At 32.4% G+C, this 72089-nt stretch overlaps 2 protein-coding genes and 2 long non-coding RNA genes across 28 annotated transcripts; 3 read left to right on the top strand and 1 right to left on the bottom strand.

Moving 5' to 3' along the window:
• The first annotated feature begins 22638 nt into the window (after positions 1–22638).
• On the top strand, positions 22639–23047 carry LOC112491244 (uncharacterized). Its single transcript, XM_060816792.1, has 2 exons — positions 22639–22791; positions 22877–23047. The coding sequence occupies exons 1-2, from the start codon at positions 22639–22641 to the stop codon at positions 23045–23047; spliced, it is 324 nt and encodes a 107-aa protein (XP_060672775.1).
• A 7578-nt stretch (positions 23048–30625) lies between these two features.
• LOC107417175 (triacylglycerol lipase 2) lies at positions 30626–32981 on the top strand. The gene is made up of 9 exons (XM_048472457.2): positions 30626–30787; positions 30911–31015; positions 31144–31284; positions 31402–31512; positions 31669–31812; positions 31911–31951; positions 32229–32308; positions 32429–32524; positions 32662–32981. The coding sequence occupies exons 1-9, from the start codon at positions 30626–30628 to the stop codon at positions 32979–32981; spliced, it is 1200 nt and encodes a 399-aa protein (XP_048328414.2).
• Positions 32982–41486: 8505 nt separating this feature from the next.
• On the top strand, positions 41487–44168 carry LOC112491447 (uncharacterized). Of its 4 annotated transcripts, none has more exons than XR_009638594.1 (6): positions 41487–41650; positions 41754–41903; positions 41989–42029; positions 42352–42454; positions 42629–42844; positions 43716–44168. It is a non-coding gene; the product is annotated as an uncharacterized LOC112491447 (long non-coding RNA). The 4 variants fall into 4 exon arrangements; XR_009638591.1 differs by having other exon boundaries at positions 42629–42904; positions 43716–44165; XR_009638593.1 differs by having other exon boundaries at positions 41795–41903; positions 42629–42904; positions 43716–44164.
• A 4202-nt stretch (positions 44169–48370) lies between these two features.
• On the bottom strand, positions 48371–54510 carry LOC107409564 (uncharacterized). 22 transcript variants are annotated; one of them, XR_009638675.1, is made up of 4 exons: positions 53347–53729; positions 50110–53148; positions 49854–49949; positions 48371–49169 (listed from the first exon to the last, which is right to left on the bottom strand). It is a non-coding gene; the product is annotated as an uncharacterized LOC107409564 (long non-coding RNA). The 22 variants fall into 22 exon arrangements; XR_007240237.2 differs by lacking the exon at positions 48371–49169 and adding exons at positions 53753–53813; positions 53936–54510 and having other exon boundaries at positions 49494–53148; positions 53347–53544; XR_007240238.2 differs by lacking the exon at positions 48371–49169 and adding exons at positions 53753–53813; positions 53936–54510 and having other exon boundaries at positions 49494–53148; positions 53347–53534.
• Between the last annotated feature and the right edge of the window lie 17579 nt (positions 54511–72089).

The following is a 72089-nucleotide window of genomic DNA, read 5'->3' as shown; positions in this document are numbered from 1 at the left end:
TTCACTTGTAGCTCTATATATGATTAAAATAATGACAGCTTCTCAAAATTTAGGATATAACTAGAATGACCTTGAATTAATTGGTAGAGAAATTAATCTTGAAATGTTCAAAGTGCATCTTCAAGCTTTTAGAAAATCTTGTCTAGGATTGATCTCCATAAACTTGAATCAATAAGCTTCATGAAATGCATCGTTCCTTAAATTTGCTTAAAAAATCCAATTTTTATGGAAAATCTCCACCTTTTAGTCTCTTTCACCTAAAAATAAGAAAAATACTAAATCATTAGCTTTTCTTATCAATAATAACACTATACTAAAAAAATAGCAAATAATAAGTACATAAATAAGCTATATAATAGATATATTTTATGCTACACACTCCTAAAACAACCAAGTGTCTTTCCAAGGTCCTACCACAATATTGTTAGCCACCTAAAGTGTTCCACCATAACTAGATACCTTTGCTTTTGAAGCACTAGACATCCAATCATGCATTTATCTCTATATTTGGAAATTTAGTTACAACACCAACAGCAATAATACCTTAACAACTTCAAAGACCATGCAATTCTAAACATGAAAATCTTAGCCTCTACATATCAAGATATTAATCCATCATGTTGAGAATTACAAACTACTAGTCCAATATCTTCATAACCACTTAACTTCAAAATAAACATAAATATATATGGTTAAATTTCCGGTACAAATCATGCTCAACCTTAATACAATTCTAAGTCAATATCCAAATATAAATACGCATAGAAAAATTCCTCCATGTACAACATTAGTACAAGAATAACTTCTATCATACTAGGATCCAGACAGGTCACTTCACTCCCAAAATCAATACCACCCTTCTACATGCAAGTTTGAAATTTGGGAGGTGAGTATAAGTGCTAAGTAAGTGGCTTTTATCACTCATATCGAAATACATAATCTTGGAATATCAGAATAATATATAAGTATAAATATATATAATCATGATATGGTATGCAATGCACACACACTACAGGGTACAAGGTTGGATAAAATAGAAAATCCTAACTACTTGGGCACAACACATACAAAGAGCAGATTAATGTATAATTAGCACATCGGTGAATCATTTATCTAATGCATGTATTAAAAACAAATTAGGATATGATAGGGAAAAACTTCCACTACATACAGAGAACAAATCAAAATATGTAGAGTATGTAAGTAACCAAATCTCATCTCAGCCAATTGGTGGAAATACATGACACCAAGTAGGAGGAAAATACCAATATCATAAACAACATTATCAAAAATTATCAACATAATCATCATACCATAATCCCCGACTCCAGCATATATTCATATCCACAAGTCATCAATCCTATTCTATGGTTCAAGGTCTTCTTTAAAAATCACTGTTCAAATATAAAGCCATGCACTTTGCAAATTCATTTAGAAATCTCTTTGATAGAAAGAGGCTCATGTATTATGCTCAATGCATGCTATGCATGATATTGTACGTGTAACCCCAATTTAAATTAATTTAAAACCCAATATATCCAAAGTGACCTTAATTGAATAAATAAATAGTAATAGTTATTCACAAATTGCAAATCAAAAAGTGTCTATCAAAAGTAGAATTAAATAGATTTACGCATAATTCAGATGTCATGGTCATCAATGCATGAATGTAATGCACACCACCACATACATATATTCTAGAAAATAATAGGGTTTAAAAAAGTCTCACTCATAGCACAATCTGGATCTCCAATCGAAATTACCATTTGTTTAGTCACGAGGTAGTGCCTTTTCATCTATACAATACCAAATGTTCTAATTAGGACTCAGTCACTATTCTTAGTCAAACATATTTCACAAAATGAACCATACCAAAATATTCTTTCTTTCTTTACAGGTTATTAAATGCAAAATTCCGTTTAAATCTACAGTTTATCGTCCTATCAAATTTCAAAAATTGGAAAGTTAGTACTTATAAATTCATCCTTACATCCGCCACCAACAATAATAAATACCAATCATATGATTAATTCCATGGTTTAACACTTCTATCTAATTCTTCATATCGACAAAAATAGATAACTTGCAGTTTAAGAAATGTAATTTAACTTCCACGAAATGAAATTAAAGATTCCAAATAGCTTACAAACAAACACCATTAAGATTTAATTCCACAATCAATCAATTAGATCCAAAATACATTATAAATCCCATATTAAAGTAAGTTTAAAAGTCTCCAACAAAAGAAAAACAATTTCTCGATCTTATAAAAATAAATGATTCCCATTGTCTTTCAAATTAAGAAAATCAAAGCTTAACCTTAAAATAATTTTAACTGCCCTAAAGTGTTTCAATACTTTAGTAAAAAATATATATAAATCTTAATGTTTTGAAAATAAAGTCCAATAACTCTCCAAGTTATTTTAAAAGAATTCATTTGACCTCAATAAATAAAATATCGCTTAAAAGTTCTTTTTTATCCTAATGGGTCAAAATCAATTCAAACAATTTATTTTCAACTTCCATTTGGCCAACTTAAAATCAAATCCCTTTATTAACCATCAATCATATTATTTCTTATTCCAAAATTTAAAACATCAATAGACGAGTCTTTGATTTCAATTACCTGGTTAAAAAAAACGAAATCAATATGCGAGCTACTCATGAACTTAATTTATTACTCAAGATCGGCTTACAAGCTTCGTTTTTTGTTCAAATTCAGCTTGTTTTTTTTACACACTACTAGAATCGTATTGATAAATAACGCAATAAATGCGTCGAACAAAATAAATAATGGCGTATCGGACAGAGTCGCCTAACATCATATCGCTAAAGCCATAAAACAATAAAGTCGCCTATCTTTGAGTTTTTAGCGGTTTCAATTGATTTTTAGCAATACATCATAAGAGTCACCTAACTTTGAGTTTTTAGTGACTCATATAGATTTTTAGTGACACACCATAAAAGTTGCCTATCTTTGTGTTTTTAGCGACACATGATAAGAGTCACCTATCTTTGAGTTTTTAGTGACTCAGATAGATTTTTAGCGATGCACCAGGAGAGTCGCTTATCATTGAGTTTTTAGCGACGCATTCTAACAATCCAGTTATAGCGACAATTCACCACACTATCGCTAAAAATGTATTAGCAACTTTTTTTAAAGCATCGTTAAATATATGAGTCATTAAAAACAGCAAATTAAAGGTCGCCAAATATGTTAGGCGACTTTGTTATGTATTAATGCGTCGCCCCTTCTTCTTCTTTTTTTAATTCTACATTTTTTTTAATTTTGTGAAAAGTGATTAAAATAGTAAAAATATAAAAGTAATTAAAATACAAAAAAACTAAAACTAGCTCCATCCAAAATAATTAGAATACAAAAATTTAAAATAAATATTTTTTCATAACAAATTAATTATCAAATAAATTAAATATTATCTCATTGACATATTTTTACATAATTTGTAAACTATTGTATTTTTTCATAAGAAATTTAATATTAATTAAACTTCCATGAATGCATACTCATTGAGATGGAAGTTAACATCCTCTTGTTGATGATATTACACCCTCATACTTCATATGGAAAAATTAAAAAAGTTATTAACACTTATGCAAAATAAATAAAATATTAATCATTATTAATTTTGTAATTTAGTAGAATATTACCTTCTTAAGATTTGGCAAGGCATATTTCTCCTAGTTAATAGTAGAAAACACATAATGAAGCGGATCAAAAAAATAATTTAATGAATAATAATAAATATCATAAATATTACTTAAACATAAGTTAATAAATATACGTACCAATTTATTTAGAAGATATTGTTTATCCATATCCCCTCACAGTTATTACGACATAGTCACTCTCACATTCATCCTCATTATCATTTTTATCAACACTTGGCAATTGTATGGCAAATGGATTGTGAGCCATCGTAGTATCGCCAAGAACATCTTCTTCAACAAAAGTATAATGTCGTGGTGGAGTTCAAACAATAGACCATCTCGAATCAAGTTAATCTTCAACATAAAATATTTGTTGAACCATAATGAATGGGTTAGATTTATACCCAATTTTATTAAAGTTAATACATGTAAACCCCATCTCATCAACATACTGTCAGCACATGACTCACCATGTCAAATCCATCGCCGATAGTTGACATCAAACCCATTCCAATATATATGGCCTTTAATATCCCTAATAGTATGGATTTTCATATTCCCACATTGCATGTAAGGACACCGCATTACAATCATTGGCATTTTCCATGCTAAATTTCAAAAATTCATTCACCCCCTTAGCAAAATCGCTTTAGGTTCTATCTTTTGTTATCCACGATTTATCCATTTTCCTACCAATCTAAGCAGAACAATGTCAAACAATATCACAAACAAATTATCGACAAAAGCAAGATTAGCAAACCTAACCTCAGGTTATAATGAAAAAATAAATAAATAAGAAATAACCTAACCCACCACATGTCACCACCAATCATAAAGAAAAAAGAAACTCACCGAAACCATGGAGATGAAAAAAGAAGAAGCCAAGGTAACCATGAGGGCAACACAGAGAAATCCAGCTTCCAGACAGCAACGCAGGCAAATGGAAACTTAAACCCGAAATATCCCATCTTCAAGTCTCTCTGAGATCGCTTCCAATTCTAACATCTATTAGGTAGTGTACTAACATCTATTTTGTGAAAAGAAATGGTATTCAAAAGCCAGTGTAAAATTTAAATATGCGCCAAAAATTTTCAGAAAATGGCAGAACAGGAGACCCATTTAAATAAGCTTTGTCGCTAAAGGTTAGAAATGACAACGGATCAGGTGACGCAAACATTTGTAGAGTTGCCTTTTTTTTTTTAATTCTTTAAAAAAAAATTTTTTTAAGTACGGTTTATTTTCGACTTAAACTTGCAAGTCTCTTAAATTATTTTCTTTTTCTTTTATAAACTAGAGGAAAAGCCGATGCATTGTCTTCAGATAGCATCACTTGTTCTTTTATTTATGTTTTTTAACCATTTAAATAGGATTTTGTACTTTATTTGAGTTTAAAATTTGCATTTGCTTTTAAAATATGCAACTCTCATAAATGTTTCTATTATGTCTCTAAATTTTAAGGACAGGCGACGCAGTTGCATTTTAAAGAGTTGCCTAATACCCTAGTATTTAAACTTTATTTTTAAGATTTAATTAGTTTTTTGAAATTTCATCTACAAATATTTTCACATAGCATTCCAATGAACATCAATTTCATTGATCTAAAAATAGAAAACAATTTTATCAATGCTCTTTTCAATTATTCACATATATGTGTATACACGAAACACAAAAACACACCTCTCACGACCTAATTTGAGATATCAATTGTAAATTGATCTAATGCAACAAGGACTTATAGTCCAATTGCTTGACATAAGTATGTTCAACGAGATGAACTTTTAGGTTTTTGGGTATCAATGATAGTTTATTTGAATTAAAAATTTATCATAGATTAAATTTTTTTGTTTTATTTTGAAATAACAAGTGACGCATTAAATGATACATGGGTCGCTAGATATTTAAGGTGACCCATTCTAAAGGGAACAGGCGATGCATCAGTTTCATTCCGAGTCACCTGTACCTTATATTATTTTTTTTTAATCAATCTGATTTTTTTACAACTTCAAATAACCAGTGAAAATATTTAAGCAACATAACTAAGCTAGTATTTTTTCTTTTATTTTTTTTAATCATATGAACGGGTGATGCAAAAGCTTCGTTACACGTCACCTGTTGCCTTTTGTTTTTTATTTTTAAAATCAATATGATTTCTTTAAACTTCAAATAATTAGTGAACATATGTAAGCAATATACCTAAGCTGATTTGTTTTTTTTTTTTTTTTTTAGATAAAATGAACGAGCGACGCAGACCTTTCATTACATGTCGCCTTTTCTCATATATATATATATATATATATATATTGTGTTAATCAATCTGATTTTCTTTCAACTTCAAATAAACAGTGAAAATATTTAAGCAACACAATAGAGTTGGTTTTTTTTTTTTTTTATAAAAAATATTGGTAACAAGTGATGCACAGATACCACTACGTGTCACCTGTTACCAATATCTTATATATAAAAAAAAGAAATAGCTTTGTTGTGTTGCTTAAATATTACTTTTTTTTTTAATCAATCTAACTTTATTTCAACTTCAAATAACCAATGAAAATATTTAAGTAACATAACTAAGCTAGTTTTTTTTTTTTTTTTTTGGTTACAAATATTTAGGATATTGGTAACACGTGATGCACAGGCTTCATTATATATCGCTTGTTTTATTTTTTTTAATTTTTTTAATTAATCTAATTTTATGTCAACTACAAATAACCAGTGAAAATATTAGAGCAACATAACTGAGTTGGTTTTTTTTTTTTTTTTTAAAGATATTGGTAACAGGCGACGCATAATGAAAATATTACTTTTTTTTTAATCAATTTAATTTTATTTAAACTTCAAATAACTAGTGAAAATATTTAAGCAACATAACTGAGCTATTTTTCATTTTTTTTTAAATATAGGTAACAGGCGATGCATAGACTTCTTTATGCGTCCCCCTTTTCTCTTTTTTTTTTTATATTTTTTTTGTTCTTTTTATCAATCTAATTTTATTTTAACTACAAATAATAAGTAAAAATATTAGAGCAACATATCTGAGTTGGTGTTTTTTTTTTTTTTTTTTTAAATATAGGTAACAGGCGACGCATAGACTTCTTTATGAGTCGCCTGTTCACTTTTTTTTTTTTAGTTCTTTTTATCAATCTAATTTTATTTCAACTACAAATATCCAGTAAAGATATTAGAGCAACATAACTGAGCTGGTTCTTTTTTCTTTTTTTTTTTGGGTAATTGGCGACGCACATTACTAACTAGAGACGCACAATGTGTGTCGCCTATTACTTATGGAGACGCACAATGTGCATCGCCTAATGTGAGTCACCTATTACTTATGGAGATGTACAATTTGTGTCGACTATTACTTATTACCTCATCTTACCAAAATCTTAAAAAAAAAAAAAAAACAACAACTCAGTTATGTTGCTCTAATATTTTCACTGGTTATTTGTAGTTGAAATAAAATTAGATTGACTAAAAGAACCAAAAAAATAAAAAATAAAAAAGAGAATAGGTGGCGCAAAATCTTCATTGTGTATCGCCTATTACCAAAATCTAAAAAAAAAAAAAAAAAAAAAAAAAAAAAAAAGAACTCAATTATGTTGCTATAATATTTTCACGTATTATTTGTAGTTGAAATAAAATTAGATTGACTAGAAGAACAAAAAAAAAAAAAAAAAAAAGAGAATAGGCGATGCACAATCTTCATTGTGTGTAACCTATTACCAAAATCTAAAAACATAAAAACCAGCTATGTTGCTCTAATATTTTTACTAGTTATTTGTAATTGAAATAAAATTAGATTGATTAAAAAAATTAAAAAAAAAAAAAAGAGAACAGGCGATGCATAATGAAGACTGTGCATCGCCTGTTACCTATATTTAAAAAAAAAAAAAAATCAGCTCAGTTATGTTGCTTAAATATTTTCACTGGTTATTTGAAGTTTTAAAGAAAATCAGGTTGATTTAAAAAAAAAAAATCAATAAAAGGGGAACAGGTGACTTGTAATGATTTTTGTGCGTCGCCTGTTACCAATATCTTAAAAAAAAAAAAGAGAGAATATTATTTAAGAGATTTGTAAGAGTAAACTCTACATGAAAAATTATATAATTGAACAATAACCTTGTATAATTAAATTTTGTTATTATGTAAACATAGATAAGTAAATGGTTAATCATTGTTCATAATCTAGCATTTAAACAATACAATTCAGATAAAATGTACGCACAATATTAAATGCGACTCTGTTCAGCCGCATATTCAGCGACTCTTAACGGATGTGTCGCATGTTGTTGTTTTTAGCGACCATTTGATATTGATAGTTTTGGAATGCGTTGTATATTTATTGAATTTTTACTGACACGTTAACCTTAGAGTTGGGTTTTGTTTTTTCAGACTTGTTTATTTCGTAGCGTCACTAAGTTAGTGTCGCTAGATATCAATTTTCACATAGTAACAAGTCGAATTCAATGAGCTGAGGTCGAGTGAGCTAAAATGAGCCATGCAAGGCTATTTTCAACCATAGAAATGAAGACGATCTTTATCCAAATAATTATATGCCCTTTTCTTCAAAAGTAAATGAAATGTTATTCCATCAATGTAGGAGTTTACAAAAATGTTCTATACATTTTCTTATATACATGCAATGAAGCAAATGTCGTCGACATCGGCGAAAAGTCACCGATAATGTCGGTTGTCGGCCACCTCTGACACAGAAAGAGGGGGGGGGGGGGGGGGAAGAGTTTCCATCATGGGTGCTAGCGGAATGTCGTCGGAATCGACGGATTTCGACTGGAAATGCAAAAGTCAGTCGGGATTTCATTTTTTGGGTGGATATGGTGGAAAATCGGTGGAGAAATCAATGGGAAGTCATCGGGTGTCAGTGGAATTTTCGGGGAGATGTCGGCCGGCGTGTGTGTGTGGTTGTGATTTGAGATCTGATCTAGTTTTTGTATGTTTGTATGTTGTGATTTGTGAATTTTTTTCCCTGTGCAAGACCCACCATGACCAAGAAGTTGAGAAACTTGTGCGAGGACCGGATCAATAGCTATGAGCTATAGCCACGTGTCATTCTTTGTTGTAGATTTTTATTTATTAATTTATTTTTTTTGGCTGCATATTTATCTTTATGGTAAACTTAAATTTTAATTTCTGAAAAGTTTGGACTTTTTGAATAAATAAATAGGCATTGCATTCTATTTAAAAATAAATAAATTTTAATTGTTCATAAGGTTTGGAAAAATTGCAGTGACAACTTGTCAAAAAAAAAAAAAAACACTTTTGAGACATGATTTTTAATTGCATGTTTTTGCAAATACAATAGTTTTCTATCGTTGGTACCACGTCAGATGGTACCATTCCAATTAGGTTATTATCATCTATTGAAATATTTGTTATATCTTTTTATTATATTAAATTATCCAACTCACTATTTTTTTTTTTTTAATTTTGAGAAATAAAAATGAAAAACTTTACTTCCAAATCCTCCTCCTCTGTGTTTTCCTTTTGGTATTGATAATGTATTATAAATTATGTTTGATAATTTCATATATCTTAACATTATTTGTTAAATTTTCTATATTTTGGTGATAACAAATATTGTAATTTCTTTAGTTACAATAATTTTTAATATTTATAGACTATGTTACTATTTTTGTATTTTAATATTATATTTTTTATATTGTTTTACTGTATTAATTATCTTATATGTAAAAATTTATATTCTAAATTAAATATTAATAGTTTCCATAATTTTGTCAACATTTCCATCGATATCGATATTTCCATAAAATCTTACCTTCGATAGTTCCGTCAATATCGATATTTTCATCATTGTATACATGAAAGCAGAATTAATTTGGGGCAAGAGATAAATGAGATATACAATATAACATATAATTGATGCTTGTAGTAATAAATGATAAAAAAAAAACATTTCTTTTTAACAGCTAAACACAAATGCTCTTATTCATCTGCTAGAAGGATCTTATCCATATTTACTTTCATTTAAAATTCAAAGAAATTCCCGATGTGAACAGTGTAATGGCAAATCCAATACAAATTCGAAGATAACTTTGGATATGTAATTTCAAAATGGCACTGGACGTTACCGTAGATGATAATTAACATTCCATTAAAACGGAAGGCTAGCTAGCGAAGATACGTGTTTCCAAAAATCAACAAAAATTACTTTATATTTTGCTTATGTAATAAAAATTTCATCCGAACCTCCGATTAGTTTGAAGGAAAGATGACGTGGTGCATACGTGTTTCGATGATACATATAGAAACACCGAATAAATTAAGATACTTTAAATAACGTTACCAAATTTAAAAACCAATCAAAAAAGCTCTTTTATTTTTTATTATTTATTTATTTATTTATTTATTTGTGGATGTGTTCTCATTCTGTTGTAGCAGCAGTAGTGCAGTATAAAAAGCAATGCAGTAGCCATGATAAGTTGTTGTTGAGGGATTGAAACAGAGCAATTAAAAATGGCTAACACTTTACCTATAATTCTATATCCAATGGCTTTTGTGCTATGTATTTCAGCAGCTATGGCAGCAAGAACTAAGATTTCTACTGTACCATCAATATCAGGAGATGGAAACTTTAGTATCTGAAAATCATTGGTGGAGACCCAAAGCTCTACTTGCCAAGAACATAAAGTAAGCCTTAACGTCCCATATCAAAATCAAATACCACAATCTGCAACTGTTTTTTTGTTTTTGGTGGAGACCCAAAGTTATAATTGCCCCTCATGATTTTGCACTTCTTCACTCTTGATCATCTTGCAAATTTTGAATTAGTATTAATTAGTTTTATGAACTTATTTTGCCAGTTGTTCAATGTTGTCTTTTTATATTTATACGCTTACGGGGAATGGTCATGGGATGAACTGGCTGCCTATGATCTTCCAACTTTCCTCCAGTATGTACATGATCAGACAGGGCAGAAACTGCATTACATAGGGCATTCATTGGTGTGTATCTAAACTTTGTTAATGAGGCACATCACCTTTTCAATATATCCTATAGTTGGACGATTCTAATTTAACAAGTACCTATCAGATAAATATAGGGATAAATCGATATGCTTGTAAAGTTTTAGGGATTATATAACTCTTTTTTTTATCTTTAAAAGTTTGGATTTTAGTGGAACTTTGGCTCCTTGAATTATAGGGATCTTTGACTGCTTTAGCTGCTTTCTCTGAAGGCAAGTTGTTAAATATGCTAAGATCAACTGTTTTGCTAAGCCCAATCGCTTATCTGGGTCAGATGCCTTCACCGGTTCCAAGAACTATTTCTGATCTATATTTATCTGAGGTGACTACCTTTCTGCTAACTTCTCTGTTCAAGCATGGAAAAAACTTCCATTGACAAAATACATATTTATGCAGAAACGATACAGGTTAGGTGTCCACCAATTCATTCCTGGAGGGTAAGAGAGCATATATCTTATTAATTTAGTTATTTTTAAAGATTAATTTTGTATTATGATTTTGTCCATGGTTTACTAGAAATCTAGGATAGAGTTCTTCGTCCATATCTCTGTCCGAACTGAGATTGTAAAGAATTATAGCCATAGCAATTATTTTCCCTTGATATCTACAGGCAGGATGTTGCCAAACTTGTGACGTTTGCACGCAACAGATTGGGAATTAGCTGCACCAACTTATTGACCATTTCAACGTGTAAAAGTTTTACATTCTTCCATGCTTCTATAATAAACTCAGGTTTACCTTTCTCTATACAGAAGATTTACCTTTTCTATAATTTATTTATGTTGTATCTGCAGTTTATAGGCCCAAATTGCTGCGTCAAAAAATCTGTATTAAATGCTTTTCTAGAGCATGGACCTCATCCAACGGCAATTAAGAACATAATGCACCTGGCTCAGAGTGAGTCATTTCAGTTTCATGTTTGTTAATAGTGATCCTTCTAAACGTGCTATTGGAAACCTATTTAGTGTTCTTCTATGTCTTTCTAAAAGTTTTTAATTTTCTCTTGGGGTCTGTGGAATTTTTTGGAGTGGTCAGAACTAAAACAATTGCCAAATAAGGTAATGGCAATGAAGATGAAAACCTGAAGCACTATGGGCTGGCTACTCCTTCTATTTACAAAATGACAAACATCCCAAAAAACTTACCTCTCTTTCTCAGCTATGGGGAAAAAGATACACTTTCTGATGTCAATAATATGCCGGTTTTGCAAGACAACCTTAGAATTCATGATCGAGACAAGATGGTCGTTCTGTACATGGCAAACTATGCTCATGTGGATTTTGTATAGGGAACCAATGCTAATCAAGATGTGTTCGAACATCTAATAGCCTCCTTGAGGCTCCATTGAGTTTCTCCATCAAGTCCTTTTGTTATTTTGCTACAGAAAATTGCAGAAAATTGCGTTTTTTACTTTTTATTTTTTATTTTGTATTATTTATTTATTTATTTTGTCGGGCTCTTTTGGCATAAAAGTTATGTTCCAAATGTTAATTTACTGGCCTCGCTTTGAACAGTATGCCTTTGTACGTACGCTTCCAAAATTTGATTTTGTTGAACTATGGGGAGATTAAATTTACTGGTTTTTACTTAAAACTGTTAAATTAAAAAATATGTATAAATACAATGATAATCTACCTTTTAATGGCTTAAGTTTTTGAGAAATGGTATTAGAGCAAAAGATCCATTGAGGATCTAAGTTTGAAACTCACCAACTTCACCTAAAAGTAAAAAATACATGTAAAAACAAAAATTGATGAAGGTACGTATAAGGGAGAGTGTTAGAGAAAAAATATAAATACAATAATGACATACATTTTAATGACTTAAACTTTTAGAAGTGTTGATTTCACTAGCAAACAATGAAAAGTTATGGTAATTCTCCCAAAATATTTTAAGTTTAAAATCCATTTGCCCAACCCTAACATATTTCTTCCGTTTCTCTTTCCCAAGATCTTACCTCCTTACCTCCTCCATCTTCTTCCCTCCAATTGACCTCTCATTCCCAAACCACAAACTCTAATGATGAACAGCCCTGATTTCGAATTTTGATTTCAATCCTTGTTATGATCTTATTGTCATTTATACTACTCCCAAGCATTTTGTTTTTAAAATTCAGATTGTCACTTGTGATTCTCCATCCAAATTTGTTGAATAGTGGGTGCAAAAGAGTGCAACAAGAGAAGAGAGAAATGTGTAACACCCCGACTCGAGAAAATGTCTCAACTTTGAAGTTTTGATCAAGTTGACCAAAGGTTTATCGGGATTGACCAAGTGAGTCCCACGGTTGACTTTTTTACTACGATGGAATTTTGTGTTCACTAAGGTACCATGATAAAGTACTCATCGACATGAGTTTGTAGACTAGTAGCATGCCAAAATTGGAGCCAATAATAGAAAGTTATGGTCAAAACAAGATGCAATCCAGACTGATCAAGTAGTCCGGAGTTGACTTTTTATTTACATAGATTTTGGCACCCATATGTTATATGAAAGAGCTCATCAATACAAGTCTGTAGAATGGGGCATGGGTAATTTGGACCTACAGTTTAAAATTACGGGTCTGTAAAGTGGTATCTATATTTTCCAAAACTTACTTTTACTGGGTAATAGAATAATTGAGGGAGTCTTTAATTTATGCCACATGTCACTACTTTAAAGGTGCCATGTGTCACCATAAATTAATCATAAAAAATATATATATTTTTTTTAATTTTATTTTCTTTCTCTCTCTTTCTCTTTTTCTTTTGAGCAATATTAAATGTATCAAATTTTTTTACCGAAATTTTGATAATCAATTATGTGGTAGTTTCTTAGTGGTGTTAAATTTATATGGTCCTATATTCATGGGAAGGTAAACTATTTAAAATATATCAAATCATAGATACCAAAATTTTGGTAAAACAATTTAGTCACTCTAGATTTATCCTTTTCTTTTTCCCTCTACCCCTCTCCCCTCACATGCGACTCTCTTCCTCTCTCTCCTAAAAATAATTTCTCTCTCTTCTCCTTTCACTCTCCCTCTCTCTCTCTTCGATGGCATCCCTTTCTCTCTCCTTCTCACTATGTCACTCTCGAGTTGGCTGGAAATTCAACAATTTCAGCCACCCATTGCTCACATGCACGGGCCATTGGCGAAGCCTAGTCAATCGGCAATGAACCTAGATCGGGCTGGTGAAGTCAACAGTGGCAAAATTAAGTTTTCCTGCAATTTTGCCATTTTCCGACCAAACCAGTCCAATTTCATACCCTATCCCCACTATATGGGTTCTATGTGGGTCTATGATCTCAAAAATGGCCTCCATTCATCCAAATTCTAAACAGGTTGTGAGATACATGGAGGAAAAGTTAGGCCAAAACTTTTCGTACATTTTCCGGCCACCATCGATGAAGTTGAGGCCAATGGAGGTTAGTAACATGTTCCTTGTCCTTTTAGCTATCCATTGGTACCTTGTTTGTAAATATTTTAATATATTAATTGTGAAAATTTGAAAAATATACATTTTAATGGTTAAATAAATTTTTATTTAAATTTGTGATGTCAAATTTATATTGACTTAAATATGTATGATACTGAATTTATATTTTTGTAATTTAGAAAATTGTAGTTTTAAATTCCTGTTAATTATTGTTAATTTTACTATTGAGGTTATGATGCATAATAAAATGCATTCTTATGCATTTAATTATATGTGAAATTTTATATGGTCTTAATGACATTTTTGGTATAAATTGATTTGAAGGTTTGAGAAAATAATTATATTAAATTACAGTGATCAAAAATAAATTTACGCATTTAATTATTTATTTATTCAAGGATTTAGTTTATGGTGGTAGAAACTAAAATATTTAAATTGATGGTTTAGAGAGAATATGAAATTTTATGGTTTAGTAAAAGTGTACAAATTCGATTATATTTTATCAAAACTCGATATTTTATAATATTATAAAATTTTATAGTTTTTAGATGTAACATACAGTACTGGTGTTCTATACTGTATAACAGCACAAGTTTGTATGACCATCCTGTAGATGGTTGTTTATTAGGGCTATCATGTGGATGCCTTGGACCCGAGGGCTGGCAAGTACATTTGCACCGTAAGCAATAGCCGCCCTTCTCCTTGGTCTCAAGTGACTGTTATGGATTAGCACACAGGTTATATTCAGGGTCATTCCTATGAGGGTAGGCAAGTATAATACAGAGTGAGCACCAGCTGTCTCCTCCTTGGCCGTAGGATGGCTATCATTACGAATTAGTGTGCACCTATCTATGGCCATGCTACGGGAGCTATCGGTTCAAGATATGACAAGTATAGTTCATAATGAGCATCAGCCACCCTCACGGTCAATTGTTTACCATGGAAAATTGTAAACAATCGGTGCTGCTAGGGTGTCAAGGTGACCAATTGTAGGTTTCTCTCTTTAACCTCCCTGTCAGGTAATACTTCGAACGCCAGGTATTGTCTGACACCACTGGTATATAGTATGGTGCATCAAGTATCCTTTTATGTACATATATATATATATATATATATATATATATGCATGTTATACTATATTTGTATGTATCACACCAGACAGGGCCAATGATTCGACATGGTCCATGAATAGTTAGCCTTGTAACTATGTTGCTTATGAGTCTAGGGGATCAGACGACCAATATGGGCAACCATTCCGAGGCTGTATTGGTAGCAGAGTGTCGGCGATAACTGATATCCTGGATCGCGTAGCATATTAGAGGGTACGTATGTCCTTCCGTTATGAGTGTGCATATTTCGTAATATGTATGAATTATAAATTATTATTTTAACGTATGTTACCTTATCTGTTCACGATTGATTTCTCGATATTATCCTTATTTGCCTGTATTGTTATTACTATTATTAATATTATTGTTGCTGTTAATATTGTTATTATTATTGTTATTGTTGCTATTAATATTGTTATTATTATTGTTATTATCATGGTTGATATTATTATTATTATCATTATCATCATCATCATCATTTATTATTTTTTGTTTCTTTTTTTTTCTTTTTTTTTTTACGATCGCCTTCGGACAAGTGTGGAAGTCTTCGAACAAGTATGGTAGCCTTCGAGCAAGTTGTTCTATTATTGTTATTGCTATTACTATTATTATTATTGTTGATTTATTTCCCTTCTATCAACACTATGCATTGGTACGCGATAAAACGATGTTGAAATATACGGTACTAAGTGGGTGGTGTGTGTATACACAAAATAAAACAGTATTTATATTTTATTAAGTTATTCCTTCCATCAATATATATCTATGTTTTTTTGTTTGGAAATCCTAAAAATTTATGGAATTATTTGTAGTAATGTGGGAAGAATAAGGTGGTACAATATAGGAGTACGTTTTTGTACAGGTAATTTTTTAGTCATACCCAACCCTTAAAGGAGATGCAGCCGAATTTTTCATAGAATAGTCAGGTAGGGTTTCCCCTAAGATCATGGCTTATCTAGGATTTTGGTAGGGAATCCTGGATGGGTTCTAACAAATATCTAGGAAAAGCATGAACAAAAAACTTTGTTTGATAGCAAAGAATAGATTGATATGTGTCGAATATGTTTTTATATTTTATATTTTAGATTGAAGAAGATGGACAATTAGTTGTAAATTATTCAAATATAATAGATATTTTTGGGAAAAAAATTATGTATTGTATATATATATATATAGTTAACATACATTTAGTGTAACAACCATTAGTAAAATACCCCTGTTGAACAAGTCTGACCAGGTTTGACCAAGTGGACTATATGTGGGTTCCAGGTTAACTTTTTCTAGGGTTAAGATTTTGGTTCGACTGATATGTCATTGTGTAGAGCTAGTCGATACGAGTTCATAAATTGACAGCATGACAAATTTCGAGTTACAGATACAAAGTTATGGTTCTGATAAGTTTTAAACATCAGTTTTATATCAATGTCCAAACTAGTCCCAACTTTTTGTCTGTTAGTGACGCAAGACTCTACATGAGCTTTGAGAAGCATGCCCAATAGGAATAAATATCAAACTCTCCAGAACCACAGATCTGAATCGGATCGTTTCGAACCCATTTAACGCCCAATCGGGTTACCACTGTTTTCTGAAATTCTGGCCACCATCTACCTGCACATGCCAGCCACCCACATTACCCACCTCTGGATGACCTTGTCAACCAAATTTCCGACCAAACCGTAAGCCGATGCACCGAGATTAGCTGGTTGAGAGATATGTCAATGGGGAGTTTGATTGAGATTTCCATTAAGTTTTCTAGTCACCAAAGACATCGTTGAACCAAGGTGAGCACACCATTGTGTTTCTTATCTCTTAGGCTTTCCGTAGATATAAAGTTTGTGAATTTTGGACACCATTTGATAATTTTTTTCATTTTTGGGTCAATTAATTAAATAATTGATAAATTGGGATTGTGTTTCGATAAAATTGGCCAAATTGTTTAAAATTAAGATTAGATTTGTGTAATTGAATATTAATAGGACCCATGGAAAGATTCAATTTCAAAATATTGGCCTTCGAGTGAAAAACCTCAATTTTGGGTACCGGATCCTAATGGTACGCAGTATAATTAGACCGTTTAGTATCAAATTTATGTAATCTTATAGTGGTATAAATCATTTTTTAAAACATTTGATGTAGGAATATCTTTGGTTTAGTTGTTGGAGCCTGAGAAATATTTTTATTATATTACAGACGCTCATGTTGAGTTTGGAGGTGATCCTGCAAGGTAGCAGGAGTTTGCATCTACAGTACTGTGAGTGCTTATATCATTTTGAAATGTTTTAGGTATATAGTATAATATATAAGTGGTTAAAATATTTTACGTATATACCATTTAATTGAAATATTTATTTTATGCATATATAAATATCTGCTTTTACATATATATGTTATCATTTTATGTTATTTTTGATAATATTTTAACTGGTTTCCAATTCTAATAAGTTCATAAATGGACTTTTGGTATTTGAATTGATCTTTTAAATCATTCTGGAAAATAATTGATTTGAGAAAACAAATTGAAAATTATAAGATTTTAAACATGTTAAAGTATTTTACAATTTTATATACTTAAAATTGGTTTATGGTGATATATATTTCACTGTGTTATTTCTGGTTTTAACATGAAATGATGACTTAAGATTTTCAAAATATTTACATAAGCGGTTGAGTTTGAATATTAAATTATGATTTATGATACAGTATTGTTTGGAAAAATATGATATCATAAGATTATTTTACGAATACTGTATTGCTTACTTTTAATTGATGTACCATATTGTATCAATATTATATTATAGTGCGTGGGTTTTCCACGGTACCGTGAGGTTGGGTTCATTCCAACAATTTATTATAGCCACAAGCCATGAGGTTGGGTTCATCCCAGCAGTTTAGCATTGCCATGGGCCATGAGATTGGGTACATCCCAACGGTTTGATATTTCCACCCTTTCGAACATTAAAGGTTATGAGGTCAGTGTATCCCACAATTTACAGTTTAGTATATCGTATGGTACATTGTATATGTTCTGAGTATACTGTTGGTTTTCCAATATTGTGGTTATTACAGCACTTTCATAATTATTTTGTGAAATTGTGTTTATAATATTTTATCCTCAAAATTTGCATCTTGATTAAGACATTTTATAATATTATAATGATCGTTCACTTTATATATTTTTGAGCATCGATTTTATGATATTGTATTGGGATATAAGTTTGGGTTTTATGAAATGATTTTAAAAAGGGGAACCTTTCAAAAGAGTGGAACGAGAGGGCTTGAGAGAAAGTTTTACATATATAAGTTTTTACTTTCCTATTATACTATGCCACTTACTAATATTTATTTATCTGAAGTTTTATTTGTTTTAAATTCGTTCCCCTAGGTCTAAACCATTAGTGGCAGTCTACCTCGTGCACCATTTATCACTTCGTTCTTTCCACAGCAGCAGCAATATCTATCTTTCTTTATTTATCCTTATCTTTTTGGACTTATTTATTATTTATTTGTGCTTCTAAACCTTGCAAGTGCTCTTAGAATGCTCTGATCTAAATATTAGACGCAGTAGACACTATATTATATATATGTGTAGTTATGGCCTATAGTACGATAGGTTGGTTGTGGACCATACTTGTAGACTTTTATGCTGTTGTGGTTTTATAGATATATATATATATATATATTGAGGTATTATTGATAATATATGTGTTCGATTATCCACGTTTTAAGTGATGCTCTATTGGATATCCTCTAGGGATTGTCCAGTGGGACTTTACTAGGCGGGACCCCGAGAGATCCTGGAAGGGTTCCTAGGGCAAGTTTTATAAGCCTAGTATCAGAGCTGTAGGTTCTAAATTCCTCGAGGTTGTGCATTACTGTACGACTCATCCTGTGTTTCACCTTCAATACCTAACTTTTGTTGGTGTTAATTATATTTTGACTGATTCTATCATATAGAACTTTTTCCAAATGTTGCGAGGAGGTAGATGTAGTTTCCAGTAAGCTTACCTAAAAGTGTAGATGTTTCTACTTATTTGGAGCATCTTGTCAAGCGCTTTGCTCAATCATTCAAGAGGAACGTATTATGTTAATTAGGCTTGAAAACTTGGAGTAATGGGTTTTGATGGCTCCATGGACCCTAGTGCAGCTTTATCTTAACAAGCTCACATGGAATATATATATATATATATATATTGGATGAGAGTATGCAATGTCTGGATGAGAATAGAGTCAGGATTGCAAGCTTTATACTGGAAGGTAATGTAAGGAAGTAGTGGACATATGACAGGATCAAGAGACATCACACTTGGGCACAGTTCAAAACTGCTTTTCATATTGAGTTATACCCTCCAACTTTTGTTAAAACTAATAGACTAGAGTTTGAGACGTTCGCTCAGGGTAGCATGACAGTTTCCAAATATGAGCGAAGATTCAGGGAGCTAGCAGAGTTCTGCCTCAATTTGGTTATCGACAATGTTAATAAGAAAAGGAAGATTCTTGATGAATTGAGCAAGCCTATAATGTTGAATGTCTCAGGTGCTGTTCACCCCAAGTATCAATCTATGAGAGATGTTGTCTTAGAGGTCGACAGGTAGACCACGATGCATAGGTCTAAGCACCGATCATATAATTGCATGTCTTTGGAAACCCATAGCTAGCGATCGTCTAAAAGGAACAACTTTAGTTCAAGATCATTGGATGGTGGAGGTTTTAGAGGAGGCAGACATGGCCTCGAGGATAATAGATTCCAGAGAAATGACACACCAAAGGTTAGGACTTTGGACAATGAGCAATGGTAGTGGTCATTTGTAGAGATTCACAAGCTGAGGTAGTTTCCCCTCTGCATGTGGCTTATATGGCAAGTTTCATAATGGACCATGCCAGCATAATGGATCATGCTTTCATTATAAGTGGCTGGAACACTTTAAAAAGGATTGCCCCTATCAAGGACATAACTAGGCCTTAAAATTGGGTGCATAATTTCAACAGACTGGTGGGTATAAGGTACTGGATACATACATAGACCACATTTCAAGAGGTTCTACCAATACTGAACAGCGATTTATGTTCATAGTAAGAGGAGACAACCACTTATCATAGGCAAGGTATATGCTATGATCAGTTAGGAGGCACAAGCTACCTTAAAGTTATGACATATACATTATCTATGTTTCGTAGTGATGGACATATTTTATTAGCTCAAAGACCACACACTCTTTTATTTTATGTGTATATGTTGCATAAGTTAGGATGACTCCGATTCCTTTAGGATATCATTTGGAAATTTTCACATCCACAAGAGGGTTCATTTGACCTAGTCAGATGTTGGAGAATAGTTATTTTCATTTCATGGAAATTAAGATCTTAATATTAGAATATGGTACAGACCAAGTTTGGTTGATGCATGTTGATGAACTTGTGTGGGACAACTTGTTGAGAACTAAGCTGTAAATTTCATAAGTTGGTTTTGTGGCATCTGCTTTTGGGTGATGATTTTAAATCTTGGTTTTGTTATTTTATTTTCTTGGAGATTGAGGGTTTTATGTCGACAATGTTTTATGGATCTAAGTGGTTGATATTCTTGATGATAACTTGACCTTCTAAGGAATATAATTTTTGTGGGCGTAACTAGAACATAAGAAAATGATGATTGTTTTCCTATGGTTTGAGGATCTAGTAAATAATTCTTAGTATTTAACTTTTTTTATTACTTGAGGTATGAATTCCTAGAGTCTATTTGAAATTGGAAGAATTTGGAGTTTTTCAAGAATGATATTTAGGACGTTGAGAGGATTCGGGCATGATCTTTTGGATTCTTACTTTTTGGTGCCAACAATCTCGAGGATTATGTTAGGCTCTATGAGCAATCTAAAGCCCTCCATTAGAATAAATATGAGAATTTTTGTTTCATGACTTTGATGAATTTGGTGAAAAGAAAGATGTTTGTCGAGGTTAAGAAAATTAAATAATCAATTAGCATCATGGATCTTATAATTACAAGTAATAGGAGTGTAATGTGAGGCAAAAAGAACAATCTCAGTTTTAAATTTATGAGACTAGTATTGGTTTGAGGAAATTAGATTTAAGTTCTAAATTGGTTTGAAGAAATCAGATTTAAGTTCTAAACTTTCTTTTTAAATTGATGGATGGATTTTTTTAAGAAAATTATGAGTTATTACTTATGCTTCTAGGTAGTTGAAGAAGCATAAGCTGAATTATCTGACTCATGATTTAGGGCTTACTGTAATGATCTTTATATTGAAAGGCTGGAAGCACCACTTGTACGGAGCTGTTTACCGGATCTTTACTGATCATAAGAGGTTTAAGTATTTATTTACTCAAAAGGAGTTGAATTTAAGGCAAAGGAGATGGATGAAGTTACTTAAGGATTACAATTACACTACTGACTACCATCCGGCCAAGGCAAATGTGGTGGCTGATGCATTAAATAGGAAGTCTACAGGCTCATTAGCTTATATGCAGACAATACAGCTTCCTTTGATGGCTAAGTTGAGAAAGTTGGGTGTTAATTTGTGGATACATAATTTAGGAGCACTTTTTGCTAGCTTCTAACTACAACCAACATTTGTGAATCATGTTCTTGAGGCCTAGCTCAAAGGCCCTTACCTGTTAAGCGTGAGATGGAAAGCTGAAGAAGGGGGACAGTTAGACTTCGCGATTTAAAGGTGATGGAGCCTTAGTGATTGGTTCTAGGCTCTGTGTTCAAGCCAATGAAGAGCTAAAAAGGAAAATACTGGAAGAAGCCCATAGTTCTATCTATACTATGCACCCTGGTAGTACCAAGATGTACTGCATCCTGAAAGAGTATTATTGATGGGCAAGGATGAAAAGAGAAGTTGTTGAATATGTATCTAAGTGTTTCATTTGCTAACAAGTGAAGGCAGAGACAAAAGACTTCTGGACTTCTACAGCCTTTACCCATCCCAGAATGGAAATAAAAGTGCATTACAATGGATTTTATATTCAAACTTCCTCCCACAATTCAGAGACATGATGGTATTTGGGTGATAGTAGATCAAGTCACCAAGTCTGTATATTTCTTATCCATTCGTGAGAGGTTTTATCCTCAAAAGTTAGCAGGACTCTTTATGACTCATATAGTGAGTTTGCACGGGATGCCAGTATCTATTGTATCTGATAGAGATCCACAGTTTACTTCGAGGTTTTGGCAAAGATAATGAAGGAACTAGGTGTCGAGTTCAATTTGAGTACCATTTTTCACCCTCAAATCGATGGACAATCTGAGAAGACTATTCAGACTTTAGGGGACATGTTAAGGTCATGTGTATTACATTTTAAAGGAAATTGGAATGAGTATCAACTTTGGTACAGTTCACCCACAACAACAGTTGTCACTCGAGCATTCAGACATCACCTTATAAGGCATCGTATAGGAAACAATATCGGACATCATTATGTTGGAATGAAATGGGTGAAAGGAAACTTCTGGGTCCTGAGATTGTACAAGCGACAGTGGACAAGGTCAATATTATATGGGCCAAGGTGAAAGCAGCACAAGATAAGCAAAAGAGCTACGTGAATGTGCATAGGAAGGATCTAGAGTTTGAGGTTGGTGATCAGGTATTCCTGAAACTCTCTTTGGAAGGGCGTAGTACACTTTACAAAATAAGGGAAGCTAAGTCCTTGCTACATTGGACAATATTAGATAGTTGAAATGATAGGTTCAGTGGCTTACATGTTGAACTTGCCAAAGGAGCTTTCTCGAGTCCATGATGTGTTCCACATCTCCATGCTCCACAAGTATATCTTAGATTCATCACATGTGTTGGAGACACCACATATTAAGTTGAAGGATGACTTATCTTGTGAAGAGTAACTAGTATAGATTTTGAATAGGGAAGAGAAAAAGCTTTTCAACAAGACCATACCCTTAATGAAGGTTCTTTCGAGAAATCACCTAGTTGAGGAAATGGTTTAGGAGCCGAAAGGATTAAATACAGAGTCAGTATCCTCACCTCTTCCAAAACTAAGGTATGAATTTCATGGACGAAATTTCTTTATGGAAGGTAGGTTGTAACAACCTATACTAAAATACCCCTATTGAACATGTTTGACCAGCTGGACTGTATGTGGGCCCCAGGTTGACATTTTCTATGGTTAAGATTTTGGTTCGACTAATATGCTATTATGTAAAGCTTATCGATACGAGTTCATAGACTAACGGCATGCCAAATTCTGAGTTATGGATACAAAGTTATGGTTCTGAGAAGTTTAAGCATCAGTTTTATATCAGTGCCCAAACTAGTCCCAAATTTTTGTCTGTTAGTGATCCAAAACTCTATATAAGCTTTGAGAACCATGCCCAACAGGGAATAAATCTTAAACTCTCCACACCCACGAATCTGAATCGTGTTCTTTCAAACTGGTTTAATGCCCAACCGGGTCACCATCGTTTTCTCAAATTCTAGCCATCCTCTTCCTACACATGCCAACCACCCACATTACCCACCTCTAGATGACCTTGCTAGTCAAATTTCTTGCCAAACCACCTGCCAACACCCTGGGATCGGCTGTTTGGCATTTTCTGACTGTTTAGCTATTTTTCAGCTATTTCAGGCCAACCCACACACCCTTCTCACCATTTTTGACCATTTGAACTCATTTCCATGCCCCTTTTACCCGAATGCTTCACCGTTTTAGAGATAGGTCAACAAGGAGTTTGACCACAATTTCCATCAAGTTTTCCAGCCACCGGAGACATCGTTGAACCAAGGTGAGCACACCATTGTGTTTCTTATCGTCTGAGCTTTCCATAGATATAAAGTTTGTGAATTTTGGATGTCGTTTAATAATTTTTCCATTTTTAGATCAGTTAGTTAAATACCGGATAAATTAAGATTGTGTTTGAACAAAATTGGTCAAATTAGGTAAAATTGAGATTAGATTAGTGTAATTGGATATTAATAGGACCCATTGGAAGGTTCAATTTTGAAAGATTAGCCTTGGGATGAAAAGTCCCAATTTTGGATACGGGGTCCTAAAGGTACACGATATAGTTGGTAAGTCGGGTACGAGGTCCAATTTATGTAATTTTATAGTGGTATAAATCATTTTTTTAAAACATTTAGTATACAGGAATATCTTTGGTTTAGTTGTTGGAATCTAAGAAATATTTTTATTATATTACGAATACTCGTGTTGAGTATGGAGGCGATCCTGCAAGATAGTAGGAGTTAACATCTATAGTACTATGAATGTTTATATCATTTTAAAATATTTTGGGTATATAGTATAATATATATGTAGTTCGAATATTTCACGTATATACCATTTGATTGAAATGTTTGTTTTATGCATATATAAATATCTGTATTTACATATATGTGTTATCATTTTATGTGACTTTTGACAATATTTTAAATGGTTTCCAATTCTAATGAGTTCATAAATCGACTTGTGGTATTTAAATATCTTGGTGTTTGAATTGAGCTTTTAAATCATTTTGGAAAATAATTTATTTGAGAAAACAGATTGAAAATTATATGATTTTAAGCATGTTCAAGTATTTTACAATTTTATGTGCCTAAAATTGGTTGCTGGTGATATATATTTCATTGTGGTATTTCTGATTTTAGCATGAAATGATGATTTGAGATTTTTAAAATATTTAAATAAGCGGTTGAGTTTGAATATTAAATTATGATTTATGATACAATAATGTTTAGAAAAGTATGATCTCATAAGATTGTTTACGGATATTATGTTGTTTATTTTTTAATTGATGTACCATATAGTACCGGTGTTTCAGATCAGTATTATATTATAGTGCGTGGGTTTGCCATGGTGCCGTAAGGTTGGGTTCATCACAACAGTTTATTATTGCCACAGGTCGTGAGGTTGGGTTCATCTCAATGGTTTATTTCTGCCACGGGGCCTAAAAGTTTACTATTTCCACGATACTTTTCATATATTAAGGGTCATGAGGTGGCTGTATCCACAATTTACAGTTTTATATATCGTATGGTACATTGTATATGTTTTGAGTATATTGTTGGATTTTCAATATTGTGGTTATTATTGCACTTTCATAATTATTTTGTGAAATTATGTTTATAATATTTTATGCTCAATATTAATATCTTGACTAAGACATTTTATTATATTATAATGATCATTCACTTTATACTTTTTGAAGCATCGGTTTTATGATATTGAATTGACATATAAGTTTAGGTTTTGTGAAATTATTTTAAAAAGGGGAACTTTTCAAAAAAGTGAAACGAGAAGTTTTAAGAGAAATTTTTGCGAAAATAAATTTTTACTTTCCTATTATACTATGCCACTCACTGAGTTTTTTTATATCATGTTTTATTTGTTTTAAATTTATTCTCCTAGGTCCAGGCAGTTAGTGGCAGTCTATGTCGCTCACCGTTTGTCACTCTGTTCTTTCTACAGCAGCAGCAGTATCTATCTTTCTTTATTTATCTTTATCTTCCTGGACTTATTTATTATTTATTTATACTTCTAAACCTTGCAATTGTTCTTAAAATGCTCTGATCTAAATATTAGACACAGTATAGACTATATTATATATATGTGTAATTATGGCCTGTAGTACGATAGGCTGGTTGTGGACCATAGTTGTGAACTTTTATACTGTTGTGGTTATATATATATATATATATATATTGAGGTATTATTAATAATGCATGTATTCGTTTGTCCATGTTTGATGTGTGGTTCCATTGGATATCCTCTAGAGATTATCCAATGGGACTTCACTAAACGGGACCATCCAGAAGATCCTGGGAGTGTTACCAGGACAAGTCTTATCATTTTGTTTATCCACTTATTTTATTAAGCTAAAGTCCATCCTTGATAATAATTTGAATTTTTTCAATGGGATGGGCCAGAATCCAATGGATTGGGATTTATTTTTTAAATGATAATCTAATGGTTATTAAGGATAGATTTTATTTAATAAAATAAAGTGGACCGTAATTGAGTTTGAAAAGACAGCTGAAAGATAAGTTAAAAGCTATAAATTTTTGCTTTTTCTATTAAGATAAAACTACTTTAAATAAGTGATAAGTTTGTAAGAACAAACACAATAAATTATCTTAATTACTCATATTCAAACATAAGTTAAAAAAACAAGTAGTATGTGTTTGAAAGTGCTCTTTTAATAGCATCTATGTTCAATCTTGTTAAAAATGTGCTTCATAAAAGAAGCGGTGAATGTTTGGACATACATAATAAAACAAAAGGCTTTAAAAATTATTTATTGTATTTAGATATTTTCATCCTGGTATATTGCAACACTTATTTATGAAAGCACCAATTAGAAGCAAATGGAGTATTTACTTTGCACTTACTATCTTGCCTAACATGTAGCCACTTTTTTTATTTTTTTTATTTAGTTATTTCATTTATTTATGTATTTTTTTTTTTATTTTGTTTTTTGGTCTGGACCTTTTGGCATAAAAGTTATGTTCCAAATGCTAATTTACTGGCCTCAAGTTGTAAACAGTATGCCTTTGTACGTACAGTTTAATAAATTTAATTTGGTTCCAAAATTTACTGTTTTCACTCAATTCAAAACTTTCAAGTGCTATTACAAAAAAATATAAATGTAATAATAATCCATTTTTTTGCTTACGCTATTGGGAAAGAAAATAATTAAATTTAGTATTAGAGCTAAAGATCGTTTGAGGGTTCTAAATTTAAAACTCAATAACTTTAATTAAAAGTAAAAAATACATGGTAAGAATTCAAAAATACCGAACCTATACATGAACGAGATTGTTAGAGAAAAATACAAATACAAATACAAATACAATGACTGCCCACTACTTAAACTTTGTGGAGAAATGTTAATTTAACTATCGAACAATGAAAAATCATGCTTCTCTCTCAGGATATTTGTAAGTTTAAAATTCGTTTGCCCAACCCTTATTTTTCTTCGATCTCTCTTTCGCAAGATCTTACCTCCTCCTTACCTCCTCCATCTTCTTCCCTATGATCAATCTCTCATTCCCTAACCACAAACTCTGATGATGAACAGCCCTGATTTCCAATTTTAATTTCGATTCTTGTTATGAGAGTTTATTGTCTTCTAAACCTGTTTCTAGCATTTTGTTTCTAAAATTCAGATTGTCATTTGTGATCCACCAAATCTATTGAATAGTTGGTGGAAAAGAGTGCAACGAGAGGAGAGAAATATTTGGGAAAAGCTTGATCAAAAAACTTTCTGAGAGATTGAGCTGTGTAGATTATCTTTTTAAATTTTATATTTCAGATGAAGAAGATGGACAATTAGTTGTAAATTATTCAAATATGAAAGGTATTTTTGAGGAATATATATATATATATATCTAAAAGTCAAAACCTATAAATTTTTACTTTTTATATTAATACAAAAACTACATAAAATAAGTGATAAGTTGTAAAAACAAACACAACAAAGTATCTTAATGACTTATATTAAGTCAAACATAAGTTTAAAAAACAAGTAGATATTGCATGTTTTGAAGTGCTTTTTTAATAGCATTTATACTTTGTAGCATATGTTTTTCATAGTACTTTCGTCAAAATGTACTTTGTAAAAGAAAATGCTTGGATTAAAAAAAAAAAAAAACTCTTTTAAAATTATTTATGGTATTTAGATATTTTAGTTAATTCATTATATATATATTTATATATATATTCATCCTAGCATAAGGCAACACTTACTTGTCAAAGAATCAACTTTGGTGCTTTTCTTATAAGCAGAAGGAGTATTTGTTTTGCACTTACTACTTTTTTGCCAAACATGTTGCCTTTTCCCACTTTCTTTCCTTTTATTTTTATTATTTTTTTTTTTTTTTGGGTGCATAGTAGTTATTTGGAACTCCAAAAGCACTGTCAAACGTACTTTAAAGTCTCTAAAGTTATTTACTAAAGTCTCAAGTAATTAGGAAATGTAAAGTCAATAATCATGGAAAATAAAGAACCCATTACACTTCCTAGCAATCTATAAACATTTTTACTCATAATAATTCTTCTAATCTTCTCCTACTTCCAGAGATAATTATAAAGAGCAATGCCAGTTGAACTAAAGTCTCTTTTTTCTATTTGACGGAATCTATACTGGTTCGGTCTAAATGAATTTGTTCCAAAAGGGTGAGACTTGAAAGAAATTTAAACCAAGTTTTGCTTCAAATTTTTTTTTTTTTTTTTTTGGGGGACAAGAAAGAGAGAGGGCAAATGAAGGAACAGATGGAAAATATTTACTGCACCAGGGGCATGAATATTTGTTAACATAAAAATAGGAAATATAAAATATTAACAAAAAATAAATAATTAATTAAATAAATACAACAAAATAAAGCATTGGAAAAGTAGATCAAGCAGACAAGATGCACATTTTTTTAGAGAAGATTCACTCCCTTCTCCATTGAAAATTTTGATGCATTATTTTCTAGAAATATACAACCATCGTCCAAGAGTTTTAAGGTGTAGCAAGTAACTTCCCAAAGCACTTTAACAATCCATAATACTTGAGAATATTTTAAAACATAAAATAAAATATTGAAGAAACAACAACAACTCAAATCATATTTTCCAAAACGAATTTCAAACCATGTCTACATTCCTCTCATCAAAATAGGCTATTTATAGTTGTAGACAGTTACAGAAATAAAGTAATTAGGAGTTTAGGACCTTAAACCCAACTTAATACTAATAAAATAGATTTAATGATAAATAAACAATTATTATAACTTATTAAATAAATAACTGAACAATAAATATAAAACCAAAATAACCTCCTAAAAATCAATATAGTCTTGAATAAATTTCTAATAGGCACAACATAACGTACATCCTGTGTTTCTTGATTACCCAAACTTTGAAAAAGTTGCGAGGTATGCAAAACTTGCATGAGAAAGCCTTTGTCCAACAAATCAAATTTGGCAAAAAAAATTCTATAGTGTCTTTTAACTCAAATTAATACTAAGTTCGGCCCTAATTAAAGTGCTATACATTTTTTTTCAAATTTTTGTATCGGGGTTAGTGGAGGATTTGAACTCAATGTTATTACTAGTGAACTTCTTCTTTCTTTTTTGTTTTTCGTTCCTTTCTTCTTTCCTTTAGGAAAAAATGGAGTCAATCAAAAATCCAAAGGAGGTTCATGGTCAAATGTAAAGATGTTCGAGTAACAGTTATTTTGGAATGTACCATTTATGTTCGAAACCATGTTAATAAAAAATCAATGGGCATTTCAGTTATATTACTCAAAAGAATCAACATAGTACTCCCTGATGATAAGGGATCTATGTGCCATATGAAAATTTAAATTGCTACCGCTCGAAGATTAATTTTTTTGGGATTTAGAATAAAAATAAAAATAATATTATTTATCACCATTAATTAACGATTACTAATTGGCCTTATGTACCAGATGAAAATTTAAATGGTTATCAATTTTAAAATTTTAAAATAAAAAATAATAGAATTAAATAGCTCAACTAAAATTTATTATATAAGATGGTAATTGTAACATATAACAATTATCTAAAAGAGTAATAAAATTAAATGTTCCAATTAAAATTTGTTATATAAATTTATAATTGTCACTAATACTAACAAATAACAACATTAAAATAAAAAAAAATAAAAAAATCCTCGCCCTTCTCTTCAAGGGCAAGTGAAATATTAATTTTCATGTACCAGTTTAAAGAAAAGCCGTAGCTGCACTTGGTTTTTTGTATGCAGGCACAATTAATTTTCCCAAAATCTATTAAAGAGAAAACATGCATATTTGTACTAATAAATAATAATAAATACTCTTTTTAAAACTAAACGCATCAGTTTTTGCAATGCTTTTATTAATTTTCTGGTCTAGCCTCCTTTTATTTATTTATTTATTTATTCTGTTGAAATTTTCTGGTCTAACCTATGTCAGCTGATTTTATTCAAAGTTATTTTCATTTAAATTTTAACTGTAACTGTGGGCCGGGATGTGGGTACATGCATGTAGTTACACAATGGCACAGGAAGTTACACAATAAATAGTAATTAACAATGCGCTAATGAGGAGGCTTGCAAGCGTTAACAAAGGTGTTTGTTTCCTAAAACTAACTTTTGTATTTTGCTCATAATTCATTATGTTTTCTTTATACACATTTATTTAAATGATCCAAATATACAGCAAAAATTTCATTCCAATCTCTCTTTAGTTCGAAGGGAAGATGATACAATGCATACTTGTTTTTATGATATATTTAGAAACACCTAACAAACATAGTTAAATAAAACTAACCAAGTTTTTAAAAGACATAAAAAAATAGGAAATTCAACGTTTAATATTCAATATTCGGTTTTTGGATTAGTTTTCATTCTGTATGGATGTAGTATAAAAGCAATGCAAAAACCAAGAAAGCTATTCCATTGGGAATTAAACTCAGCAATAAAAATGGCAAACATTTCATCAACAACTCTAATTCTGGTGGATCTTCTACTATGTGTTTCAGCAGCCATGGCAGCAAGAACAAAGCTGCCTGCTGCTGCAGGTGAAAACTTTAGCATATGCAAATCAATGGTGGAGACCCAAGGATATATCTGCCAAGAACATAATGTAAGTTTTTAATCTTCCGCCTAAAACAAGTACAAAAAAATCTCTACCTTTCTTTATCTGTTTTATTTTTTACATCCTTTAACTTCTGTCAATAAACTAACTATGATCTAATATGGGTTTCAGGTAACAACTCCAGATGGTTATATTATTGGCTTGCAGAGGATTTCAGCGGCTAAAAATAAGATAACAAATTATCCCCCAGTTTTATTACAACATGGAATCTTTGCGGTTAGCACAATACACAAAATAGATATATAAATTGATTTTTGCTATATATTATTATTATTAATGGCACAAACAATGTGTGTATTTGTATTTCTTTGCACCATTACATATTTAAACTTTGTTGGTAACAGGATGCTGTTTCATGGATATTGGGTTCCCCTGATGAATCATTGGCGTTCAAGTTGGCGGATGATGGATTCGATGTGTGGCTTGCCAACACTAGAGGGACGTTATCTAGCAAAGGGCACATTTCACTTACTCCTAAAGATCCAGTACCACTTCATTTTGATCCTCTTATAAATCTTAATTTACTATTCTCATTCTGGGTGTTAATTAGTTTCATGAACTCATTTCATCAATGATTTATATTGTCTTGTATGGTTGGGTAGGCTTACTGGGAATGGTCATGGGATGAACTGGCTGCATACGATCTTCCAACTTTCGTCGGGTATGTGAACAATCAAACAGGGCAAAAGCTGCATTATGTAGGGCATTCCTTGGTGAGGTTCTATACTTTGTTTTTGGACGTGATATAAGACATATATATATCTATGGACTGTAATGTTTTGGGACGTGATATAAAACATATATATATATATATATATTATGTTTGAAAATTGGGATTTTGGTTTGACTTTCGATTCTTTGAATTATAGGGAACTTTGACAGCTTTATCTGCTTTCTCTCATGGCAAATTGTTAAATATGTTAAGATCAGCGGCAATGCTAAGCCCAATTGCTTATCTGGGTCAAATGTCTTCACTGCTTGGAAGGACTATTGCTGAACTATTTTTAGCAGAGGTAACTAGCTTTCGGTTATTAACCGTGGATTCCGAATTTTTTTTATACAAAAAAGTATTTAATTGACAATATATACTTGTACGACTTTTGTTATACAGAATCTGTACGTGATAGGTGTCCGCGAATTCATTCCAAAAGCGTAAGAAAATCCTTTTGGTTTCTTTTATAATATAATATTGTACGAATTTGTCCATTTATTTATAGAAATTTTGAGACAAACCTATCTTCTAAGAACTTTCTTAAAGATTTAGAGTTTTCTCAGCTGAACTATATTGTACTTTCCTCCAACTGAAATTTGACAAAGGGATAGGCATTATTAATTCAAATAAGGTTCAAGTACTTTGTCATATTCTTGGTGACTAAAATTATAGTAAAGCGTGATATCCAGAGGGATTTCCTTTCCTTTATCCTTACAGGAACGATGTAGGAAAACTTTTGGATGTTGCATGCAGCAAATTGGGAATTAGCTGCTCCAACCTATTGACTCTTTTCACAGGTAAATTTTCCATTTTTACATGCTTCTAATATAAACTCAATAAGATTTTTTTAGTTTTTTGGTTTTACAGAAGTTTTACATTTTTTTATTTTTTTACTTATAAATTCTTGCAATTTATAGGCCCAAATTGCTGCGTCAAAACTTCCACAATAGACGCTCTTCTCCAGCACGAACCTCAGCCGACTGCAACGAAGAACATGATGCACCTGGTCCAGAGTAAGTTTGAGTTTCATTTTCGCTAATAGTGACCCTGCTAAATGTCAAAAAAAAAAAAAATTAATTATAGAAGCATTTTGGTTTTCTACGTATTGACCAAGTTTAATTGTTTTTTTGTGGCTGTGGATTTTTGATAGTGGTCAGAAGGGGAACTATTACAAAGTTTAATTATAATAATATCGCTCAGAACCTGAAGCACTATGAGCAGGCTACTCCTCCAAAGTATAACATGAGAAGCATCCCAAAGAATTTTCCTCTTCTGCTCAGCTACGGAGGAAAGGATACACTTTCCGATGTCAATGACATGCAGGTTTTGCTAGACGACCTCAGAGACCATGATGCAGACAAGCTGGTTATTCAGTATAGGGAAGAGTATGCTCATCTAGATTTTATCATGGGAACCAATGCTAATAGAATTGTGTTTGATCCTCTGATAGCCTTCTTCAAGCTCCATTAATGAGTTTCTAATGAGTTTCTCCATCAATTCAATTTGTGGTTTGCTACAGATAGTTATTTTTTTCAGGCCCTTTTTGCCTAAAACCATGTTTCATATTCTACTTTATTAGCCTCGCAATCCAACAATGCCTGCCTTTCTATTCTATGTAAAACTTTATAATCTGATTTGGTTTGTAAAAACCTTAAAATTGATGTACAAGGTTTGAGCTATGTGAGAAACCTCATTTTACGAAACTTAAAAAAAAAAAAAAAAAAAAAATTATATTTCAATCAAGTAATGGCTCCATGCTAACTTGACTATCAAGCAAAAAATCTTGCCTGTTTATAAAAAAGACTCCTCGTCTTTTTTATTCGTAGGCAATTAACTTGGGGAAATGTCAATAGTCATGAAAAATTGCAAAAAACAATTCCTGATAGTCTATAAACATGAATCAAAGTCAATATTCATGAAAAATTGCACACATTAACATCTCTAATAATCTCGAAACATTTATACTCATAAAGTGTGGGATCCAGTCTATTATCTCCTAAAGCCCAAGCCCATTAAGGTTTCAACCCTTGAAACCCTAAAGAGAGCATTATAAATAGATGCTTAATTTCTCATTCTTGTATCACATATAACATACAATATAGACAATACAGGTTTTGAGAGAGACTAAGAGAAGTTTTTTTTTGTGTATAAATTTTATAGTTATAATACATCTTTTTCTTCTCAATTTTCGTACTTTTGTCTCTCTTTATTTTTCTGTATTAGTTTTGTGTGTTTTTGGTGATCAAAGGATTACAACAAATGGTATCAGAGCCAGGTTCCAAGTATAGGGTTTGTCGTCCAAAAGCTCAAACGACGTATTTGAGCATACCAGGAGATAGATCTCACCGAGATGAAGAAAGCGAGCCCAACCGGACCTCCATCCGCTACGCACACGCCCCACGCGCTGATCAAAGTTTTTGTGCAGGCCACTCCAAACTAGCAAAACCGCGAGCCCTGCCTTCGAGCTGAGCTGAGCCAAGACACAAGCCAAGCCGAACCGAGAGATAAGCTGTTGAGCCGAGTTCGAAGCCAAGCCGTGACACATCACCTGACATGTCATCAGCTAGCTTTCTGCCATGTCATCTGGTCTGCCACATCGTCCGATATGTCAGCAACGGTCCAAGACTTTTTGAAATTGCAAAAATGCCCTTATATTTTTTATATTTGCATATTGGTCCAGAATTTTTGGAAATTGCTCTTTGACCTTAAAAAGTTGAATATTTAGATTTTGGCTCGAGAAAAGTCAAACCTAATGTTTTTTACAATTTCGGATGCATTGGTGGACTCCATTTGGCCAAATTCAGCTTCCATTTTTGCAAGATAAGATGTCAATGGACAAGTCACATTCGAGAACTATGATCAAACTTACTGCCACCAACTATGCACTTTGGAGATCTCAGATGGACGATCTTAAATTACAAGGATTTGTTTGACCCCTTAGATATGGAAGGCAATAATCCTGATACCACCAAAGAAGCGAAATGGAAGAAGATGAACAGGAAAACGATCGGTTAAATCCAACAATGGATTGACCATAGTGTTTTCCATCATGTTGCGCAAGAGACGGATGCATACACCCTCTAGAAGAAATTGGAGAACATGTACCAAGCCAAGACTGCTCAAAATAAAGCCTTATTAATAAGGCGTTTGGTGAATTTGAATTTAAAGAATGGAACTTCTATAGTCAAGCAAACCAGTATGCTTCAAAACTTGGTAAACCAATTGTGTACGATGAAGTAACAACTAGAGGATGAAGAACAAAGCATTTTTACTTCTTAGCTCTCTTCCAGACAGTTGGGAGACACTAGTCATCTCTCTCAGCAATTCGACCCCAAATGGCAAACTTACCATGGCTATAGTAACGGATGCCTTATTTAATGAGAAGGCTTGGAGAAAGGACATTAATAATGATCAAATGCATGCCTTTGTCACAGAGAAACGGGGGAGACAGCAAGAAGGTACTCATGACAGGGGAAGAGGTAGAAGCCAGAGCAGAGGTAGATCCATAGATGGAAGAATGCCATCATATAAGTGTCATTATTGTGGCCAAGAAGGACACTTGAAGAAGTATTGCAGGAAGATGTTGCCAAAACAGGGGTAGAAAAGCAATCAGCCAAAGAAGGATGGTGAAACTTTGGTCACTATCAGAGGAGAAGTGGCATATTGTTTCACACATGAAGAATCATGCCTTTACACTTCAAGCGAAGAAGTCAAGTGGGTAGTTGATACTGCGCCATTCTACCACGTTACTCCATACGTAGAGTTTTTCAAGACATATAAAGCAGGAGACTTTGGCACAGTGAAGATAGAAAATAATAGTTTTGCCAAGATTGTTGGAATTGGAGACGTTCAGATAAAGACTAATGTTGGACATATAATTACTTTGAATGATATCTGACGTGTTCCAGAACTTCAGCTCAATTTTCTCTCAGGAATAGCCTTTGACAAGGAAGCCTTTGGCAGCCACTTTTACAATAGCACATGGAAAATGATAAAAGGTGCTATAGTTGTCACTCAAGGACATATTTGTGAAACACTTTACAAGACTCATGTGAAGATTTATGCAGATAGCCTCAACATTACAGAATGAAAGGTATCTCAAAATCTGTGGCACCAAAGACTCGGTCACATGAGTGAGAAAAGATTGTCTACCTTGACGAATAAGAAGCTTATCACTATTTTCAAGGATGCTGTGTTAGAACCTTGCAATCATTATTTATATGGTAAACAACACAGAGTCTCATTTAAGTCATCTTCAACGAGAAGATCAGAATTGCTTAGTCTGGTGCATTATGATGTTTGTGGACCTTTGAAATAGGAATCTCTAGGTGGTAACAGATATTTCCTGATCTTTATAGATGATGATTCTCGAAAGGTGTGGGTTTATTTCCTAAAGATGAAAGATCAAGTTTTAGATCACTTCAAAGAGTTTCATGCCGTGGTAGAGCGTGACAGGAAAAAAGCTGAAATAGTTTCGTTCAAACAATGGGGGTGAGTATACTTCCCAGGAGTTTGATGTCTACTGCAAAGGCTAGGGCATTCGGCCTGAGAAAATGGTCCCTCACACCCCACAACATAATGGCACAGCCGAGAGAATGAATCGGACGATAATGGAGAAGGTCAAAAATATGATCAGTCATTCTGGGGAGAAGTTATTCGTGCCACCTACTATTTGATTAACAGATTACCATCTATACCACTGAATTTTGAAATTCTAGAGAAAGTGTGGTCTGGTAAGAATACCTCATACTTTCATTTAAGAGTATTTGGATGTTTAGCCTTTGCACATGTATTAAAGGAGCCTAGACTGAAGCTTGACGCAAGAACTACTCCATGCATCTTTATTGGATATGGAGATGAAGAATTCGGATACAGATTATGGGATCTGAAGGCGAAGAAGGTTATTAGAAGCAGGGATGTGGTATTCTAAGAAAACCAGATTATAGAAGATGATATTGAGTATGGAGATGATCAAACACCAGAAGCTGCGGGACCATCAGAACAGTCAAATGATGGTATACCTCTCCGAAGATCTGAATGAGGCCGTATTCCATCAAAGAGATATCCAGAATCTCAATATATTCTGCTTGCTGAAGATAGGGAGCCAGAGAGCTTTCAGGAAGCTAATTCCCATCAAGACAGAGAAAAATGGATGCATGCAATGCAAGAAGAGATGAAATCTTTGCAGAAGAACCATACCTATGAGTTGGTTGAGCTTCCGAAGGGAAAGAAGGCACTAAAGAACAAATGGGTATTCAAGCTCAAGAAAGATGTCAACGGACAGGTGGTGAAACATAAAGCCCGATTGGTCGTCAAAGGTTTCCTTCAAAAGAAAGGAATTGACTTTGATGAGATTTTCTCACCAGTAGTGAAGATGACTTTTATACGAGTTATTCTTGGTCTAATAGCTTATCTAGACCTAGAGCTTGAACAGATAGATGTGAAAACAACATTCTTTCATGGTGATCTACATGAAGAGATTTATATGGAGTAACCAGAAGGTTTTAAAGTTTCAAGGAAGGAGAACCTCATTTGCAAGATAGAGAAGATCTTGTATGGCCCTAAGCAAGCACCTAGGCAGTGGTACAAGAAGTTTGACTCTTTTATGATGAGTCAAGGATATAAGAAGAGTGATGCAAACCAGTGTCTTTATATTCAGAGATTTCCAGATGGAAACTTTATTGCACTTTTATTGTATGTCGATGACATGTTGATCATTGGACAAGATGCAATAGTCAGCTTAAGAAGGAACTTTCCAAGTCATTTGATATAAAGGACTTGGGACCAGCTCAACAGATTTCAGAAATGCAAATAGCTCAAGATAGGAAAAATCATAAGTTATGGCTATCTCAAGAGAAGTATGTCGAACAAGTGATAAAGAGATTTGGCATGGAGAAGGCCAAACGATTCAGCGTTCCATTAGCAAACCATTTCAAGTTGAGCAAGCGATCGTGCCCCTTATCCAAAGTAGAGATAGAGGAGATGGCTTCAAAGCCTTATTCTTTAGTAGTGGGAAGTCTAATATATGCAATGGTGTGTACTAGACCGGACATTGCTCATACAGTTAGTACCGTGAGTAGATTTCTTTCAAATCCTAGAAATGAACACTGGGAAGCAGTCAAGTGAATTCTCAGGTATCTTAAGGGTACATCAAAAGTATGCTTGTGTTATAAGGAAGGTGATCCAATTCTATATGGCTATGCAGATGCAGATATGGTCGGAGATCTTGATAGTAAGAAATCTACTTCAAGTTATATTTACACTTTTGCTGGAGGAGCTGCATCATGGCAGTCAAGATTGTAAAAGTGTGTAGTTTTATCCACGACAAAAGAAAAGTATATTGCCGTAGCAAGCCAATAAGGAATGTTGTGGTTAAAATGTTTGCTCCATGAACTGGCCATAAAGCAGAACGACTACAAGATATATTGTGACAACCAGAGTGCTATAGATTTGAGCAAGAATTCAATGTATTATTCTCGAACAAGGCATATTGATATCCGCTATCATTGGATACGTGATGTGACTGAGCATAAATTGTTTAGGTTTGTGAAGATTCACACAAAGGAGAATCTAGCAGATATATTTACATTACACCAGAGAAGTTGAAGCTGTGTAGAGACATAGCTGATTTAGATGGTAGGTGACCATTAAGTTTTTAAAATGCGGCTGGAGAGGGAGAATTGTGGGGTCCAGCCTATTATCTCCTAAGCCCAAGCACATTAGGGTTTCAACCCTAAAAACCCTAAAGAGAGCATTATAAATAGATACTTAATTTCTCATTCTTGTATCACATATAACATACAGTATAAACAATATAGGTTTTGAGAGAGGCTGAGAGAAGTTTTTTTTTGGTATAAATTTTATAGTTATAATACATCTTTTTCTTCTCAATTTTTGTACTTTTGTCTCTCTTTATTTTTCTGTATTAGTTTTGTATGTTTTTGGTGATCAAAGGATCACAACATAAAGAACAAATTAAGATCACTCTTTTTCAACTAGTAAAACTAAGATCTCTTTCTCTATATGATGACGGGATCTATACTGGTTGGTTCTTCATGAATGTGTACCAAAAGGGTGAGAGCGAGAGAGAGAGAGAGAGTAAGAGTGAAACTAGTTTTTGCTTCAGATTTTAGGTCGAGAAATAGAGAGGAAAATAAAAGACAAAATAATAATGAACTAATGCCCTGTTTCACGATGAGCCAAACTGTGAAAAATTATGAGTAATCTTTAAGTTGGATGAAAAAGCCTCCAACAGATCAACTTTGGAAAACAAAGTGACGAAAGGATTTCAATTCCTTCTCTCTGATACATTCCAAAAGAGGGGAGGGAGGTTTTACAGTAATTTTGTACATTATGTTGGGTGTTAAATAATATGATTGGGTAGAATGAATAGGCATTTGAAATTAGAGTGGTAGTGGACAACAATTTCAGCAAAAATAAGTGAGAAATTTATTATGCTCGGCCTTTTGGCATAATAGAAAATACAAAATTCATGATCATAAGACTTCACACATGGTAGTTTTTTTTGTTTTTTTCAGGCCGACCACACATGGTTGTTGAAACTGCATTTGTCTTGAATCAAAGAGTTTGAAACGGCTGGAACACAAGATGATGATGATGATGATGATGATAATAATTCAAGTGAAATTAGATGGAATAATTCTCTTTTAACATTTGTGAATATACAACCAGACATATCAAATTAGCTTAAACCTTTTACAATTTGCAATTTGGACTTCCTTTTTAATCGTTGGATGCTTTAAAAGCTAAGATTAAATACTTTGTTTGTTACCATCTAAATTCCTATAAGGTTCACATTGCTCAAATATGATTTTAGTATATTACTAAATCCATATTTAGTCAACAATTAATTTTAAATTTTAGTCATTCATATGGCCTAAAAGCTAATATTAGATCATCTAATTTAAAAACCACTAGGTCTATGAAGTCTCTCATCAAGAGGTTTTGATATTCATTGTGACCTCACTTATCATGCTTTGGATACTTTTAAGGGTATAAATTTAAAGATGCATATGGGATTTATACGAGGCATGATAAAGTTCACTTTGTTACCATAAAGGTTGAGAATTTTGCTAATCTTATATAAAAGTCCAAATACATTTTTAAATTGCAGCCCTTGAAGAGATTCAAAGGCTTATAAGTGAAGTTTTTCCATCAGAACATCTTGATCCTGATAAGAAACTGACTGTATATATATATATATATATATATATATATGCAATCCTTCTATCATGCATATATCTGCATTTACCATTTAATTTCATAGGATTACAAATAATGATTATATGTAATCACATGAAAAATGCATGATATCCACATAATATAATTTTCTTATACATATCTTATATATGTTAAGAATTTTGTTCTATTAGGCAATTCAGTCTATAAAAAGATGCTTGACAATATCCCGCAACATTTCACAGAACCGTTATATATTTATATATTAATATTAAAAAAATATTAAGGTTAATGACTATAAAATTATATGAAAGGTCCACTTTTTGTAAACTTAAAATTTTAAAAAATAAAAATATAGTTCTTAAATATGACATTAGAGGTGTAAGTCCTTTATAGTTATTAGCGTTCCAAAAAATTATTCTACTTTTACATGTTGGGCCACGTTTATTGTTCAAAGTTGATGTCTATGTTCAAATATGGATCCATAAAAGGTACGCCTCGTATTTGAATTATCAAGTGAAATTGGTGTAATAGTAAATCCCTCATAGTCACACCATGAGTTCATGGGTCCTAGGCACACTTCTTCCTCCTTTTACAATAGGAATTATTATAACCCGATAAAGAAAAAAGAAATTAATTAATGTTGAGGATTAGTTGGAGTGACCAAATGGAAATGTGGCAACTCCTTATTTGTCTTAAGAGCAATAGGATAGAACTGATCAATTGGCATAATTGATGGATTGATTCCATTTATGGTCGAAAGTGATGGTTTCTGAGTTGTTGGTCCATATTATAACAAATTGGCAATGGATGAGTTGTTGGTCCACATTATAACAAATTGGTAATGGATGATGTATACCTGTCTTGGCATTTAACTTCTATTAATTATTATATATGCACCAACTTTATAAGTTGTAGTATTATTTCTACTCTAATGTCCCACTGGTTTAAACGGAAAGATGGGAGATTCATCCTTGTTTTTTGAAGCACCTGTTAAACATAGCAATTTGATATTTATATACCAAAATATATTAGCAACATTAGAAATACATTATTGTACATATACACACGTATAAATATATATACATATATATATATATATATATATTTATATTTATATATATATAAATTGCGGCAACTGCTAATGCAGTAGCAGTACTGGGAGGTAAAGAAAACTTCTAAACGGCCAACACTTCATTGTTTCAGTAGACACGGCCGTGGCAACTAGTATCTGCAAAACTCTGGTGGAGACACAAGGCTGCATTTGCCAACAACATAAAGTAGGCTTAATTCTATATCAAACCCAAAAACCAATAAATAAAAAAGTACTGATTTTCTATGATTATGGATTTCAGGTAACAACAGACGGTTATATTCTTGGAGTTCAGAGGATACCAATTGGGAGGTTTACCAATAAAACAGCAAGTGATAAGCCTCCTGTTTTGTTACAACATGGGCTGTTGACGGTTAGTAGCTTTAATTTGCACCAGCACAGAATACATATTGAAAATGCATGAATCCAATGTGGAGGTTTAATTTTAGACAAGAAGGTTTTATAATTTTGGTTTATAATTAAAATTAACAGGATGCTTCAACTTGGCTGCTGGGTCCACCCAATGAAGCTTTGCCATTCATCTTGGCTGATAATGGGTTCGATGTATGGCTTTCTAATACTCGAGGAACCGATTCTGGCCGCGGTCACACTTATCTTAGCCCTCAAGATCCGTTTTTATCCGTTTCACTTCGATCATCAATCTTTACAAATCTTGATTAATTCCATGAACTTGCTTTACCATTTTATTTAATATTTCCTTCTAAATGTTTTCTAGGCCTTCTGGGAATGGTCATGGGAGGAACTAGTTGACTATGACCTTCCAGCTTTATTCCACTATGTGCAAGATCAGACAGGGCAGACTCAGCATTATGTAGGGCATTCCTTGGTGAGGGCATAATTTTTCTATTACAGTTTTACTACAAAAGTATACTTCCTATAATTTTTAAGTTTGGGATTTTGGTGAGATTTTGGGTTTTGGAAATCTATAGAGGGAATTTTGATTGCTTTGGGTGCTTTCTCTCAAGCGAAGCTGTTAAATATGGTAAGATAAGCTGCTTTGCTATGTCCAGTTGCTTATCTGGGTCAGATACCTTCACCACTTCCAAGAATTATCGTTGAACTCTTTATATCAGAAGGAGGTACAGTAACATGCTCTGCTAATTTACATCTCCGTTTAAATTAATATAGACCTGAAATATAGTTCTGGCTTTTTCTGTTGAACAGGAACTGTACTTGTTCGATGTCCGTGGATTCATTCCAAATGGGTAACACGTACTTATATATATATATATTTGAAATGTATATAATTTTGAAAATTTTCTCAGCAGTTTCTACATTTGAATAAGCATTGTAAAGGATGACATTCCAAAGCTCTTTCTTCTTTTAATCCCCATAGGCAGGATGTGCTTAAACTTCTGGATTTTGCATGCAACAAATTGGGAATTGATAGTTGCTTAACCTTAAAATTGGACATTTTAACAAGTTTATTGATATTCCCCTGCTCCAAGCTCAATTCCTGTAGTCTCTATGCACCTCATTTGGATTTTTACTGTTTTATGGGCAGCAGATTTGACTTGCTTGTTTCAGTTGATAGGCCCGAATTGCTGCGTCAATACTTCGACGGAAAAAGCTTTAAACAAGTATGAACCCCAGTCAACTGCAACTAGGAAAATAACGCACCTATGCCAGAGTAAGTATATCTCTTAAGAGTTCCATATAATCTAATGGTGAAACGATAATTAAGTATTGTTTGTTCCAAATAGCTTTATAATAATTAGTGGAGAAGTCAAGCTGGAATTAAGATTTGATAATTTTTTTTTTTTTCCCTTTTCTTTTCTTGTGGTCCATGGATGAATTTTGATAGTGATCAGAAGGGGAAACATTGCAAAGTATGATTATGGTAATGAAGATGATAATGTGAAACACTATGGGCAGCCTACTCCTCCTGCTTACCACATTAAAAGCATTCCTAAAAATGTTCCTCTTTTTTATCAGCTATGCATGAAAAGATACACTTTCTGATGTGTATGATGTGCAAGTTTTGCTAGATGACCTAACAGATGATGCAGACAAGCTGGTGGTAAAGTACAGGGATTTTTCTTGGTGTGCTAATTTGACTGAGTAATACCTGTAATATAATGTATGTATAATATATTATGATATATGTTGTTAAATCTTGTTTTGGTTTTTGCAATTTTGAATCATTTTGAATGGAAATGAACCTCAATTTATTTTATATTATTTTATTTTATTTTTTCCTTTTTCATCTTTATAATGTTTTATTTTGGTTATTGTATGATTACTTTATGTTTGCTATGCAAGAAAACATAAAATACTTCAACATACTGACCGGCCTTTGGTATGTTTGAATTAAGTTTTTATTTTCATTTTGAAATGGGGAATGAATTCCTCCTATCTTGCTCTCTATTTGTCCATTATATTACTGGTGTAACTTTTTTTAGGCTTATATGTACACTGATTATTATGGGACTCCTTTTGGTTAAATGATTTGAATGTCGTATGATAGTTATAATACTGCTTTTTTGTTAGTGTAAACTATGCTACTCTAACTGATATAAAGTTGAACAAAATTGGTCGATTTGGGTTGTCACATCTCTAATACAATTTTTCATCTTCTGTCATCTTCACATAATCCAGACTAGCAATTTCTCACAACTCACAAAGTTTTGTTCTAGTATTGAGAAGTTAGATTTTTTATCTCATCATAAAAAAAAAAGGAAGAATGTATGTTTTCTTTTCAATGTGAATGGGCTTCTAATTTTCATTCTCTTTTTGTTTTAGATTTCGATTGAATAATTTTTTTTTTATGTGGTGATTAATAAATGCTTTATTGTAAACTTCATTTTAGTTTAATTAACTCATTTTAATTAGTTTAGAAATATATAAATATTTAAGTTTTGTTACTAATATTGATTTTTTATTTCTTTCAGCATTGGATGAGCAAGTGATAAACCGAGCAGAAAAGTGAAGCATAAAATTTTCGATCGTCGAGTTACAAGTGCATGCTGAGAAAAATTACAAAAACAAGGATTTGAATCTTTCACAAACGAGCAGACACACACACACTCTCTCTCTCATAGAGATAGAGAGAGAGAGAGAGAGAGATAAAGAGATAGAGAAGCATTGGTGGCAATTTATCCCCCATTAATGTAAGTTGTTTTTCTGAACAAAATAGAAAATGTTATGCAAGGCAGATCCTGCGTTAATATAAAGAATTTATCATTGAATCTTTATTTGTGCTTCATTGACTGGTTTTTCAGCATTATTGATCATTTTCATAATGGATATTGTAGAATGTGATTCATCTCTTTGTAAATTGCTCAATTTTGAACTATTGTCATTATGAGCCATGCTTATGATATTATGTTATTCGATGTGATAAAAAATGTTTGTCTTGCATGGTTAGAATGTGAAATTATCTCTTATATGAAGCTGCTTTTTTTGTTGATTTAATGGGAGATTTGAATGTTAAACCATAATGTTTGAGAATGGAACCTATGGTTGGTATGTTGACTAATATATATTGTACACTAATATATAAAAGAGATTATAGCTTTTAGATCCACAATATGCAATAGCTCATAAATTTTCTTTTGACATTTTTTTTTTAAATTCATTTTTGCACAATATGCGATTGTAGCTTCTGGAAAATTTTTTGTTTGTCGGAAAACATTTCCTCCAATCAAAAAAAGTTTCCTCCTATCAAAAAGTAATTTCCTCCTGTCGAAAAGTAATAGCATCCTTGAAATTTTGGAAAAACCATGTATATGCTTGCTCGTTCTCTCCATCTCCAATGCCAAAAGTCAAAGGATATATTTGCTTATTACGATTCATGCCCAATGTACATGTATCCTTTGTATTTTCCTTTCAAAGTATTCTCATCAACAGCCAACACGGATCTTATGTGTGATATAAATCCCTTAATGCATGCTCCAATCGCCACAAAGAAATATACAAAATGGTTATTATCGTCTGTTTTGATACTTAAGAATCTCAGGATTCTTCGACACTAACTCATAATAGTAGGCAGGCAACTTAGCAAAATTCTCCTCTGGAGATCCCCTAACATTGTTAAATGGATATTCTTTACCTCTCAATGCTTTATTATAGCTTATATTCACCCCATATTTTTGTAGAAAGTTATGTTGAATTTTTTTGGGGTTATAAACATGTGCAATATCTTCATATTTAGATTTGATACATTGCCAATGACCATCATCATTTCGCACTAATGTTCTATCATATAAAACCGCAGTTACAATATCATCATCTTCTATTTTACTACAAAATTAAATGAATAACGTTAAACTAAATTAATAATTATATAAAAATATGAATAATATTAAACAAACATATTAATTGTCTTAAAAAAAAAAACCGATTATGTTTTTTTGGGGCCAGATATAACGTTTTCCTATTAGCAAAAAACTGACAAAAACTGACAAACTGGAAAAAAAATGGCAGAAGTTCATCTTTTTCGTCAATTTTTCTCCGATTTTACTAGTTTTCAGGATTTTTCATTTCTACACAAATTTTCCCCCATTTCCACATCATTATGACCTAAGTATCTTTAATCTCAAATATAACAACTCATAAACTAATTTATTACATACCAATATTAAAAAAAAAATCATAAAAAAATACAAAAGTGAGAAAATACGGGAATAAAAGAAAAAGAGAAAAAAAATTTACCTGGTTGTAGTTTCGAAAGTGAGAAAATACAAAAAAAAGAGAGAGAGGGAGAGCAGATGAGATGCCAAGGAGAACAAGCTCACTAGCAGATGAGAGCATATGAGATGCACGGATGAGAGCAGATGAAATGCACGGGTTATTTGAGAAAGAAGGAAAAAGGAAAGGGTAAGAGAAAAGGTATTTTGTAATTTTCAATTTAGCCAGGGATATTTTTGTCCACAGTTGGCTAGTTTTTTTTTTTAAAAAAAAAACATTGCTATTTTCAAGTTTTGATTTGAAAGGTGGATATTTTTCAAAAACAAAAAAAAAACCCTATTCAGTCTAGGAAATCCTCGACAAAATTTGTCCAGGTTAATAGAATAAATCAATGATAATTTATATATATCCTATCATTCTTTCACATTCTGATCCAACTAATGGAAATATTTAGGATACTACAAGAAGTTTGAAATTTAACCTTAGATTTTTGCTTTCTAAATCTGTTAGCTTCATCCTCAGAACTTTTTAATCTACATAAAGGATTAAAAAGTCTAATATATGGAGTTTTTGTTATTTTGATAAGAACAATAACTGAAGGCAAACCTGTGAGAAAAGGATTAAGAAATTACCCTTTCTGACACTTAAATATAGATATTTGGCCTAAAAGCAAAATGCTTATGGGCTGCAATATGAGCAGCTATAAATGGAGCAGCATCATTTCTTGTACAATGACCCTTCTCTGTCTCTTATGGAAAGAAAAGCTCATCGAGTCAAATGCTAAACCTTCCTTCACCATCAACAATTTTTCCTGATTTCTGGTTCTTCAAAGTTTTCTTCAACTTCCTCAAACATTTGATGAGCTTGCCTATTCTCAAAAGCTTCTCTTCCATATTTCTCACAAAACTATATATATATATATATATATATATCTATGATTCAACCACGAAATCTGTAATGAAGAGTTACTTAGATGAGTCTTGGATTCATCCGGATTATATGTGGAACCTTCACAAGTGCAAACTTATTTCATGGAACTAGTTGTTGCTTTTGTTATTTGTAATTTAATAAGAAACCTGAACGGCCTTGTCTTTTTCTTGCTTTTAGAACCTCTTTGCAGCCTTAAATTTGTGGGACCAAACGTCACGTTTAGTTGATTAGAGTATATCACCAATATTGAAGGGAAGAAAACAGAAACTTAAGGACAAAGACATATATATAGCTTTGAATGACTCAAAGAAAGTCTTAATCAATAATAAATTGGTTTATGAGGTGAGAAACTTAATTAGCATAAATATAATCCTGAAGAAGATAATCTTATAAGTTCTAATTCATCAAAAACTTATTTGAGACAAATTTAAATTTGAAAGTCTAGTATACTACTAGACATTCCATTGCAGCTTAACCTCTACATCATATGGTAATTTAATTGGCATTCACGACAAGAAAACCAAGTAACACTTACACCCAAAATATGTCAATGTCTACCAATTTTTTGACACTATATTGCCTACAGTTTGTTGACACTCCATTCGCGACTATAGACCTCACACTGATGCACTTTCATTTTTGGTTTTACTATTCATGAAGCAACGCTACAAAAAGGTGCCTAATAGTGCCATTTTTCATAGGGTCACTGTTTGTAAGTGGTTTAGTTGCATGTGAGTGTGTTTGTAAATGGCCCCAAAAAATGTCACTGTAACACTAAAATTGTCAGAGATTATAACCACTTAGTTGGTCAAACCTATTACTTCAGTGACATCGTATGTGATATTGGTTTTATGTGTAGGGATGGCAATTTGCTCCGCACGGCCTAATACTCTCGGTGCACCGCCCCGTTTTTCCTGAAATTTTAGGGATGCGAGGCGGACTCGGGGCAAATGCCTAAAAATCGAATTGGGGACGGGCCGGGGACAGGGAATAATAACCCCACCCCGAATCCGCCCCGATATATATATATATATATATATATATTTATTTATTATTTTTTTAATTACAAAATTTCATTTATGTAAAATCATTTTCTTCTTTTTTTTCATTTATTTTTTTAAATATGTATTTTATTATAATTGTAAATTTGTTCCTTGATGTATTTTATTATATTTTTATTGTATTGTAGTCATTTTTTTTATATTTTAATCATAAAATAATTTTTTTATATAAATTTCTAAAAAAAATATCAATTAAAAAACAAAATGAGAAAAACCGTCCCACTCCGTCCCCACCCCACAAAATCCCGATCCCTCCCCACACCTAAAGAAACGGAAAAAACCGCGGGGATGGGATGTAAAATTCCCCGTAAGAACGGGGACGGAATTTTAAAAACCGACCCTGCCCCATCCCGTTGACATCCCTATTTATGTGGGACATCGTATATTAGTGTCACAAAATGCTATTGTTTTGGAAGCTGTACCTATACTGTTACACCACCCTCGATGGCACAAAATATAGCTCTTACAACTATAAGCATTTGTAAAATTTTTAGTGTTGACACAATTGATATTACTTGCAATCAGTAATGAAAATATTGGTATCGATAGAAATATCGAAAATATAATTTTATAGAAATATTAATTGAAATGTCGATATCAATTAAAATATCGATAAAATTATTGAAATTATAAATATTTAATTTAGAATATAAATTTTTACATATAAAATTTCGATCATTGACATAATCATAGTGAATCCATCAACTAAAATAATCATGAAATTATATTTAACCATGGAACTAAGTTCTTAACATTTTGCTACCATTATTTATTAAAAATAAATAAAAAAATTGCTACCATTTACAACAAATAAAAACTGCTATATTATTATTGGTCAATCTCATAGATCCAGCTCTTTAAACAAAGCTTTTGCTCTTATCTGCCTTTTTTTTTTTCACAAACGCCTTTTTTTATTATTATTATTATTCTTTTGTTTTTGGTAAATACCTTTTTTTATTCATTATTTATTTGAATTAACAGCTAGAGGTGAATCAATACCCTTTAACATCAATCTTGTGCTGTCCCATCACCATCTGGCTTCCACAAAGATGAAGGACCTCCTACAAACTCCTAATCAAACGACAATCCTTTATATCTACTATCTCTGCCATTATTGATGCGTAATTTGGTTTTGAAGTTTAATCAGCCGAAAAAACAAATTCTCAATCTAAAATTAAAATTTTAATTAGGCTGTATTTCTTGGCCCATAGTGTCAAAGCCCATTGGAAACTTTTCGGCATCCCTGAGTCTGACTGTCTGAGCCTTTGCCTCACCCTGAAAGTGACCAAAACCCTTTACTGGTAAAGTTCCTACAGATCTCTTCTTGGCTTGGGAAAGAGCTGTGCTGGGTCCGTGGGTCTCAGGAAGTCAGGGGAAAAAAATATAGCAGTTAATGCTTGAGGGGATCGGACAAACCCACAGGGGACTGAATGGAAAAAAGAGATGGGAAAGCCCCGAGAACTAATCGGATTTCCACTAAAAGATATGAGAAAGAAAGGGTTGAGATTTCCACCGACAACCGGCATCTCTATCGTGTTTTCACACTTATCCACTGAAAACCCAATTACTCTACCGATTTCAAACGATACTGGCAATATTTTACGACAACGGCGACATTTCCTTGATATCTCTTACATATATTTCTTCCTCCCCTCTATCGGTGTCACCGGTAGCCGAAATCCGATAATATCGCCAACATATCGATGGTTTGGCTGACTTTTTCCCCTGGTTGCAATGTAAAATTGAGACTATCACTTCCAGTTACATTATAACACTATACATATGACATTTCAAGTACATCAAACTATAATTTTGCGACAAAACTCCATTGTGTTGTCACTGAATGCCTATGGTTAACCATGATTAAGTAGTTTTACTTGTGAGAGAAACTATCTTTTTAATTTGGTGACAAACTCTTTTTGTAAGCAACAAGAATAAATTAATTAATTTTTTTGATAAAATAGTGTTTTGTTATTAGATCCCACTAATTAATTATTTTAGCACTAAAATATCTTTTACAAATCTAAAATAACATTCATAAAAATGCACTTTACATAAAATCAATAATGTTTTATTACCACCAAATATCTTTTACATAAAAATTCCAAAATTAAGTACATTATACAAAGTGCACCAAATACAATAAGCTTAACCTGAAACGGGAAAAACAAAAAATGCATGATGCTTGCCTAGTTTCTAACCATCTTTATATGCATCCACGTAAACAGAAGGCTAACTTTTGCTCTTTCCTTTCCAATGTTGACCATCGACTGCAATATTTTCAGCATCTCTAATATCTCAGCACCTCAAAAAATCTCAACTTGAATTAAGGGATAATGAGAACTAAAAAATCTCAGCAACTCAAAGAAACAAGGATGCTCCAAGCTCAAAGTGATGCAGTGAACTCACCTGTGAACAATTCCTCATCAAAAGTTTGAAAGGAAGGTTTAAGAGTCATAGCACTATCTCTTCACCATTGCCAAATTGATCCATCTTAAATACAATCTGCTTCGAAACAATACAAATCAAAATAAAACACAAACAATAATTTCAATGGTGATGAAAAATAAGTCAAACAGGAGAGTACTAGACCTCCATCAGCATCAATTCAAAGTTGAGTGGAAAAACTTATAGCTAGGCAACCATATGCCACTAGATCACTAACCTAAGTAATCACAGTCTCAATGCCACATTTTTTTTACTTCAAGGCTGGGCAGGTATGTTAAATGGTCATCAGCCTCAAATGGAGCTACAACAAATTCAACATTCCCTACTAAGAAAAGTCCAAAAATAACACACTTCCAAAATTCATGTCCGAATTCCTAAAAATTACAATGTGAAACTAAAAAAAATGCAACTTTTGTAAGTCAAACAATAGGAATGACATACAGTTTTTAATAAGAAAGATTCTCTTAACCAAAGGAGTAATACTTGTTCTAATTCTAGTTACTTATGCCACAGCAAATATCCATTCTAACCAAAAGAACTTCTAATCTAATATCCATATGTCAAAGTCATGATACTAAAAAAATGATATGCGAAACAAATTTATGCACACCTGAGATTCAATTGCAGCATTCTTACTAACAAGGTCGGTTGTTGTTATTGCCACTGCTGCAGTAACTCTCCTGCATATGTGCTTATATGATTCAAGAATGATCAAACAAAAAGGAAATAAAAAGAGCCATACAATTAGATAAATGACAAGAAAACCGAAAGGAAAAATGTAATACGAAACTAATAATAACTATAGAAGACAACATTTTTAAACAAAAAGTTCACATTTAAAGAAAACTTGGCCCCCCTGCATATGAGATTAAAAGTGTGAATTATCCTGTCTTGGGAGTGATTCTAGCAGTAACCCCTGCATATGAGGTCAAAACTGTGAACTACTTTTATGGCAAACGTATAACTAAGCAAATAAAACATTACTTTTGCATAAATGCATGCTCTTAGTGCTGCTAACAAAAATATGTAGCTGGACCAAAAGTTGCATTGTCCATCTCATACACAACATCATTGGAAGATGTCAACTGTGTATCACAACATTATCATTGCAAAGTCATAATCTGTAGAACCAACTCATGAAATAAGTTGAGATACCAAAGTAGCCATTGAAATAAGTTAGTCAATCTAGTGCACAAACAATTATTTACTGTTGATAGGTGCCAAGTAATGCATGTACCTGCTGCAATTCCTTGACTGAAGGACTTGACCTTAGTTTTGCAAAGTCCATTAAAAAATCTGGCATATATAACCAGTTATGTGTAAGTACACACATGGAATAAAATGGCAGAATTCTAGAATATAAGAATTTCAAGATAGAAGAACGGTATCTCACTACATGGTTAAATTCAAGCCATCAAGTACTGAAACAAACTTGCCTTTCTGTCTGACTCAAGGCTGCAAATGCTGGTAACATCCAGGCCAAAAAAGAAGAGCTCATAGCAGAATCATGTACACGCCATCCAGTAGTTTACCAGCTGACACATCTATTTATTTTTAAGGTTTATGCACAGCCATACACTGGCATCTAGGCACACAAACTTCACTGTTCATCAGTGCACTACTCATTTTTAAGAAGACAAAAACTCCTTACGCACAAGCAGTTTGAGGTTGCTTTAACAGTACGACTCAAAACATGGTTTTCTACTCATCATCTACACTCCTAATTGCAGAAATTGATAAAATATGGTATTCTATTCAATAGGATATACCATCTAACAGGAAGCTATGATAAAAAAAACCTCAAAATTGTTATTCATGGATACCAAACATATAAATCATTCCATCAGTTGCAGACGCTGCTAAGATCCTTCCATTGTGGTTGAAACTTAGGGATGTAATAGTAAGTGGATCTTTACCAAAAGGAAGGACCGACTTCATGAAAGGCAAAAGATTATTAAGGCATCAAATACAAAAATGGCAATTGCTTGCAAATATGATGTTCCAGGTCACAGAAGCACCTACTATGAGATTCTATGTCTTCATGTTCCACACCGTTAATAAAGCGAACCCCAAATTATCAACATAACCAGAGCCATGCCTACAAATATAATAAGTTCCTCAACTCTTTCACATTCATGGATGATAAAACAAAATCCACGCTGAATCCAATATAACAAGATATGAATTTAGCAACAATGGTATATCAGAACTTAAAAAATAAAATAAAAAATAAAAAATGATTAATGTTTGTTATTTCTAAAGTTCCACTAGGGCATATCAGCACACAAAAGAGAGTCATCCATGAAACTCAATGATTATGGATCATTTCCCACATCACCCAAAGATGGACCTCAGATAACAAAGACATCAATTCTCCTTGCAGAACACCAACTGCAATTAGCAAGCTTCAATTCTCCTTGCTAAACACTCACTGCAATTAACTTTCAGATTTTCAAGCATTCCAATTGGTACCCAAACCTCACCCCTCCCAATCAAACTGAAAAAGAGAATGAAATAAATACCAAAAAAGTTAATATCGTAGCGCTTCAGGTGCACTCATCTACAACCACCACTTCAGTCTCTGAATTTGAATTTCCAGATATGGTTCTTTTAGAATTTGTTGAACTCTTCAAATTACCATCTTCAAAAGGTTTTGCAGCAACCTCTACCACAGGAACCAAAAATATCTACCAACACTACGATTTTTCTAAGGCTTTTTATTTGAAAGTAAGAAACTCTTTCTATACTTAAAATTTGTTTAATATAATCTAAGCTGCTGGATAACAAACCTAAATGCTTACACATTTGTAGTCTGAATCTGTTTCTTTACCAAATTTCCTTACATGAGGAGGCAGTTTGGCAAGTGGGCAGTCTAATTTGTTTAGTTCTAGCTTCAACATTGGTAAAACTAAAGAAGAATCATCCATAAGTTAATATAACACTAAAGCACTCTATATTAGCAAAGAAAAGTTATGCTATCAAATTAGAAATCTGTCCTTAATTTCATAGGCAATTAAAAAAACAGCAAACAGACTTGTCACCGAAATCTCCTGCAATTCGAAAGCAGGTTATAAACAGATATGATAGACACAAGAGTAAAAAGTACACAACCAACAAAACCTCCAAAAGAGCACTTTTAAGGTTGAAGAAAAGAAGTACTCCTTTCAAGAGGGTTGCAGCACCAGCATCTTCACTAGTCCTACAAGACTACCATCATATATACCAATCCACTTATCGACTCCCAAGATGCGATACTCTGCATATACAAGAAAACTAATTTACTACCTTGCTCCAGAAATACCCAGTTAAAGAAGTTTATGAATGAATACTAAAACCAATGAATTATATACATATTTCTAATTGCTCCAACAATTTAAAGCAAACAAAGCAAGGTCAAATTCTAACATCATATGAAAAGAAATTAAAAATACAGAAAAGAGAAACTGGTAGAAACCTCATGTCTGACAGAAGAAAATGGAGCATAGAAATTGAAACCCTGTGTGTGGAGGTCGAGGTGGTTTGCTGAGTGCCATCGAAATGAAAATGCTCAATGCTGGGCGAATCAAACCTCTAATACCAAGCGACTCTACAAAGGGGCATCGAGCGAAACTACTTTTGGACCCCTGACATTTCTTCGCTTCACTGAAAATAGCTGAAATCGCTTACGTCATTGGTGCCAAAGAACATAGAGACGCAAAGATAGAAAAAGAGAGATGGAATTTGTGTGAATCTCTGTATCTAGTACTCTTTCTTTTTTTTTTTTTTTTTTTTTTTTTTTGGAAGAAACACTATATTTTTGTATCCTCAATCCTTAAATGCTAAAAAGACGTGTTTAAGTGTATTTTACAAGGCGCGCATACCCTTCGCCTTTTCTTTATTTATAATGATGCTTCTTCCACCACCGTTCCTACACATTCGCTTCTATAGAATGCCAGAAAACACGAAAAAAAAAAACCCACCGTAGAAAAACACAAACTCTCAAAAACCCAAAATCAGAGGAAGAATTAAAAAAATGGAAAAGTCAGAGAAAAAGGAATCCATACCAGAAAGGGGATTTGGGAGTAGAGATAGACGACCTAGGTAGGTGAAGATGGAATAGGGCTCGCTGAGTTCTTGGTTGATCGATGAGGCGCATGATGACCAGACCTGATGGTTAGGGGCAGTGGCGCAGGCGCGATACGCTCATGAATGACAAGATTTGAGGCACGATGTTGACGCCGTTGCTAGCCAGTGTGAGCATGGGCGCTGGGCATATTCAGATCGCTGGAAAGTCAGGGATGACCGGAATGCGTGATTTTGTGTTATTTTGAATGTAGATTTTGAACCTGAATGGGTGAAGTCGGTGGTTGTTTTTGGACGGAGAATGGAGGTGGCATTCAAACACTGTAGTTAGGTGTGGGTTTAAGTGAAATGGGAATTTGGACTTCGAAAAAATTTTAGGATTTTCGTACGTTGGAGCTGGGGTGGTTGGTTCGGTTTTAGGGGCATTTTTTAGACTAATCGATCAATTCAGTTTGAATTGGATACATAAAAAAACGCAACCAACCTATACATGCAACCTGAAAACCGATCGAACAAATCATATTTGATCGATTTGAATTGTATTTACGGTTTGGATTGATTTGGATTTCATCAGAGCCCAAATTGTAGATAAATTTTGAATTAGATATTTTTTTTATCAAAATTGTATAAAAATTTTTTAATCTTTTTAATCTATATTTTGAAATAGATATTTTTTTTAAGTTATTTTTTAAATTAAATAATTTTAATATATATCCATCTAAAAAAAATACCAAATAAATTAACTATTAAGCATTAAACATATGAAATAATACAACATAAAATCATACAACTATAATACAAATCTACAACTACCACCTAATTATATATTATACATCAACAAATAAATTCTATAACAAATTTACAACCATTATTAGTTATAAAATAAAATACAATCTATATTTGAAATTTTAAATTTCAAAATGAACTTATAATTAAATAAACTAACAATCCATAAAAATAAAAATTATTTTAAAAATTATTTTCTTCCACATTCTCCATTCCATGAAAAACCACCAGCAGCAACCACAAGCTCATTCTCATAATATGCCATGCAAAGCTCACTACCTCAACAAGTCATATTTCATTCATCCTTCAACAAACATTAAAATTACAAATAAACATTAAACATTAAACATTAAATGTAATAAATTAGCAATCAATAAACATTAAGTGTATTACTAAAATATTATCTAACTTCAAAGATAATTGATGATATGGAATTAACAACAAACTTACCAAGCAATCATAGATCAATTAGGTGGAGGTAAACTTTGTTTTGTAACACAAGATACTCCTAAACAAATTAAAATATAATACTAAATTAATTAATAAGTACTAAAAAAAAGTTGTAAATATTACTAAAAAATTTAAAAAGCTCTAAAAATAGATAATAAAAATAAAATTACAAATAATAAAAAAAAAATTCTTACCTAATTCAATAGAATCATAATATGCAACATCTTCAGTTGATACTTCAACTCTATAGTCATACATCATAGGCTTTGATTGTAACCAATTTTGAGAATAAATCAAAGTCTCCACCATCTTTGGACCTAATAAACTTCAGAATGCATCAAGAATATGCCCTCTGGTACTAAAAGTAGATTCAGATGCTACTGTAGAAACTGGAATGGCATATACATCTCTTGTAATTTGAGATAAATTCAATATTTTGTCCAATTATTTTTCCACCAAGCCAAAATATCAAATTTCTCACTCTCCACATCCTCACATGGATCAAACAAAAATTTATCAACCTCATTCATTATTTCCATTACATTTTTCTCCATTTTCCTTTTTTTCAATTGTGATTTTTTTAAAAACTAACGATCATCTATGCTTCCATCATCCAATGAATCCATCATCATCCTATTTTGTTGTACTTGCATTGATTGACTATTATTGGAATTGGACACTTTAGAACTCTCATTCATAGAATCAACTTCCTTATAGAAATTGTAAAGGTTCACTAAAGTATCTTTTACATCCTTAGTCAAAGATCCAACCATACCACTTTCATAAGTATTCTCAAAAAGATATGATACATATTCTAGCTTATATCGTGGATCAAGCACAATGGCAATAAACAACAACTTGTTGATATTTCCAAGTGAACCCCTATATTTTTCAAACTTTATCAACATTTTCTTTGCCATATCGACCATCAAATTGTTTTGATTATTACTCCATTCAACAAGTGCATTATACATCAAACTCAAGTAATGAAAATATATAATAGAAGTAACAGTCAAAGAGACATTAAATTTTAAAGTAAACTCATAAAAAATAGCAAGGAATTTCACAAAAACCCTTATACTATCCCAATCTTTAATTTGAGGTGGTCTGCCTCTCTTCCTTGCAACTTCATTCTCCTCAAAATATCCAAGATAATGTCCATCATCATCTATCATCCTATCAAAAACTTTTTGATACTTCAAAACCGAGTTCAACATTAAATATGTGGAATTCCACCTAGTAGACACATCCAAAACACGATTTCTTTACATTCAATCTTCTCCTTCTCTACACATTTTGTAAATTTGTCTAACCTTGAAGGAGATGATCGAACATATCTAATAGCATTACGAATTCTAGCAATGCTATCATGGATTTCCCTTGATCCAAATGTCCCAATTAAATTTACAATATATGCAGCATAATGAATATGCAAAAACTCACCATCCAAAACATTTCCTTTCCAATAATTTAATCTTCTTTTCAAAAAATTAATAGCCACATCATTTGAAGAAGCATTATTAACAGTTATTGTGAAAACCCTTTCAATACCCCATTCAATCAAACAATTTTCTATAACCTTATCAACTGTCTCACCCTTATGATTTTGCACAATACAAAAATTTATAATTCTCTTATACAACTTCCAATCATTACCAATGAAATGAGAGGTAAGAGTCATATAATTGTTATTTTGAATGGAAGTCCATGTGTCCATCGTAAGACAAACCCTTTGCTTCCTCAATGAAAGCACACTCTTCAAAGCTTCTTTCTCATCTAAGTACAATTGAAACACATCTCTAGAAATTGTTCTACAATGTGGCTGTTCATACTTAGGGTCCAAAGCATTACAAAACTTTCTAAACCCTTTCCCTTCCACGTGGCTAAATGGCAACTTGTCTATGATGATCATTTGTGCACATGCAAGCCTACATGCCTCTTTACTAAATATTGTACTCGTAGACACCAAATTACTACTACCACTTTCAGAGGAAAGAACTTGTTGCTTTTTATCCTCCGTCCTATTAGGGTACTTTTTGCATTGGTTCATTAAATGATTTCGCAACATACTAATTCCAGACCTTTTGGTATTACATGCATAATCTACCCCACAATGTTTACATTTGCATATAGGATTATTTGGATCTCTATATGGAATTTTCTCAAAATGCTCCCAAACCCAAGATGGAGCCGTAGAATGTTTTCTCCTCTGTGTTTTATAAGGTTTATCCGATTGTGAAGGTTGAGATTCATTTAGATACTCTTCCAATTCATAATCCAAACCGAAAATTATAAATTTTTTATATGTATAATCAAACCGAACCGATTAAACAATTAAAACCAACCCAGAACCGAACCAAATATTTCGATTTGGTCGGTTCAGGTCAGGTTTTGCCCACTCCAAGGCTGGGGTGTATTAAACGCTGTATTTTAAACTTAAAACAAAATAGTTATGATTTTTTGTTGTCGTAGCCGGTGATTAATCAGTCAACATCAAAATTTTCAATTACAACTTGTAAACTTTTATCATAATCATATTCAAATTTTGGGAGGGAAAATTGGAACCAAAATATTTTGGAGCATCTGTGACAAGAATCATGTGACAACATGAAAGATGTCACTGAATAATTGGGTATACTAATATGACAAGGGCAACTATTGTAACTTAAGCATATATGCTAATGTGACAATGCACATCCTTATCACAGTCGGTGGACTTTCAATGACAATTTTTCAGTGTCAATGGAGAATACTAAGTGTTGCTCTTTCTCTTTTTTTCTTTTTCTTTTTTTAATAGTGAAATAATATTGTTTAGGCCTACAACAAAATAGCTACAACTCTATAATGTCACTATTGATGATTGATCAATCAATATGAACCTTTTAAGTGACAACTTATGAACCTTTGTCACAATTGGATGGAAATATTTGGAATAAAAAGTGGCTCTAAGAAATTTTAAAGGCATTAGTGAAAACAACTATGTGTCAACATGAAAATTGCCCATGAAACTATGATATTGTGATGGAGAAAATTGTCACTAATATAGTATGATACTGTAACAATAAATAGATTGTCACATTCATTGTCACAGTTGCTAGACCTTCAGCGACAATTTTCTTAGTGACCTTCAGCAAAATTTTGAGTATTGCTCTTTTTTTTTTTTGTGATTATTAAAAAATTTATCTTTTCATATTATATTTTTAATATTAAAAAAATTAAATACCATCAACTAATAGTAAATATATTAAAAGTGAATTCCATTGATGATGATTACTAATAAAAACAATAATAAAAAAACTACCAATATATTATTGGGATTAATTGGGGAAAAACTCGTTTGAACGGTAGTACCCACTCCAGATGATTTTTGGCCATTTGTAAAAATTTGCCACGTCATGAACAACTCATATCTCAATTTTCTCTTTTTTACTTTTTTTTATAAAAAAAAGTAAAATTGTAGATCCCTTTTTTCTTTTTTCAGATAACCTTGAGCTTCCTTTCCATGGCAACCCACTTCTTCCTCCTGCAACTTTGGAATCTGGATCTTCAAAGCTTTAAAATTTTGAAACAGACCCGAAATGAACTTTCGCTTCTTCAGTTTTGAATCATTCCCATTATGGGTTTAGTTTAGATACATAGATGATGTATATGAGGCCTCCAGAGATCTTGCGCATATGTATTTAGCTCCCGATTTGTATTCTTTCATGCCCCGTATGTATTGAATATGAAATTTTTATGGTAGTTCACTTTCTATCTAGTGCTTCTAATATAAATTTTGGGAGAGGATTTGATAGTTTTATATAGATAATGGTTTTATGTTTATGTTTTAATTATTACATTTTTTAAAGGAAAAAAAAAAAAAACTATCTTTCAAGCTCTTATTCATAGTGGAGATGGAGAAGGGAGTTGTAAAGGAAGAAGAGGGTTGACATGGATGGAAGCTCAAAGGTTACGAGGAAGAAGGACTACAAAATATTTATTTATTTTTTAAACTAGCATTCATTAGGTGCGATGCACGACATATATAATTATAATAGATAATTTTGAAAATAATTTATAATAATTAATTATATTTAAAAATTTTATTATTAATAAATATAATTAGATATTTTTTTTAATCTATATTTTAAAAATTTGTTAAAAACTGTGAATTTAATTTATATATATATATAATACTATTTAATTATGAAATTCAAATTTAGAAATATTTACTTATATATATATTTTTTTTATCTATAGAATTTTTCATTCTAATTTTTTTAATTTATGAAATTTAAATTCAAATTCAAATATATTTATATAATTTAATTAAAATTCAAATGTATTTTTTGATTCTTTGCACATAATTAATTTCATATATTAAATACTCATAATATAATTTATTTATTTATTATTATTATCATCATCATCATTATTAATTTATTTATCATATAAATACATTTTTACCATATAAGGTAAATTATTTATGAAATTTAAATTATAAAATATTTACATATTTAATTTTTTTCATCTATAAAATTCAAATTCAAATATGTTTATACAATTTAATTTAAATTCAAATTCAAATGTATTTATATAATTTTTTCCATCTGTGAAATTCAAATTCAAATATGTGTTTTGATTTTTTGCAAATAATTAATTTTTCTATATTAACTCTTTTAATAGAATTTAATTATTATTATTATTATTATTATTATTATTATTATTATAACCTAATTAACGAGAATTTGGATTAAAAAAAAAGGTATATATATACATACCATATATATAGAGTTTCACTACTACATGTGTTAGTTTGTACATTCTGATATAGATCAACATCAAATTATATATAATTTATGATGTGATGTATATATTTTATTTTAATATTACATATAATTTAAACGTTTAATGTGCATGACAATATTCATTATATAGTAAAATTATATACAATATTATATTTTCATATATATATATATATTTAATGTTTATTTAAAATTTATTTCAAAACAAAAATTGATTTTATATATATTTGGATACAACCAAGGAAGAAAAAGTCGATGATATCATAGGAATTTCTTCAAAATTATTGGGTGTCGACAAGCATCGAATACTGATAGAGGAAGGAAGAAATATCTGTCAGAAGTATCGTGGAAATATCGGCATTGCCGGAAAATATCACCGTTGTCGATTGAAATCGATGAACATCTTGGGATAATTTTGGAAATCCGATGGTTGTTGGTGGAAAAATGATGGAAATATGATATTCTGAATATCACGAATGTTTACAGTCATCGTATATGTTTGGCCAATTTGAGAAATTTTTAAGCAATTTTGGGATTTTCTCTCCTTAGAAAAATTTTAGAATCCATGTTTTGCATGTTTTTGCATTTAACACACATTATGGGACTTGTGGGGGCCATGACATTGGTAAAATGTGATTACCACTGGGGTTTCGGTAATTATCGACGAAACCTTTGGTAATTTTTCCAGAAGGTATATGTTGTTTACCGAGGGTTTAATCGGGAATTACCGAAGGTCTATAGTCAGCGTATGTTTTTGGTAAATTTGAGAGCTTTTTAAGTAATTTTGGGATTTTCTCTCCTTAAGATCATTTTATAATCCATATGTTGCATGTTTTTTCATTTAACACACGTAAGGGGACTTGTGGGGCCTAAAAAATTGGTAAAATGTGATTGCCATAGGGGTTTCGGCAATTATCGACGAAACCTTCAGTAATTTTTGAAGCAAAAATAAATTGAACGTTGTCATTTTTTAATGCCGTTTGATCAAAGAGAATGAAGAGAAATTCAATCTCACAAAATAAATTTTGAATATTATTAAAGGTATGTTCTTCCTAAAAAATAAGCCCTTAAATAAGCTAGAAAAGAACAAAATAAAACCCTTATTCTCTAGGTAAAACTGGCCACCAAATAATAGGAAACCTAGCTTGGTCGAAATCCACCTCCTTTCCTAATCTAATTTGGATTAATTAATTCCTTTATTTTGAATTAGGAATTAATTAATTTACAATTAAAATAATAAAATAATAAATTTCCTAAGTTGATTTTTCCAGGAAATAAATAAATAAAAACCAAATAAAAGACTAATTTCCTAAAACAAAAAGTCAAAATCAAATTAGGAAACTCAAATACCATCTTTTTAACTAATTTTTTTTTTTTACCAATCTTTGACCAGATTTTTTGACCAATCTTTGACCAATTTAAGCTTCAAATCATCTTTCATATGCCATGTAGGATTAGAAATAGGATTATTATGGAGTTCCACACGTTGCTTTTGCTTGGATCAAAGAGAAAAGTCCAACTCAGCAAAAATACAATAAAGCCAACAAATAATACAGCAAAACCGACCAACTTTTTCTCTCATGCGCACAAGCCCTTTTTGATTGCCTTTGAAGCTACCTTTACTTGATTTCATGACCTATTAAAGATATGTATTGAATCCATGAAGTATTGGAAGCATTTATTGCTTCCGGAAGTCCATATTTACATGAAAACAGCTACCCGGTCCGTATCGGCCCTCACCACTTGGATGCTTAAAACAGGTCTTTGAGAATTAATTACTCCCTGGATAAAAGGCAGCCAGTTTTTCCTTAAATCTCTTAGCTTGAGCCCTAGTAATAGGCCCGGTCTTCATCCTTATCGGGTTAGCACCCCAGTGAGTAGTCGGTTGTGCAGGCTCATGCGGATTCTCATCATTCCCCTCCTCTTGAAAATGATTTGCCCTCAAATCAAAGTTATCACTTGCAGCAAAATTAGATAAGTGAGCAACATTAAATGTGGCACTAACATTGTACTCACTCGTTAAATCAAGTTGGTAGGCATTCTCATTAATCCATTCCAAAACTTGAAAAGGTCCACCCATTCCGAAGGTCTACAGTCATCGTAATGTTTTGGCCAATTTGATAAATTTTTAAGCAATTTTGGGATTTTCTGTCCTTAGGATAATTTTAGAATCCATATGTTGCATGGTTTTTTATTTAACACACGTAAGGGGACTTGTGGGGCCCAAAAAATTGGTAAAATGTGATTGCCATAGGAGTTTCAGTAATTACCGACGAAACCTTCGGTAAGTTTTCCAGAGGGTATTTGTTTGTTACCGAAGGTTTTATCGGTAATTACCGAAGGTCTACAGTCATCGTATTTTTTTGGCCAATTTGAGAGCTTTTTAAGCAATTTTGGGATTTTCTCTCCTTACGATAATTTGATAATCCATATGTTGCATGTTTTTTCATTTAACACACATAAGGGGACTTGTGGGGCCCACAAGATTGGTAAAGTGTGATTGCCATAGGAGTTTCGGTAATTACGGACGAAACCTATGGTAATTAAATATTTTTGCCAATTGGCACTAACATAGGAGTTTCGGTAATTACGGACGAAACCTATGGTAATTAGATAAGTGAGCAACATTAAATGTGGCACTAACATTGTACTCACTCGTTAAATCAAGTTGGTAGGCATTCTCATTAATCCATTCCAAAACTTGAAAAGGTCCACCCACATGTGGCATAAGCTTTGATTTTCTTTGTTTTGGAAACCTCTCCTTTCGTAAGTGTAACCAAACCAAATCTCCTGAGTCACACACTATCACAACAAAATCTAGAAATAAAGCTCATTATGGCAAAATTACACTTTTTAAAGTTAGCAAATAATCTTTTCCAAATTTTCAAATTTCCATAAAGTAAAGCTCTTAACAATGCAGATAAAGTTCTATACAACAAAAGCATCTTTAAATAAGCATCTTTATAATTCATGACCAACAATGGTTTCTTACTCAAGATGGCTTTATTAACATCCCCAAAACTAAGATAAAATTTTTTATTTTTCCTCTCTTTTCTTTCTTTTCATTTCTCACTCACGGGTTGCCTTTTCTTTACCTCACTCATGGCTTTTTCTGGTTGCTCTTCACTCTCGGCTTTTTTAACTTTCTTCACCCCATTTTCAGCTTTCTCATGATTTTTCCATTCAATTTGAGTTTTAGAATGCTTACCTTGAACAGCAAGCTCACACTTACCTTCTTGGATTGATGATGAAGCCGTAGGTGCCATACTAGCTTTTTCTTTAAGCTTTCCGACCTCCCTCCTTTGTTGTATTTATAATTGATCTCCATATATCTTCTTGGGACTTAATGGTTCCAGCTTGACCTTTTAACTTTAAATCTAAAAACAATAAAATTCTCTCTACCATAATGAATAGCATCTTTATCGAATTTCCATGGCCTACCTAATAAAATAGGTCCGGCATGCATAGGTACAACATCACACGAGACAACATCCACATATTTATATATGCTAAATTTTACTTTGGCTTGTTTATTCACTTTCATCTCACCACTATCATTAAGCCATTGTAATCTATAAGGCTTAGGATTTTAATTGTCGCTAAGCCTAATTTATCAACCACAATGTTACTAATTACATTTGTACAACTTCCACTATCAATTATCATACTACAAATCTTACCTTGGATTTCACATCAGGTGGGGAAGATGTTTTCCCTTTGAACTTGATCCTCATCCTTGTATACAACAAGCACTCTCCTAGAAACTAAATTTAATTAGGTATTGTGTGAATGTAGGGTCTCAGCTTCATCCTCAAAGTCTTCCTCTTCTTGCTCACTTTTTGATTTTAGCTCACCATTGCCCTTTAACACCATGATTCTTCTATTCGAGCATTGGCTAGTGATATGTCCTTGTCCCTGGCACTTAAAACAAACAATTTCTCTAGATCTTGAAGGTTTAGGATCAGATTTACCTTTAATTTTGTGTGCTTGACAGATTCAGTTCTAGTTTCTCTCTTTGGCCGATTTGAACATTCTTCTCCAACTTTTAGCTTTCGTCTTGCTTCAAAGGTGGGATTGCTTCTCCAAGCACTTGGATTTGATTTCTTACTGTTTAAAACTCCTCCAAGCCATGTACTTGTGCTCCTCCTCTTGGATTGATTCTCAAGTTTGATAGCCACATACAACATCTATTCCAATTCAATATACTGTTGTAATTCCCATTGGTTGGCTAACTACTGATTCAATCCACCTAGAAACCTTGCAAGGGTTGCTTCTCTATCTTCAATCATGCTCAATCTCATCATGAGCATCTCCATCTCTTTGTAATAATCTTCCACTGACATACTACCCTGTGATAATGATTGTAACCTTTGATGTAGCAACCTATGGCAATGAGTCGGTACAAATCGTTTCCTCATGGCTCCTTTTATTTGTCGCCAAGTAGTAATCAATTCATCACCTACTCTCCTTTAGGTATTTTGCTCATTAGTCCACCATTGGAGTGCATAATGTCCAAACTCCATTGCTGCCAATTTAACTTTCTTGGCCTCCGAATAATTGTGACAATAAAAAATCATCTCCATATGCTCCTCCCATTCCAAGTAAGCCTCCGAATCACTTTTCCCCATGAAAGGTGGTTTATTTACCTTGATATTCCCAAGATCATCATCTTCATTCCTTTCTGGTCTCCCACAGATTGGCCTTCCTTGTGGTTCAAAAGTTTCATCATATCCTTGATCCAAGTCATCTCCTAAATTGTCTTCCCTGAATTCTTCTCTAAATTGCCCTAGGCCTCCTCGACCTCAACCTCGACCTCGGCCTTGACCTCGGCCTCCATGAGCATCAAACCTTATATTCAGCCCTCCTTGTGATGTTTCTAACCTGTCCATCCTTTGATTTAAGTGATCAAATTGAGCATTCATTTGCTGTAATTGCTCCAAGACAGCCCTCACGTTCGTGTGCTCATCTCCACCCCCCGAAGCTCGGGAATCTCCTTTGAGCCTATGGACTCTTCTTCATGAATTCTCATTGGTGGGTCTCCTCTTCTCAACCTTGAACCTGCCATGTTAGTATGAATAACACAAAAATAAAATAGAACCTTGCATAAATCACTCTCTTATGTGTTTCACTCAAACAAGGTCTCAACACTTTTGCACCCCAGTTTCGGCTTTTGACCCTCTTTTAAGCTGACACACTCTTGCATTTTTCCACTCAAAGAATTAACTCAAAGTTCTAATTAAAATACACTTAAACAACAATTAAATCACAAGTATATTTTAATTAAACTTATCAACAAAAATAATAGCCAAAAAAAAAAAAAAAAGCAATACCGAGTGAATTTTAAACACCTAATTATTGGCTTTTTTAAACAAAAATAAGGCAATTTAGCAAAGCAAATTTCAAAATAAATAAGAACTGGACCAGATGGTAGGAAATTAAGAATTCAAGAATAAAAATCTAGAAAAAGAAATTCAAACACAAATAAGAATCAAATTGAACAAAAATAAAGAATAGTTGTTAGTTGTTGTCCTTTGTAATTCAAGTTTCCGTATCAAATCCCTTAACTAATTTTAATCCAATATTTTTAGCACCCAACATTCAAATATCCAGCAGTGACAAAAAATCTCCACCAACTCCAAATATTGAATAAATAGTCAACAATTAAGCAATTCAAAGAAATTTCCAGCAAACACCAAATTCAACAAACCGATTTCTTCTTCTTCTTTTTTATTTGGCTTTTCTTCTTTTTGTTTTTCTGTTTTTTTTTTTTTTAACTCACAGATTGTAAAAAAAAAAAAATCCAGCAACAAAGATCAATACCAAAAATAGCAATTCCACACAAAAAATCCACAAAACCCGTGACCTCCAACAACAAAATACAAATTTGCAATTTTTTTTTTTTTTTTTTGTAAATCTATATATGTTGCCACAAACACACTTCTTTTGTTTTTCTTTTTCGAATATATGCATGCAAATAGTTAAGATTAAAGCAGCAATGATTTTGCAAATAGTTAAAATTAAAGTAGCAAAGAAAAATCAACAATAAACTAAATTTCCAAGAACAATAATGAAGAACAACCAACAAATTAGGAAACAAAAACATACTATAAAACTAGGAAACCAAATTCAACTAGGAATCAGTTTTTTCTTTTTTTTTAATTTGTAGAATGTGTATGATGATAGAAGCAACCTTAACCTAATGCTAAAATTTCATATTAACACAAAACAAAATAAAGCAAATAAGATATATCAAACCTGAACAAAATCTTGGCTCTGTTACCAAATGATATGAACCTAGGTCGACATGGGCCTAAACCCGTATTATGTTAGCCCGGATCTCAATTAAGCTTATATTTTAATCGATTGACCTCAACCCCTGATCAAACTATGATTAGAAACCTTGGTATAATGAAGATGCTACAATAGATGATGGGTATCCTATTGATAAGTCAAAACTAAAACACTCACTTTCTAATGGTGTTTCAGGTGTTCAAAGAGAACGAAGAGAAATTTATTCTCACAAAATAAAATTTGAATATTATTAAAGGTGTGTTCTTTCTCAAAAATAAGCCCTTAAATAGGCTAGGAAAGAATAAAATAAAACCCTAATTATCTAGGTAAAACCGGCCACCAAAGAATAGGAAACCTAACTTGGCCGAAATTCACCTCCTTTTCTAATCTAATTTGGATTAATTAATTCATTTATTTTGAATTAGGAATTAATTAATTTACAATGAAAATAATAAAATAATAATTTTCCTAATTTGATTTTTCCAGCAAATAAATAAATAAAAACCAATAAAAGACTAATTTCCTAAAACAAAAAGTCAAAATCAAATTAGGAAACTAAAATACTATCTTATTTACTAAGCTGTTTTTTATCAATCTTTGACCAATTTAAACTCCAAATCAGCTTCCATATGCCATGTAAGATTCCAAATAGGATTATCATGGATTTCCACACATTTTCCTTGCTGGGATCAAAGAAAAAGTCCAACTCAGCAAAATACAGTAAAGCCAGCAAATAATATAGCAAAATCGGCCAACTTTCTCTATCATGCACACAAGCCCTTTTTTATTGCCACTGAAGCTGAATTGACTTGATTCCATGACCTATTAAAGATATGTATTGAATCCATGAAGTGTTGGAACCATTTCTTTCTGCCCTGAGTCCATATTTGCACAAAAATAGCCACCCGGGTCTGTATCGGCCCTTATCATTTGAATGCTTAAAACAGGTCTTGTATATTCAGGTATTGACAAGCCCCTTTGAGAATTAATCACTCCCTATATAAAATTAGCAAGGTTTTCCTTAAATCTCTTAGCTTTGAGCCCTAGTGATCGGCCCGGTCTTCATCCGTATCGGGTCAGCACCCCAGCGGGTAATCGGTTGTGCGGGCTCGGGCAGATTCTCATCAAGTCAGCTCGATTGTGTGGGCACAGGTAGATTCTTATCATTCCCCTCCTCTTGAAAAGGATTTTCTCTCAAATCAAAATCATCACCTCCAGCAAAAGGAGATAAGTCAGCAAAATTAAATGTAGCATTAACATTATACTCACCCAGTAAATCAAGTTTGTAAGCATTGTCATTAATCCGCTCCAAAACTTGAAAAGGTCCATCTCCACATGGCATAAGCTTGGATTTTATTTGTTAGGGAAACCTATCATTCCTTAGGTGCAACCAAACCAAATCTCCTGGGTCAAACACCATCATAACAAATCCTAAAAATACAAGTTCATCTTGGCAAAAATTACACTTTTTGAAATTAGCATACTATCTTTCTTTCTGAAGTACTCCTAAAACTAACCTAAGATGTACTACATGATCATCTAACCTAGGAATTGGATGCCTATATTTAATAGTTATATTATTAATAGCTTTACAATCTACACATATGCACCATGAACCATCTTTCTTAGGCACTAATGAAATAGGTATAGCACATGGACTCATGCTCTCACGAACATAATCTTTGAATAATAACTCACTTACCTGCCTTTGTACCTCCTTTGTCTCCTTGGGATTGCTTCTATATACAGGCCTATTAGGAATTACAGCTCCTGACATAAAATCAATGTGATGTTCAATCTCTCGGATAGGTGGCAGTCCATTAGGAATTTCCTCCGGAAAGACGTCGTTAAATTCCTGCAAAAGAGAAGAAATAGAACTTGTCAATTCAAGTTCCTTAAGATTAGATTGATCATTTAAAAATATATCTTTATAAATCATGACCAGCAATGGTTTCTTACTCAATGTGGCTTTATTAACATCCCCAAAACTAAGATACAAATTTATATTTTTCCTCTTTTTTCTTTCTTTTTCTTTCCCACTCTCGGCCACCTGACTTTTTTTCACATGCTCGACTTTTTCTAACTTTCTCACACTCTCGGGTTTCCCTAATTTGAGTTTAGGACACTTACCTGGTTGTTCTTGCATGGCCTTGTTCCCTTGAATGGTTACTGAAGCCGTGGCTGCCATACTAGCATTTTCTTTAACCTTTTAGGCCTCCTTCCTTTGTTCCATTTGAATTTGATCTCTAAATACTTCCTTTGGAGTTAATGACTCCAGCTTAACCTTTTTCCCTTTAAATTTAAAAATAATGGAATTCTCTCTTGCATAATGTATGGCATCCTTATCAAATTGCCATGGCCTACCCAACAAAATATGACTTCCATGCAAAGGAACAACATCACACAATACAACATCCACATATTTATCAATGTTGAATTTTACTTTGGCTTATTTATTTACTTTCATCTCACCACTATCATTAAGCCATTGTAATCTATATGGTTCTAGAAGTTTAATGATTGCTAATCCCATTTCATCAACTACGAAATTACTAATTACATTTGCACAACTTCCACTATCAATTATCATACTACAAATGTTACCTTGAATTTCACATATGATGTGGAAGATGTTCTCCCTTTGAATTTGGTCCTTATCTTTGTACACAGTTAGAACCCTTCTTGACACCAAACTCAATTCAGCCCTAGATGCCTTGAGTGTTTCAGATTCATCATGCCCTTCATCTCCAAATCATCTTCAATAAACTCAGTTTCAACATCACTTTCTTCATTTTCGGATTCTAACTCACCATTACATTTGAGCACCATGATTCTTCTATTTGGGCATTAATTGGCAATGTGTTCTCATCCTTGGCACTTAAAACACACAATTTCATGAGTTCTAGAAGGTTTAAGATCAAATTTATCTCACTTTTGTGTGCTTGGACAGATTCAGTTTTGGACTTCCTTTTTGGCCGATTGGTGCTTTCTTCTCCAAGTTTCGACTTTTGTCTTGCTTCAAAGGTGGGATTTCTTCTCCAAGCACTTGGATTTAATCTCCCTCTGTTTGAAACTCCTCCAAGCCATGTACTTATGCCCCTCCTCTTGAATTAATTCTCAAGTTTGGTAGCCACATGCAACATCTCTTCCAATTCCACATATTGTTGCAATTCCAATTGATTAGCTATCTCATGATTCAATCCACCTAGAAACCGTGCCATAGTTGCTTCTCTTTCTTCATTCATACTCAATCTCATCATGAGCATCTCCATCTCCTTAGAATAATCCTCCATAGACATACTACCTTGTGATAATGATTGGAGTCCTTGATGCAATAACCTATGGTAATGAGTCGGTACAAATCGCTTCCTCATGGCTCTTTTCATTTGTCGCCAAGTAGTAATCAATTCATCACCTACTCTCCTTCGGGTATTTTGCTCATTTGTCCACTATTGGCGTGCATAATGTCCAAATTCCTTTGTTGCCACTTTCACCTTCTTAGTCTTCGAATAGTTATGACAATCGAAGATCATCTCTATGCGCTCCTCCCACTCTAAGTATGCATTCGGATCACGTTTTCCCATGAAAGGTGGTATGTCGAACTTAATATTTCCAAGATTACCATCCTCCTCCCTTGCTGGTCACCCACGGTTTGGCCTTCCTTGGAGAGCATAGATGTCTTCAAAATCCTCCTCCAAATTATTTTCATAATTTCCTCCTTCAAAATCCTGCCTATGGAGTCAATGACCTCCTCGACCTCGACCTCGGCTACCATCGAATTCTTGCCTCAAATCGGACCACCTTGTGATATTTCCAACCTATCCACCCTTTGATCTAGGTGATCAAAACGAGCATTCATCCACTATAATTACTCCAAGACCACCATTATGTCCGTATGCTCACCTCCACTTCCCGAATCTTAGGAATCATCTTTGAATCCTATGGATTCCACTTCAATAATTCTTAACGGTACATCTCCTCTTCTCACCCTTCAATCTGCCATGTTAGTATGAATAACACAAAAATAAAATAAAACCTCACCAAAATCACTTTCTTATGTGTTTCACTCAAACAACGTCTGAATACTCGTGTTTGCACACTAGTTTCGGCTTTCAACCCTCTTTTAAGCTCACAAACTCTTGCATTTTTCCACTCAAAGAATTAACTCAAAGTTCTAATTGAAACACACTTAAACAGTAAGTAGATCACAAGTGTACCTTAATGTAAACTTATCAATAAGACAACAACTAAATCAAACAAATATCAAGTGGAATGAAAATACCTATTCTCGGCTTTCTAAGCAAAAACAAGGTAATTCAACAAGAAAATTTTTGGGAATGAATTATAAGCTACCCAGAATATTAATGAAGCAATAATTCAAGGAATAAATATAGAGAAAGAAATTCAAACACAAACAAGAATCAAATTGAACAAAAATATAGGATAGTTGTTAGTTGTTGTTCTTTGCAATTTAAGTTTTGTATCAAATTCTTTAACTAATTTTAATTCAAATAATTTTATGTTCAAAAATACAAATATCCAGTAGCAAAATTGAATTTCCAGCAACTCCAAATATTGAATAAATAAGCAACAATTCAGCCGCTCCAACAAATTTCTAGCAAACAAATTCAATCTCCAAATTCAACACAAACCCAACTTCTACAATTTTTTTCTTTTTTGTATTTTTTGGTTTTTCTTTTTTTTTTTTTTAACTCAGAAAAAATAAACTCAACTGCAATAGCAAGAATTAACAACAAAATTGCAATTCCAACACCAAAATTTCAATAAACCCATGACCTCCAAAATTCTACTTGCAAATTTTGTAATTTTTGTTTGTTGTCGGAAATACACTTCTTTTCTTTTCTTTATTTTTTTTAATAGATGAATGCAAATAATTAAGATTAAAATAGCAAATAAAAATCAACACTAAACCAAATTAACAAGAACAATGATGAAAAACAACCAACAAACTAGGAAGCAAAAATATGGTAAAACAAGGAAACCTAATTTGACTAGGAATAATTTCTTTTTTTTTTAATATGCAGAATGTGTATGATGATAGAAGCAACCTTAACCTAATGCTAAAATTGTAGAATAACATAAAAACAAAATAAAGCAAATAAAGATAGATCAAACTTGAACGAAGTTCGGCTCTGATACTAAATGATACGATCCTAAGTCGACTTGCTCCTAAACCCGTATTATATTAGCCCGGATTTCAATTAAGTTCAAGTTCTTATGGTCACCTCAACCCCTAACCAACCTATAATTATAAACCTTTGTATAATGAAGACACCACAATAGGTTATGGATGCCCTATTGATAAGTCAAAATTAAAACACACACTCTCTAATGGTGTTTTAGGTGTTCAAAGAGAACTAGGAGAATTTTATCTCACAAAATAAAATTTTTGAATATTATTAAAGGTCTTTTCTTCCTCAAAATTAAGCCCTTGAATAAGCTAGAATCACAAAACAATAAACCCTAAAAATTTAGGTTAAAACCGGCCACCAAATAGAAAATGAAACATGTTGGCCGAAATTCACCTACTTTCCTAAACTAATTTGAATTAATTAATTCCTTTATTTTGAATTAGATATTAATTAATTTACAATGAAAATAATAAAATAATAACTTTCCTAAGTTGATTTTTCCAGCAAATAGATAAATAAAAACCAAATATAAGACTAATTTCCTAAAACAAAAAGTCAAAATCAAATTAGAAAATTAGTTGACTAGTTTGCCTACTAAGATATCTTTGATCAATGTCCAGATTGTTTAAGCTCCAAATCAGCTTCTATATGCCATGTAGGATGCCAAATAT

Source organism: Ziziphus jujuba, chromosome 4 (genome assembly GCF_031755915.1).
Source record: "Ziziphus jujuba cultivar Dongzao chromosome 4, ASM3175591v1".
Classification (NCBI taxonomy): Eukaryota; Viridiplantae; Streptophyta; class Magnoliopsida; order Rosales; family Rhamnaceae; genus Ziziphus; species Ziziphus jujuba.
This window is presented reverse-complemented; position numbering and strand designations above follow the sequence as displayed.

What these genes read in the sequence shown, in the direction of transcription:
- LOC112491244 (XM_060816792.1), top strand. Translation starts at nt 22,639, where the DNA reads ATGGGTGAAAGGAAACTTCTGGGTCCTGAGATTGTACAAGCGACAGTG. An exon ending in AGTTTGAGGTTGGTGATCAG is followed by an intron (nt 22,792 to 22,876) that starts GTATTCCTGAAA and finishes GGACAATATTAG; the next exon opens with ATAGTTGAAATGATAGGTTC.
- LOC107417175 (XM_048472457.2), top strand. Translation starts at nt 30,626, where the DNA reads ATGGCAAACATTTCATCAACAACTCTAATTCTGGTGGATCTTCTACTA. An exon ending in ATTATGTAGGGCATTCCTTG is followed by an intron (nt 31,513 to 31,668) that starts GTGAGGTTCTAT and finishes TTTGAATTATAG; the next exon opens with GGAACTTTGACAGCTTTATC. An exon ending in CGCGAATTCATTCCAAAAGC is followed by an intron (nt 31,952 to 32,228) that starts GTAAGAAAATCC and finishes TTATCCTTACAG; the next exon opens with GAACGATGTAGGAAAACTTT.